This window comes from Bos javanicus, chromosome 5 (genome assembly GCF_032452875.1).
Source record: "Bos javanicus breed banteng chromosome 5, ARS-OSU_banteng_1.0, whole genome shotgun sequence".
NCBI lineage: Eukaryota > Metazoa > Chordata > Mammalia > Artiodactyla > Bovidae > Bos > Bos javanicus.
Genome location: NC_083872.1, coordinates 76,501,210 through 76,557,095, shown reverse-complemented (window position 1 = coordinate 76,557,095; position 55,886 = coordinate 76,501,210). Strand labels below are relative to the sequence as shown.

The 55,886-nt window shown below is 51.4% G+C and overlaps 1 protein-coding gene and 1 non-coding gene across 8 annotated transcripts; one reads left to right on the top strand and one right to left on the bottom strand.

The window, feature by feature from the left end:
- Nucleotides 1-15,257: 15,257 nt before the first annotated feature.
- LOC133248977 (U6 spliceosomal RNA) lies at nucleotides 15,258-15,366 on the bottom strand. Its single transcript, XR_009736800.1, has one exon. It is a non-coding gene; the product is annotated as a U6 spliceosomal RNA (small nuclear RNA).
- A 6,404-nt stretch (nucleotides 15,367-21,770) lies between these two features.
- CARD10 (caspase recruitment domain family member 10) lies at nucleotides 21,771-54,616 on the top strand. Of its 7 annotated transcripts, none has more exons than XM_061417411.1 (24): nucleotides 21,771-21,868; nucleotides 23,005-23,148; nucleotides 26,935-27,009; nucleotides 27,593-27,671; nucleotides 28,218-28,469; nucleotides 29,337-29,474; nucleotides 31,686-32,011; nucleotides 36,118-36,309; nucleotides 37,226-37,381; nucleotides 37,977-38,102; nucleotides 39,169-39,360; nucleotides 41,032-41,166; nucleotides 41,510-41,625; nucleotides 42,422-42,450; nucleotides 42,898-43,021; nucleotides 48,376-48,535; nucleotides 48,967-49,126; nucleotides 49,521-49,764; nucleotides 49,947-50,016; nucleotides 51,069-51,171; nucleotides 52,274-52,432; nucleotides 52,527-52,642; nucleotides 53,089-53,201; nucleotides 53,428-54,616. In XM_061417411.1, the coding sequence occupies exons 3-24, from the start codon at nucleotides 26,977-26,979 to the stop codon at nucleotides 53,666-53,668; spliced, it is 3,264 nt and encodes a 1,087-aa protein (XP_061273395.1). In that variant the 5' UTR covers nucleotides 21,771-21,868; nucleotides 23,005-23,148; nucleotides 26,935-26,976; the 3' UTR covers nucleotides 53,669-54,616. The 7 variants fall into 7 exon arrangements, 6 of the variants coding, with proteins under 6 accessions (XP_061273395.1, XP_061273394.1, XP_061273397.1 ...); XM_061417410.1 differs by having other exon boundaries at nucleotides 26,932-27,009; XM_061417413.1 differs by lacking the exons at nucleotides 21,771-21,868; nucleotides 23,005-23,148; nucleotides 27,593-27,671 and having other exon boundaries at nucleotides 26,950-27,009.
- The last annotated feature ends 1,270 nt before the right edge of the window (nucleotides 54,617-55,886 follow it).

Below are 55,886 nucleotides of genomic sequence, written 5' to 3'. Positions count from 1 at the left end.
TGCCAGTGGAAGGGCCTGAAAGAGTGGGGAAGGAGGAGGCTAGGTCTTATCCTACCCCTGTGGCCCCACTGGGAGCTGAAGGCTCTGGCTGGACCAGGCTCTGGAGGTCTCAGTCCCCCATCTCTGGGTGGGGGTGATGGACCAGTAACTCCATCAGCCTCATCTTGCACACACCATGTTTTCCCCTGAGTCCTCCATGCCGGGGAGGATGGGGCAGGGCCCCCAGGGGGCTTGGGACCAGGCAGAGAAAAGTGGTACCAAGATGTCACTTCACACCTTCAAGAAGTATCACCCTCTGTTCAAAGCCCCAAGTCTGAGGAGCTGGAGTGGGGGCAGACAGAGGTGGGGTTGGCCAAAGCGTTTCGGGGGAAGCAAATAGTCCCCACCCTCCTCACCTCCAGGCAGTCCCTGCCTGTGGTTGCCCAACAGGAGGTACTGATTGAGGGCCTGAGGGTCATGGCCAGTGAAGAGGCTGGGCAGAGGGAGACCTGACCTTATCGTCTTCCCTCACCTAACCCAGAAGAAGATCAGTGACACCTGTTCTCTATCTCACCTCTCCCACATCCCACTCTCTTGCTCAGAGAACCTGGAGATAGACCTACAGGATACAGCATCCTTAGTGCTCAAGGCAGTCATCCCCTACTGGGCAGTGGGTGCCCCAGGAGCCAGCTATCCCAGAGAATGCAGTCAGGGAGGGCTTCCTGGAGGAGGCTACCCTCTCTACACGGAAGCCTAAAATTAGGAAGGATGTGCCTGACCTTGGAAACAGCTTGATCAAAGGCATGACATTTCCAGAGAAATGCTAGCAACATGATGGGCCTGGAAAAAGATTCAGATAAGCCAGCCAGGGGAGATTATGGGTGGAGTGGGGGACGAGATCAGTCTTCAGGGCCTCAAAGCCTGGACTTTCTGTGGCTCTGGATCTCCCTCTTTTGCCCCAGGCCAGAGGTGGAAGACTTGAAAAAGACAGAAGACTTTTCAGTTCCTGATAGACCTGCTCTGAGCCAGAGCATCTAGGCACTTCCCCACAGCGGTGACCCTGGGCAAGTTATTAACGTCCCTGGCTTCAGTTTTGGGCTCTATAAAATGGGGTTAAAGACAGGACCTGCATCAGAGGGCTGTTGGTGAATGGAATTAATTTAGCATAGCACTCAGGTGGCACCAGTGGTAAAAAAAAAAAACCCACCTGCCAATGCAGATGACTTGAACCCTGGGTTAAGAAGATCGCTTGGAAGAGGAAATGGCACCTCACCCCAGTATTCTTGCCTGGAGAATCCCATGAACAGAGGAGTCTGGCGGGCTACAATCTATGAGGTCGAAAAGAGTCGGACATGGCAGCATCACACACAGCACAGCACCTGATACTGGGTGTGCTGTGTGCTAAGATGCTTCAGTTGTGTCCGACTCTGTGACCCCATGGACTGTAGCCCACCAGGCTCCTCTGTCCATGGGCTTTTCCCTGCAAGAATACTGGAGTGGGTTGCCATTTCCTTCTCCAGGGGATCTTCCTGACCCAGGGATCAAACCCACATCTCTTATGTCTGTTTCATTGGTGGGTTCTTTACCACTAGCGCCACCTAGGAAGCCCAACATAGGACCTGGCACTAGTGAATCTTTTTTAAAAAATTTATTTGGCTACTTCGGGTCTTAGTTGCAGCATGCGGGCTCAGTAGTTGCCGAGTGAGGCTGAGTTGCTCTGCAGCACGTGGGATCTCAGTTCCTCAACCAGGGATTGAACCCAAGTCCCCTGCACTGGAGGGTGGATTCTTTACCACTGAGCCACCAGGGAAGTCCCTCATGAGTCTTTTCGAGCTAAATATTATTACTAATTCGGAAAAAGAGAAAGTTGGTTTTCCCCCGAGGACATGACGACAGGTGGGCGGCAGGTGTTTGACCAGAAGAGTCTACAGAAAAAGACATGGTCCTCAGCCCCTGGGATCCCCAGGCTTGCGGGAGCCAAGCAACCCCCGGGGCTCTTATTACAAACACCTGCTTCCCACACCCAGTCTCGGACCTGCCTAGGGTGAGACAGGCTGTGGGGTTTTTAAGGAGGCCTCAGGCCTGGGCCTTCTATCGGACAGGTGTGGGGAACATTCCTCTCGGATGACAAGAATTCACTCCCACTGCTTCCTCCTCAGGTTGACAATTCCTTCAAAACACACTTTAAAAAAATTGTGCTGTTTATTGAGTATGCCTCACCTATTCTACAGAGAAGGAAATGGCAACCCACTCCAGTGTTCTTGCCTAGAGAATCCTGTGAACAGAGGAGCCTGGTGGGCTGCTATCTATGGGGTCGCACGGAGTCAGGCTCAACTGAAGCGACTTAGCAGCAGCACCTATTCTAAACCTTTTCTGCGTTAACTCAGACAATCCTCACAGCAATCCTGTGATGTGTAGGTACTCAGGATGGCTCCCATCTTACTGACGGGGAAACTTGAGGCCTACGAAAGCTAGGAAACTTGTCCAAGGTCGCAGGAACTCTGTGACTTGTTAGGAGTCAGATTGGGACTTGAACCTGGACATAAGCCCTTAACCAGTCTTGCTTCAAACCACCTTGGGAAACAGAAAAATGGGATTCAACTTCCTGTGTCCTGCTTACTTCCTCTGGGTGGTACTGTCTCCCGGAACTGGTTTCCCTACCTCTAAATGGGGGTGCAGCACCTCCCTAGGTATCATCAACAAGTTAGAAGATCAAGGATGGGGAGGGGGGTTGTGACCTATTAGGCTGAGGGTTCTTTTGGACCTGGGAGTGGCCAAGGTGGGGTGTGGGAGGATTGGTGTCAGTCTAGGAGTTGTTCAAGTCACCTACCTCCAGGGCTAGTCCTTTTCTTTTTTCTTTTTTTATCTTCTGGCAGCATCACATGGCATGTGGGATCTTAGTTCCCTGGGATCGAACCCATGCCCCCTGCAGTGGCAGAGCAAAGTCTTAACCACTGTACCACCAGGGAAGTCCCCAGCGGGTAGTCCTTTTCCAGCTGGTATCACCAGGACTCCAGAGGCTGGGGGAGGCCACACAGTGGTGGGAAGAGAGGTTGGTGGGGAACCTGGCTTCTCCCTTCCTGCTTGGCACTCCAACATGCCCTGGCTGGTGGTGGCTCATGATTCATCAGCTTTAAGCCCTGGTTTCATCAGTAATCAGGAAACACACCAGTAGAGAGCCTGGGGCATTTTCTGGAGGGTCCAGTGCCCTCCCAGAAACTGCGGAGCAGTGCAGGGGAGAGGAGAAGGAAGAGGTCCGGCCTCAGAAAATTTGCATAATGTATTCTTTTCTTTGAGGAGGCTGAGAAAGCTTCAGGACCTGACATCCCTGGAAACCATTCACTCATTCATTCTAGTTTACTGAACCCCTTATACTGCACCAGTTACCACAGACCCAGAGAAATAAAGTTATGAAGTTATCCAGAAGCTTCCTGATATGGAGATTACTGTATGATTGGCTAATTCCTGCACACTGCAGTGAGGTGCAGGTTTACCAAGTTCAGAATTCACAGAGGAGAGAGCCATTAATCTGGGTGGTTGTGGCATGGATAGGGGAGTGGGGTGAGATATTGGTAGTTCTGAAGCCCACATCAGGGAAATGACAGTGTGGGCTGCAATCAGATCCTTCTGAATGGTTCTTCTCCCATCTGGGCCTCAGTTTTCCCAGCTATGAACTGGACACAGTGATGGAGCCTGTCTCCTTGGGCTGTTATAAGAGTTAAAGGATTTCACTCACGTAAAGTACTTAGAACAGCCCCTGGTGTGTGGTCAGCACATGGGTCACAGCATGCCTGGCATGCAGGGAGAGGGCTTTCCGGTGAAGGAGCCTGTCCTTGCAAAGGCCAGGAGTGTGCTGCACATGGGTGTGATGGACATCGGTTGGGTGGAGTGAGAGGTAGGAAGGATCACTGGAAGTAATGTCCTTTCCTGTGGATACCTTCCTTAGGGCAGTGGGGAGCTACAGACGGTTTTTGAGCAGAGGAGTGACACAGGCAGACCTGAGCACCAAGGCTACAGACTGGTGATGGGCTGGAAGACCAGACTGGGGCAGGGAGACCAGTGAGGAGGTGGTACCAGGGTCTTGGTGAGACATATGGAGGCCTGAATGAGTAGCTTTGGGGATGGAAAAACCTGGAGATGAGGACCAGTGTCAGGGGGACACATAGCTGAACTGACACAATGACATTGGGTTGGCCAGAAAGTTCATTTGGTTTTTCCATGACATCTAACATCATCAGTCTTCCCTGGTGGCTTAGAAGGTAAGGAATCTGCCTGCAATTCAGGAGACCTGGGTTTGGTCCCTGGGTTGGGAAGATCCCCTGGAGAAGGAAATGACAATCCACTCCAGTATTCTCGCCTGGGAAATCCCAAGGACAGAGGAGCCTAGTTGGCTACAGTCTACGGGGTCACAAAGAGTCAGACATGACTGAGCGAGTAACATGCACAACATCAACAATACAATGAGTGAACAGACACCACACCGTGGGCTGGGGCAATGGAGGAGTCCACGTGTGTTGGGAGATACTGATTCAGAATATATTAATATACTTAGGAGAGGGTACTCAGGAAAGGCCTTAAAGGGTGTATAGGAGTTGTCCAGGGGACCCATGAGGGAAGGGCTGCCCGGACAGATGGAACCAAAAGCAGAAGACGTGAAAGCAGTGGGTTTGGGGAGGAAAGAGTGGGGTTCAGGAGTTAGGGGGCCTTGGATGTCATCTGTAGGCCACTGGAGTTGGGGGAAGGTCAGCAGACAGAGCAGTGGGAAGAGAAGTTCAGCATCTCTGTTAGCTTCTCATGGCTGTTGAAACAAATGAGGTACAGCCTGGGTACCTTAAGGCATTCTGCTTTAAAACAGTAGTGATTTATTCTCTCACCACAGTGTGGGCAAGGCTCTGCTCCCTCCCAAGGCTTCCAGCTTCCAGTGGCTCCAGGTGTTCCCTACTTGTGGCTGTAAGAGTTCAAACTCTGCATCTGTTTCCACATGGCCTTCTCTGTGTCAGCATCTTTTCTTATGAGGATACTTGTGATTGGATTCAGGGCCCACCTGGATAATCCAGGATAATCTCACCTCAAGACCCTTATCTGAATTACATCTACAAGGACTCTTTTTACGAATAAAGTCACCCACAGGTTCCAGGTGAACCTATCTTTTGGGGAGTGGGGGTTACCATTCAATACATCACAAGGTCCTAAACTCTAATCCCAGTGCTTCCTCCCAGATGAAGTCTTTCCTCTTTCCCCTTCTTCAGGGCTGCCGGTCCCTCCAGTCGTGCCTCAGGCAGGACGCCCCACTGTTCACCCTTTTATCCCCAGGGCCCAGAAGTGCACGGACACGTGTGCAGAAGTAGCTCCTGCCCGCCTCCCTTCTTCCAGCAGCCAACGCCCTGAGAGGAGGGGACCTGGCTAAACCTGGGGGTGAGCGCCACCTTGTGTTCATTTGGAGCGCTGCAGTCCGAGGCTCCAGCCCGGTCCTTGCCCTGCGGACAAGTAGAGCAGTGCGTCCGCAGAGTTCCGGCTGTTCCCCTGCTCCACACACGTGGGTTCTGCTGGCCTCGGTGTGAAGTGGGGGACATAGCCCCCAGACCAGGATAACTCGGCTCAGAGAGGCTGTGACTTGCTAAGGTCTCACAACTTCCACTCCCGTCTGACTCCAAAGCCACTCCGCAAAAATGAGACTAGTGCACCGGCTGGGGGCGGGACCTGTCCACCCTGGCGGCTGCGAGGCTTTTCAGGGTCTACGTTTGCCCACATGAAAGAGCGGCAGGGATGCACATGAGGCCCCCCACCCCAGGGCAGCCCCGTGCAGAGAAACCCGAAGAACCCAGAATTTAGTCTTTCACTGAAATGGTCTGTGGACCTCATTGCTTCTCCATACTTTCCAAACATTGGTCTTAAAAAACAAAACAAAGCAATTAGGTGTTTATTGTTTTTCTCTAAACATTTTCATGTGTGTGAACTATTTAATAACTTAAAAACATACTGAATTAGAAACTTTATGCAGGCTTTCAGTTCTCCTCTGAAAGGCAATAAGCTGAGCTGTTTCTTCCACATTTCTTCCAGGAATGATCCCTGCATATGATTATATATAAGTATGTATATATACACATATACACGCCCTTGCATGTATATTCTGGAGAAGGCAGTGGCACTCCACTCCAGTAGTGTTGCCTGGAAAATCCCATGGATGGAGGAGCCTGGTGGGCTGCAGTCCACGGGGTCGCTAAGAGTCGGAAACAACTGAGTGACTTCACTTTCCCTTTTCACTTTCATGCATTGGAGAAGGAAATGGCAACTCACTCCAGTGTTCTTGCCTGGAGAATCCCAGGGACGGGAAACCTGGTGGGCTGCCGTCTATGGGGTTGCACATAGTCGGACATGACTGAAGCGACTTAGCAGCAGCAGCAGCAGCATGTATATTCACACACTTCCATTTTTTAAAAAGTGGCAAGCAATCAACATTCTACATTTGCTTTTGTCACTTAATGACGCTTTTACATTTGATCCATATGATTGTGTGTTTGTGTGAATGAGTCATTCAGTCATGTCTGACTCTTTGCCACTCCACGGACTGTAATTCACCTGGTATGAATACTGGAATGGGTATCCATTCTCTTCTTCAGGGGATCTTCCTGACCCAGGAATCGAACCAGGGTCTCCAGCGTCACAGGCAGATTCTTTACCATCTGAACCACCAGATATCTATATCTATATCTTAAGTGTATACAGGGTGAACACAACAGGCAGCCAGCACCCAGATAAATACATGAACACACACACACACACACAAAACACATGAACACAACCAGCTCCCCGTGAGTCTTCTCAGTGCCCCTTCCAACTCCCCGCAAATGGTACTAACTGTCCTGACCTCTGAGATTTTGATGTCTTTGTTCTCCATGTAAATGGCATCATGTCCTCTTTTGTCCTCTTTTGTAGGCAGCTCCTTTCACTCAACATTTTGTTTGTGGGATCCAGTCACATTGTTGCCCGTGGTTGTACATTATTTATCCTCACGACTTGTAATGCCCCACTGCATGACTACACCACACTCTATTTCATCTGTTTTACTATTCATGGACATTTGGATAGTTTCCAGGTTTTGCCCATTACAAAGAGTGTACTATGAATATTCTAGCTTAGTATGTGTCTTTTTGGTGAAAGTGTTGGATCTACACCTAGAGGCAGAATTTCTAGGTCAAAGGCCTACATGTGTTCTGTTTCGGCTTCCCAGGTGGCTCAGTGGTAAAAGAATCCACCTGCAGATGCAGGAGACCCTGCAGACGCAGGGTCGGGAAGATCCCCTGGAGAAGGGAATGGATACCCATTCCAGAGATTTGAACCTGAGTTTGATCCCTAGGTCAGGAAGATCCCCTGGAGGAGGAAATGGCAACCCACTCCAGTATTCTTGCTTGGAAAAAATCCCATAAACAGAGGAGCCTGGTGGGCTACAGTCCATGGGATGGCAAAGAATTGGACACAACTGAGCGACTGAAGCATGCACCCACACACTTTCTGTTTTAGCAGAAGCTGCCAAAAGGTTTTCCAAAGTGATGGTAACAGTTGAAGTTCCCACCGGCTTTGATTACTCCATATCTTCACTCACCCTTGATATTTTTGCCTTTTTCATTTTAGTCTATGTATAGTGCTATGGCATTGTGATTTTAATTTGCATTTCTCTGATTGCTAATGAAGTTGAATACACCTTTTCATGTATTTATTGACCGTTTGGGTATCCACTTCGATCTGTTCAAGTATTTTGCTTATTTTTCTTTTTAAAAAGTTTTGTTGGTATAGTTGATTTATTTTGCTATTAGGATGTCTTTTCATGTTGGGTGTTTTTGTATTGATTTGTAGGAGTTCTATGTATATTTCAAGCAGAAGTTTTTTTTGCTGTATATGCTCATTACAAACATCCTCTCCCATTTTGTGGGTCATCTTTTAACATTTCAAAATGTATTTTTTGTTAAAGGAGGGCTTTTAATTCTGATATACTCCGCTAAAAAATTATTAGCTCCTCTGTTTATTGTTTAAGAAAACCCTGCCTCTTTCAAGGTCATGAAGATGTTCTCTTAACGCTTTCTTCTAAGTCTTTATTATTTCACTCTTTCACATTTAGGTATAGAATTTATTTATGTTTATGATGTGAGGTAGGGGTTATGTTAGGCTGGAAAAATGGTCTCCCAATGATGTGTACCTCCTAATTCCTGGAACTGTTACCTTCTATAACAAAGTGTCTGCAAGGTGATTAAAGGTTTTGAGTGAGAAAGATTATCCTGAATTAACTAGTTGGGTCCTAAATACAACCATGTGCATTCTTGTAAGAGGAAAGCAGAGGGAGATTTCACACACACACGGAAGCCCCTGTGAAGATGGAGCAGACAGAGATAGATTTGGAGTTGCTCGCCTTGTGACTAGATTGATATAACCATGAACCAAGCAGTGCCTGCAGCTCCAGAGATGGGAAGAGGCAAATAACATTCTCTCTGACAGCCTCCAAGGTGTTGGCTCTGCCAATTCATTAATTTTGGCCGAGTGATACTGATTCTGAACTTCTGATCTCTAGGACTGTGAAGGTATAAAGTTCTATGGTTTTAAGCCACAAGTTTCTGGTAATTTTTTTACAGCAGCTACAGGAAGCCATTAGAGGGATCAAGATACATTTCCCCCACGATATTCTATCTAGTTGACCCAGCACCATTTCCTGAAAAGATCATCCTTCTCCCATTGCACTGCTGTGTCATGTGTGTGGGTTTGTTTCTAGACAGTCTGTTTGTCTGCTCTTGAACCAATGCCACACCGTTTAAATTCTTGTTCCTACAGTAGTTCTTGATGTCTGGTACAGTAAGTTCTGTGGTTTTGTGCTTTAATTTATTTTCTTTATGTCAATGGCTTTTCCTTTGCATCTCCATATACATTTCAGAATCAATTTGGTAAGTTCAGGGGAAAAACTCTGGGATTTTTGAATTAGGATTGTGTTGAATCTTGCAATTAATTTGAGAAGAATTGATATGTTTATAATATTGAGGCTTCTAGTCCATGAAAATGATCTAGCTCTCGGTTTATTTAGATCATATTTAATTTCAAATAATGATGTTATTAAAAAATTGAGATACAGTGCACATACCATACAATTCATTCATTTAAAGTAGACAGGGTGGGATTTCCCAGTGTGGCTAAGAATCTGCCTTCTGATGCAAAGGATGTGGGTTCAATCTCTGGTCAGGGAATAAAGACCCCACAGACCAAGAAGAGCCCACACACTGTAACAAAGACCTAGTGCTGCAAAAAAAAAAAAAAAGTGTACAAGGAATTCCCTGTTTGTTCAGTGGTTGGGATCCTGCATTTTAACTGCTGAGGGCTTGGGTTCAAGTCCCTGGTTGGGGAACTAGGATCCCAGGAGCCACGTGGTGTGGTAAATGAAAACTGTGTACAATTCAGTGGGTTTTTTTTAAAGTATATTTACAAAATTGTACAATCATCACCACTACCTAATTCCAGAATATTTTTTATCACTCCCCAAAGAAACTCCATCCCCATTGGCAGTCATTCTCTACACTCCCCTTCCCCCAACTCGGCAACCACGAATTCCTTTTTGTCTCTATGGATGTGCATATTCTGGACTTTAAATATATAGAAGTGGAATCATAAAAAATGTGGCCTTTTGTGTTTAGCTTCTTTCACTTAGCATCATGTTTTCCAGGTTCATTCATGTTGAAGCATGTATCAGCACTTTCTCTCTTTTATGGCTGAATAATATTCCATTATTCAGGCAATGCCAAAGAATATTCAAACTACTGCACAACTGCACTCATCTCACACGCTAGCAAAGTAATACTCAAAATTCGCCAAGCCAGGCTTCAACAGTATGTGAACCATGAACTTCCAGATGTTCAAGCTGGATTTAGAAAAGGCAGAGGAACCAGAGATCACAGTGCCAATATCTGTTGGATCATTGAAAAGGCAAGAGAGTTCCAGAAAAACATCTACTGCTTTATTGACTATACCAAAGCCTTTGACTGTGTGGATCACAATAAACTGTGGGAAATTCTTAAAGAGATGGCAATACCAGACAACCTTACCTGCCTCCTGAGAAATCTGTATGCAGATCAAGAAGCAACAGTTAGAATCAGACATGCAACAACAAACTGGCTCCAAATTGGGAAAGGGGTAAACCAAGGCTGTATATTGTCACCCTACTTATTGAACTTATATGCAGAGTACATCATACGAAACGCTGGGCTGGAAGAAGCACAAGCTGGAATCAAGATTGCTGGAAGAAATATCACTAACCTCAGATATGCAGATGGCACCACTCTTATGGCACAAAGCGAAGAAGAACTAAAGAGCCTCTTGATGAAAGTGAAAGAGGAGAGTGAAAAAGTTGGCTTAAAACTCCACATTCAGAAAACTAAGATCTTGGCATCTGATCCCATCACTTCATGGAAAATAGATGGTGAAACAATGGAAAGAGTGACAGACTTTATTTCTTTGGGTTCCAAAATCACTGTAGATGGTGACTGCAGTCATGAAATTAAACAATGCTTGCTTCTAGGAAAAAAATCTATGATCAACCTAGATGGCATGTTAAAAAGCAGAGACATTACTTTTCCAACAAAGGTCCGTCTAGTCAAAGCTATGGTTTTTCCAATAGTCATGTATGGATGTGAGAGTTGGACTATAAAGAAAGCTGGGTGCCAAAGAATTGATGCTTTTGAACTGTGGTGTTGGAGAAGACTCTTGAGAATCCCTTGGACTGCAAGGAGATCAAACCAGTCCATCCTAAAGGAAATCAATCCTTAATGTTCATTGGAGGGACTGATGCTGAAGCTCCAATACTTTGGCCACCTGATGCAAAGAACTGACTCATTAGAAAAGACTCTGATGGTGAGCAAGATTGAAGGCAGGAGGAGAAGGGGATGACAGAGAATGAGATGGTTGAATGGCATCACCAACTCTATGGACATGAGTTGAGCAAGCTCCGGGAGTTGGTGATGGACAGGGAAGCCTGGCATGCTGCAGTCCATGGGGTCGCAAAGAGTCGGACATGACTGAGTGATTGAACTGAATATTCCATTGTCTAGAGATACATTGTTTGTTCATCCATCCATCAGTTGATGAATATTTGGGTTATTTCCACTTTGGGGCTATTATTAATATGAGTAGAGCTGCTGCAAACATCATGTATACGTGTTTGTGCGGGCATATATTTTCAGTTCTCTTGGGTATTGTATATCTAGCAGTGAAACTGCTGAGTCATAGGGCACCTCTGTATTTGACTGTTTGAGGAGCTGCTAAACTGTTTTCCTAGGCAGCAGCACCATTTTACAATCCTACTAGCAAGGTGGCAGGGGTCTAATCTCTCCGCATCCGGCTAACACTTGTTACTGTTTGTCATTTTGATTATAGTCATCCTACTCGGTGTGAAATGGGATCCCACTGTGGTCTTTATTTCATTTTCCTAATGACTAACACATAATAATATTTTGTGTTTTTCAGCGTAGTGGTCTTGCACACCTTTTGTTTGATTTCGTCCTAGGAAATTGATATTTCTGATGCTCTTATAGATGGCTTCATTTTTTAAAAAATAGAATTTTCTTATTTTCCAGCAATTTTAGGTTCACAGAAAAATTGAGAGAAAAGTACTGAGAATTCTCACCTATTCCTTGCCTTCACAAGCATAGCTTCCCCTACTATCAACATCTCATTGTTTTAATCAATGAAACTATGATACATCATCACCCAAAGTCTGTAGTTTACATAAGGGTTCACTCTGGGTGTTGTACATTCTACGGGTTTTGACAAATGCATAATGACATCCATCCCTCATTATAGTGCCACGTAGAACACTCTCACTGCCCTAGAAACCCTCTGTGCTCCATTTACCATCCTTCCTTCCCCCAACCACTAACCATTTTGCTATCGCCATAGTCTTGCCTTTTCTAGAATGTCATAAAGTTAGAATCCCACAGTATGTAGCCTTTCCAGGTTGGTTTCTTTCACTTAGTAATATGCATTTAACTTTCCTCCACGTCTTTTCATGGCTTGAGAGCTCATTTCTTTTTGGCACTGAATAATATTCCCTTGTCTGGATGCACCACAATTATCTAACTGTTCACCTACTGAAGGAGGTCTTGGTTGCTTCTAAATTTTGCCAGCTATGAATAAAGCTGCCATAAATATCCAGGTGCAAATATCTGTGTGCACTTAAGTTTTCAGCACTTTTGGGTAAATATTAAGAAGTAAAGTATTGCTGAATCATATGGTATAAGAGTACGTTTAATTTATAAGAAACTGTCTTATAAAAAAGCCATCTTCCGAAGTAACTGTGCCCTTTTGCATTCCCATCAGCCAAGAGAGAAAGCTCTTGTTGCTCACCAGCACTTGGTATTTTCAGCGTTTTGGATTTTGGCCATTTTCGTAGGTGCATAGCAGTGTTTCATTGTTGTTTCAATTTGCAAACCCCTACTAACACATGATGTTGAGTGCCTTTTCATATGCTTGTCTGCCATCTGTACAGCTTTCCTGGAGGTGTCTGTTCAGATATTTTGCTACTTTTTTTTTTCAGTTATGATGTTCATCTTCTTATTTTTTGTATTTTAAGAGTTTTGTATATTTTGGGTAACAGACCTTTATCAAATATGTCTTTTAGCATATTTTCTCCCAGCCCTTGGCTTGTCTTCTGATTCTCTTAACAGTGTCTTTTACACGTTTTCAATTTTAATGAAGCCCAGCTTATCAATGATTTCATCACTTACGTCTTTGATGTTTTATCAAAAAAGTCATCACTGAACTCGAGGTCATCTAAATTTTCTCTTATATTATCTTTTAGGACTTCAGTAGTTTCAGTTTTAAAATGTTTTATTTTTGTGGTCAGTGGAGAGAAATATAGTTGATTTTGACCCTATTTCTAGTTTTGCTAAATTCACACAAATTGTTGAAAGATGTGTGTTAAAGTCTCCTACCATGATTATAGACATCTCTTCCTCCTAGTTTTGCTTGCATTTTTTTAAACCACCTACTCTTTTTCTTTTTTTTAATTAGTTATTTGGCTGCACTGGGTCTTCGTTGCAGCATGTGGGAACTTTAGTTGTGGCATACAAACTCTGCAATATGTGGGATCTTGTTCCCTAACCAGAGATCAAACCCTTGGCCCCCTGCATTGGGAGCACAGAGTCTTAGCCACTGGACCACCAGGGAATTCCTCTTCACTTGGTTAATTATAATCCACTACCAAAGTGGATTCCATGCTCACCTCAGTACTCCATTTATGAGTTCCTTTATTTATTTTTTAAAATTTATTTCTTTGGCTGCACTGTGCAGCATGTGGGATCTCAGTTCCCCCACCAGGGATTGAACCCTGGTCCCTGGCATTTAGAGCACAAAGTCTTAACCCCTGGACCACCAGGCAAATCTAGCATTTGCCCTTATTTAGCGTTGCCTCTCAGCTGCTTGCACTCTAGCAGGAAGGGCTTCATAATTTTTTTTCAAGGGCACATATATGCTTTAAGTTTAAATTTAACAATACACAATTACCTCTAAAATATAAACATATAAAATAAAGCAAAACCAACTAAAACAATAGCAAGATATTCCAGTAGACTCCCCCTTGTACATAGTATTGGCTTTCATTACATCTCACCTTTGATCTGTCTTAGAAACGATGACTTGTACTGAGATTTCATTCAGAAAACTGGTTTCCACTTCGCCTCCGATAGACTGAGTAAAATGAGATTGCCTGCATCAAGTGTTGGGAAGCATGTGGGCCTCTCACAAACCACCAGTTGGAGTAGAAAATGGTCAAGCACGTGGCAGGACTGCTTGGAAATCTACTGAGATTGTACATATGCCAACCCCATGACCAAGCCAGCCGACTCTTGGCTGCGAATCCAACAGAGGTGCATAAACATGTTTATTAGAAGGGCATATGAATATTCATAGCAGTGGTATCTGTAATAGCTCCCAAACAGGAACTACCCAGCTGCCCATTACACAGTATATTTACAAAACAGAACGCTATTCAGTGATGAGACCAGATAATCTACAAATACACTACAGTCTACAAATTTAAATACCTACTAAAAATATGGTGTTGTATCTATCACCTACTACAACTATATGTACCTACTACAACTACTCCAACTGTGGTGTTGGAGAAGACTCTTAAGAGTCCCTTGGGCCACAAGGAGATCAAGCTAGTCAATCCTAAAGGGAATCAGTCCTGAATATTCATTGGGAGGACTGGCACTAAAGTTGAAGCTCCAGTACTTTGGCCACCCGATGCAAAGAACTGGCTCATTGGAAATGACCCTGATGCTGGAAAAGATTGAAGGCAGGAGAAGGGGATGACAGAGGATGAGATGGTTGGATGGCATCACTGACTCAATGGACATGAGTTTGAGCAAGCTCCAGGAGTTGGTAATGGACAGGGAAGCCTGGCGTGCTGCAGTCCATGGGGTCGCAAAGAGTCAGACACGCCTGAGCAACTGAACTGAACTGAACTACACATATATGTACCTACGTGGAAGAACCTCACTTCCACGTGGTGAATGTGGTGAATGAAAGACTCCAGAGACAAAGGAGCACAAGCTGGATGATTCCATTTCTATGAAGAACAAAAATAGATGAAACTAATCTGTGGCTACAGAAGACACAGTTGCCTCTTTTTATGTTATTTTTTTATTTTTAATTGGAGGGTAATTGCTTTACAACGTTGTGCTGTTTTCTGCCGTGAATCAGCCATAGGTATACATATGTCCCTCCCTCTTGAACCATCCTCGTCCTATAGATCCCCATCCCACCCCTATAGAGCACTGGGTTGAGCTCCCTGTGTCATACAGCAAATTCCAACTGGTTATCTATTTTACATATGGTTATCTATTTTACCTATGGCGATGTATAGGTTTCAGTGCTACTCTCTCGGTTCATCCCACCTTTTCCTTCCCCAGCTGTGCCCACAGCTCTCTATATCTGAATCTCTATTCCTATGCTGCAAATAGATTAATCAGTATCAGTTTTCTAGACTTCATATATATACGTTGCAGTTATTGCTTAGTCATTAAGTCTTGTCTGACTCTGCAGCCCGCCAAGCTCCTCTCTCCACACAATTCTCCAGGCAAGAATACTAGAGTGGGTTGCCGTTTCCTTCTCCAGGGGATCTTTCCTACTCAGGGATCAAACCTACATCTGTTATGTCTCCTGAATTGGCAGGTGGGTTCTTTGTCACTAGCACCACCTGGGAAGCTATATATACATTAATATACTCTATTCTTCTCTTTTCCAAAAGTACGGAATACTTCACGAATTTGCCTGTCATCCTTGCAGAGGGGCTACATTAATCTGCTTTATATTGTTCCAGTTTTTTAGTATATGTGCTGCTGAAGCAAGCACGAGTAGTTGATTGGGCAACGGAAATGGTCAATGTCTTGATCTGGGTGGTGATCCCCCAAGTGGAGACATAGGTCAAAGTCTTTTAAGTGCCCACTTAAGATCTGTGCACCTTATCGTGTTTCATACCTAAGTAAACATTTTTCAGATCAGTTCAGTTCAGTTCAGTCTCTCAGTCGTGTCCAATTCTTTGCAACCCCATAAATCACAGCACGCCAGGCCTCCCTATCCATCACCAACTCCCAGAGTTCACTCAGACTCATGTCCATCGAGTCGGTGATGCCATCCAGCCATCTCATCCTCTGTAGTCCCCTTCTCCTCCTGCCCCCAATCCCTCCCAGCATCAGTCTTTTCCAATGAGTCAACTCTTCGCATGAGGTGGTCAAACTATTGGAGTTTCAGCTTTCACATCATTCTTTCCAAAGAACACCCAGGGCTGATCTCCTTTAGAATGGACTGGTTGGATGTCCTTGTAGTCCAAGGGACTCTCAAGAGTCTTCTCCAACACCACAGTTCAAAAGCATCAATTCATCAGCACTCAGCTTTCTTCAGAGTCCAACTCTCACATCCATACATGACCACTGAAAAAACCATAGCCTTGACTAGACAGACCTTTGTTGGCAAAGTAATGTCTTTGCTTTTCAATATGCTATCTAGGTTGGTCATAACTTTCCTTCCAAGGAGTAAGTTAACTTCATGGCTGCAGTCACCATCTGCAGTGATTTTGGAGCTCAAAAAAAAAGTCTGACACTGTTTCCACTGTTTCCGCATCTATTTCCAATGAAGTGATGGGACCAGATGCCATGATCTTCGTTTTAAAAAGCTTTAAAAAACGTTTTGAGAAAAAAAAAAAACGTTTTGAGGCATATAGTCACTTGACCCAGGACTTGGAGACTGAGTCTGCCATGCACAGGCAGAGCAGGCTTCATGGCTGACACCTTGCTCCATCCCCAGTCACCTCCTGTGACAATATATTTTTTAAAATGTCTAGCATAGTATTCGGAGAAGGCAATGGCACCCCACTCCAGTACTCTTGCCTTGGATGGAGGCAAATCCCATGGATGGAGGACCCGGATGGGCTGCAGTCCATGGGGTCGCTAAGAGTCGGACACGACTGAGCGACTTCACTTTCACTTATCACTTTCATGCATTGGAGAAGGAAATGGCAACCCACTCCAGTGTTCTTGCCTGGAGAATCCCAGGGACGGGGGAGCCTGGTGGGCTGCCGTCTATGGGATCGCACAGAGTTAGACACGACTGAAGCGACTTAGTAGCAGCAGCAGCATAGTATTTGTCACCCCACACAGGCTCTGCCAGAAATCTGCCACTCCTCCATCAAAAGGTACTGTCCAGGCCCCGCCCCGCCCTCGCACCCTCAATCTGGGTGAGCCAGTGACTGTTTTGACCAATGAAGTGTGACAGCAGTGACACTGGCTGCCTTCCAAGGCCAGGTCATAAAGGGCGATGGATTCCTCGGGCTCTCTTTGGACATGCCATGTTGGAAGCTGGCAGCCCCAAGGCCGTGATGCTTAGAGACCATGTGGTAAGCCTGCTGAGAGATAGGCCTGAGGAGCCCCAGCTGTCCAGCCTCTAGCTGCTTTTTGATCCCCACTGATGTCACATGAGCAAAGATGAGAAGCCCAAGTGCAGACTCATGAGCTACAAAAATGGTGGCTGTCTTTTGTTGTAGGCTATCTTTTGGGGTGGACTGACATGTACCAATAGGTAACTGGAACATCTGGTAACTTTATTCCTCAGGGCTTTTCCAGGCCCGCTCTCTGCCACTCATCCAGGCACATCTGGGTACACTCAGTTCCTTATTGCACAAAGGCGTTCTCCTGCCTGTGGTGCAGGAATCTTCTCCCCCTTTCCAGACCCAGCTTCTGCCCTGCCTCCTCCAGGAAGCCTTCCTGTTTGTTTATAAGCAAGCTGATGGTCGGCTTCCCAGGTGGCTCTTGTGGTAAAGAACCCACCTACCAATCCAGAAGACAGACATAAGAAACACAGGTTCGATCCCTGAGTCAGGAAGATCCCCTGGAGGCAGAAATGGCAACCCACTCTAGTATTCTTGCCTGGAGAATCCCATGGACAGAGGAGCCTAGCGGTCTACAGTCATGGGGACACAAAGAGTTGAACATGAGTGAACTGACTTAGCACACTGCAAGCTGATGGTGGGGATGGTGATCATGAGGGCGGCTACACCTGTACAGAGGCAGAGGGTATATGGGAACTATCTGTGCACCAGACTGTGTCTGAGTTCAAATTCCAGAGCTCCCACTTTCCAGCTGGGTGCCCTTGGGGGAGGTACTTAATTGGAGCCTCAGTGTTCTCATCCATAAAATGGGAGTAATAATTGTGGCTTCTTCCCAGCTCTGTCTTGAGGATTAAAGGAATTAATCTATGGAAAGTACTCAGTGTAGCCTGGCAAACAACAAGCATGCTGAAATATTCATCGTCAAAACAACCTTATTTGATAGGTTTTATTTTCCCCATTTTACAGATAAGGAGACTAAGGCACTGAGAGGGGTTTAAATGCAGGCTCCAGAGCCTGTGCCACGCTGCAGGTTCATTTCATCAGGCTACATTTACTGCAGGGGAGTTGGAAAATGAGGCCAAGAAAGGAGGTTCCTGCTCCCCAAAGTATGGTAACAAATGAGAGGCCAAGTAAGAGTTAAACCTGGTTTTCTCATCCACACTGAGGTTGCTCACTCTCCTAAAAGCTTGTAGAAGTCAACAGGTTCCTGCCTGGGGCGGGAAGCTCAGTCTTTGGCCTTACCTGAGCCTAGGGCAATGACCTAGAGCGCCAGGGTGCGATGTCACAGGAGCGGCCAAGAGGAGCTATCCCACGTCCAAGGTCAGGGGCGACAGCCGAGAAAGCAACCCCAGGTCCAGGAGCGGCAGCTGCGTGGGGAGGGCTGGAAGGAGCTACTCCACGTTCAAGGTCAGGAGGGGCGACCTCCTCCAAGGTAAGGAGCAGCGGCTGCAGTTTGCTGGAGCAGCAGTGAAGCGATAACCCACGTCCAAGGGAAGAGAAACCCAAGTAAGACAGTAGGTGTTGCAAGAGGGCATCAGAGGGCAGACACGCTAAAACCATAATCACAGAAAACTAGCCAATCTGATCACACGGACCACAGCCTTGTCTAACTCAATGAAACTAAGCCATGCCGTGTGGGGCCACCCAAGACAGCCGGGTCATGGTGGAGAGGTCTGACAGAATGTGGTCCACTGGAGAAGGGAATGGCAAACCACTTCAGTATTCTTGCCTTGAGAATCCCATGAACAGTATGAAAAGGCAAAATAATAAGATACTGAAAGAGGAACTCCCCAGGTCAGTAAGTGCCTAATATGCTACTGGAGATCAGTGGAGAAATAACTCCAGAAAGAATGAAGGGATGGAACCAAAGCAAAAACAATACCCAGTTGTGGATGTGACTGGTGATAGAAGCAAGATCTGATGCTGTAAAGAGCAATATTGCATAGGAACCTGGAATGTTTGGTCCATAAATCAAGGCAAATTGGAAGTGGTCAAACAGGAGATGGCAAGAGTGAACGTAGACATTCTAGGAATCAGGGAACTAAAATGTACTGGAATGGGTGCATTTAACTCAGATGACCATTATATCTACTACTGTGGGCAGGAATCCTTTAGAAGAAATGGAGTCGCCATCATGGTCAACAAAAGAGTCTGAAATGCATGGTTGTAATCACAAAAACGACAGAATGATCTCTGTTCGTTTCCAAGGCAAAAAATTCAATACCATGGTAATCCAAGCCTATGCCCCAACCAGTAACGCTGAAGAAGCTGAAGTTGAACAGTTCTATGAAGACTTACAAGACCTTTTAGAACTAACACCCAAAAAAGATGTCCTTTTCATTATAGGGGACTGGAATTCAAAAGTAGGAAGTCAAGAAACACCTGGAGTAACAGGCAAATTTGGCCTTGGAGTACGGTATGAAGCAATGCAAAGGTTAATAGAGTTTTGCCAAGGTAACGCACTGGTCATAGCAAACACCCTCTTCCAACAACACAAGAGAAGACTTTATACGTGGACATCACCAGATGATCAACACTGAAATCAGATTGATTATATTCTCTGCAGCCAAAGATGGAGAAGCTCTATACAGTCAACAAAAACAAGACCGGGAGCTGACTGGCTCATATCATGAACTCCTTATTGCCAAATTCAGATTTAAACTGAAGTAGGGAAAACCACTAGACCATTCAGGTATGACCTAAATCAAATCCCTTATGATTATACAGCAGAAGTGAGAAATAGATTTAAGGGACTAGATCTGATAGATGGAGTGCCTGATGAACTATGGACGGAGGTTCATGACATTGTACAGGAGACAGGGATCAAGACCATTCCCATGGAAAAGAAATGCAAAAAAGCAAAATGGCTGTCTGAGGAAGCCTTACAAATAGCTGTGAAAAGAAGAGAAGCGAAAAGCAAAGGAGAAAAGGAAAGACATAAGCATCTGAATGCAGAGTTCCAAAGAATAGCAAGGAAAGATAAGAAAGCCTTCCTCAGTGATCAATGCAAAGAAATAGAGGAAAACAACAGAATGGAAAAGAGATCACTTCAAGAAAATTAGAGATAACAAGGGAACATTTCATGCAAAGATGGGCTCCATAAAGGACAGAAATGGTATGGACCTAAAAGAAGCAGAAAATATTAAGAAGAGGTGGCAAGAATACACAGAAGAACTGTACAAAATAGATCTTCACAACCCAGATAATCATGATGGTGTGATCACTCACCTAGAGCCAGACATCCTGGAATTTGAAGTCAAGTGGGCCTTAGAAAGCATCACTACGAACAAAGCTAGTGGAGGTGATGGAATTCCAGTTGAGCTATTCCAAATCCTGAAAGATGATGCTGTGAAAGAGCTGCACTCAATATGGCAGCAAATTTGGAAAACTCAGCAGTGGCCACAGGACTGGAAGAGGTCAGTTTTCATTCCAATCCTAAAGAAAGGCAATGCCAACAAATGCTCAAGCTACCGCACAATTGCACTCATCTCACATGCTAGTAAAGTAATGCTCAAAATTCTCCAAACCAGGCTTTAGCAATACGTGAACCGTGAACTTCCAGATGTTCAAGCTGGATTTAGAAAAGGCAGAGGAGCCAGAGATCAAATTGCCAACATCCTTTGGATCATTGAAAAAGCAAGAGAGTTCCAGAAAAGCATCTATTTCTGCCTTATTGACTATGCCAAAGCCTTTGACTGTGTGGATCACAATAAACCATGGAAAATTCTGAAAGAGATGGGAATACCAGACCACATGACCTACCTCTTGGAAAACCTGTATGCAGGTCAGGAAGCAACAGTTAGAACTGGACATGGAACAACAGACTGGTTCCAAATAGGAAAAGGAGTATATCAAGGCTGTATATTGTCACCCTGCTTATTTAACTTATACACAGAGTACATCATGAGAAACACTGGGCTGGAAGAAGCACAAGCTGGAATTAAGATTGCTGGGAGAAATATCAATAACCTCAGATATGCAGGTATCACCCTTATGGGAGAAAGTGAAGAGGAACTAAAAAGCCTCTTGATGAAAGTGAAAGAGGAGAGTGAAAAAGTTGACTTAAAGCTCAACATTCAGAAATCGAAGATCATGGCATCTGGTCCCATCACTTCATGAGAAATAGATGGGAAAACAGTGGAAACAGTGTCAGACTTTATTTTTGAGCTCCAAAATCACTGCAGATGGTGACTGCAGCCATGAAATTAAAAGAGGCTTACTCCTTGGAAGGAAAGTTATGACCAACCTAGATAGCATATTCAAAAGCAGAGACATTACTTTGCCAACAAAGGTCTGTCTAGTCAAGGCTATGGTTTTTCCTGTGGTCATGTATGGATATGAGAGTTGGACTCTGAAGAAAGCTGAGCGCAGAAGAATTGATGCTTTTGAACTGTGGTGTTGGAGAAGACTCTTGAGAGTCCCTTGGACTGCAAGGACATCCAACCAGTCCATACTAAAGGAGATCAGTCCTGGGTGTTCATTGGATGGACTGATGCTGAAGCTGAAACTCCAATAGTTTGGCCACCTCATGCGAAGAGTTGACTCATTGGAAAAGACCCTGATGCCGAGAGGGATTGGGGGCAGAAGAAGAAGGGGACTACAGAGGATGAGATGGCTGGATGGCATCACCGACTCGATGGACATGAATTCCGGTAAACTCCGGGAGTTGCTGATGGCCAGGGAGGCCTCGCGTGCTGCGATTTATGGAGTCGTAAAGAGTCCTACACGACTGAGCGACTGAACTGACTGACTAACTGAGCCTGGGTTTCCTTGCCTGCTCTGTAGAGTAAGAGGCCCCGCCCCGCTGGGCTGGATCCTGGTAAAGTAAGAGGCCCCGCCCCCTGGGCAGGTTCTTGGAGGAGTTAGAGGCCTCGCCTACTGGGCTTGCGTGAGATGGTGGAGTTCAGCAGGGATCTGAGCTCTCTCTCTGAGCACTGCAGGCCAGTGGATGATTATTCACCAGCTTTCCTGGTAGGACCGCCCCCAAACCTCACCTCCTCCTCTGGGGTGGGGTCTGAGTCATGGGGACCACGGTGAGCAGGACTGATGGCTCGAAATGGTACAAGTCCCAGCAAGTGAGGGGAATGAGGGCCCTGTGGGAACAGAAAGTGAGATTTCCTGCCCCTGAGTCTTTGCACTAGCTGTTCCTTCTGCCTGGACGGCCCTGCCCTTTCTTGTCTCTTCCCCAGCTTTAGGTTTTGATGCCCCCAGGGCAGAAGACTTGTTCTTCTTACCTTTGGGAGCAACTTAGTCTAAAGTGCTTGGCCCAGGGCACAAAGCAGAGACTGCAGACAGAGACTGGGCAGGGAACAGTGTGTGCAGGTGGGCCTGGGGGCATGGGGTGGAGGAGAGAAGGAGCGACTCTCGGTAGGCAACACCACACTTAGTACAGCACCAACAATATCGTTCATGTGACTCCGCGTGCCTAGCTGTTTGTTAATTAGGAGCTAATTCTGGAAATTGTTTAATACATAGATGTCCTGTATATAATAAGAGCTCAAAACTATTTGGTATTGCTGTTGAGTGCCAGCTTTGTGTCAAACCTGTTACATACTCATTCATTTAATGACAGCCTTATTGTCTCCACTGGCCCGGGTCACAACCTCACTGGAGTGGTCTGGCTAGAATTTGAACCCAGTTCTGCAGAATCCCTCATTTGGTTCCAGCAGCCCGAAGAGGAAGGCATGCAAGTCAGTGGGGCCCCAGTGACTCAGACCTGGCTGGTCCCCTGGCCCGCCCTTTCCTCCTGACTCAGCCCAGGCAGTTCAGCGGGCCTTTCTCTGGAATTCAGGGCCCCCAGGCAACGTTCCTGAGTGGCTGTCTCCTCTGGGATACACTCCCCGGAGAGCTGGCGGATGGCTGTGTTTCCATGGCAGCCTCGGCTGTGTCCTGCATCCCCCTTGGGGTCTCCATCTTCTCTCAGGAGGGTGGTCAGTGACTTGCTGGCGTCGACATCTCCCTCCCAATTTCCCTGTGATGCAGAGGGGCAAACCGAGCCAGAAGGGACCCGTGGTGTGGCTGGGTGATACAGCCATGGTTGAGGGTAGGGGTGGGAGTAGGAGAAGCTCATATTCAATTTCTGGCTGCTTTTTTCTGTCTTTGCCCAGCCCTGGACCCCTAAACGGGACCCTTCAGCCTAGCCCAGCTCCCAGCCCTGGAGAGGTGAAGGTCAGGCATGCACAGACCTCTGTAACTGACCTGAATGGGGACAAGCCTGAGTTGCCTTTCTACTCCGCTGCTGCCAAGAGAAGGTAGGGACATGGATACTCTTCTCCTTCTGGTCCCCCTGGAGTCTCCAGCTCAATAATGTGATGCTGGAGCATGGCTCCTGCCAGCCATTCCCTGCAGCCATTCTGCCTCTGGGTGCCCTGCGGTCCCTGTCTTCTGGAACCCAGGCTTACCCAGGCTACCAAAGCCTTGGCCCTCAGTTCCCCCAATTTCTATAAAATCGTAGTCTTATTTCCCCAGTTTCATTCAGATATAATTTGGGAGAAGGGGGGAGGAATCAAGCCATTTTATTGAGGAAGGGGTGAAAGGCTTGGAGGACAGTGAGATCTGATGTCCTTCTGGGAGGGGTCTCCCCCAGCCTCACAGTAGCTGAAAGTTCTTTCAGATATAATTGATATACAGCATTGCATTAATTGAAGGTGTGCAACACAATGATTTGATACATGTATAAATTGTGAAAGGATTGCCACAATAAGTTTAGTTCACATCCATCACCTCCCATTGCTGCAAATTGTTTTTTTCTTCCAAAGAGGACTTCAAAGATCTACTCTGGTAGCAACTTTCAGCTACACAAAAGGGTATTGTTAGCTATAATCACCGTGTTGTATATTTCATCCCCAGTGCTTATTTATCTTTCTAACTGGAAGTTTGTACATTTTGACTCCCTTCACTCATTTTTCCCTGCCCCCAGCCCCCACCCTTGGCAACCACCAGTCTGTTCTGTTTCCATGAGTTCAGTTATTTTGGTTTCCACATACAAGCGAAATCACACAGTACTTGTCTTTGTCTGACTTATTTCACTTGATGTAATGCCCCCAGGTCCATCCATGTTGTTGCAAATGGTAGGATTTCCTTCTTTTTTTTACAGCTAATGTAAGGTGATAGTTTTAAATACCCTTCTGGCCCAGATTCCTGTGATTGGTCAGAAAAGACTCCCCAGCCTCCTCCTTCTTCCCCACCTCCATGAAATAGGTCTCAGGGAAGCAGGGCCCCTCTGGCCTTCTGCACAGAGCGACCCTAGGGGGATCCTGGGCAGTGGGAGAGGAAGAGACATTGTTAGATGAATTCAATTGAGCATGTGCATTAAGGCCCCTCAGATGAAGCGTAGAGAAAAGTTAGATTGTGACTTGCCTAGAATCACAAGCATGTGCTATACTGGGATTGAACCCCGGGGCAGTCTGGTTCTTGTGTCTTGAAGCCCATCAAAAGGAGTTCTCCCCGTTGCCAGGTCCATTCATCAGTCTCCTACTGAATACTTACCATGTGTCAGGTCCCCTGCTGAGTGCTGCCACGTATGCATTGATGTGACCCAGGCCCTGCACTTGGTGAAGAGATGGCCAGACAAGATGAGATCAGTCTCGGGGGTGGGATGGGGAGCCCGGGTCCACCGCACACATGCACATTTCCTGTCTAGCAGGCAAGAGAAATCAAGGCTCCAATTCCCGGAGTGCAATCAGAGGCTGCCTAAGAGGAATGGAGAAGGTGTGGGGCTGGGACCCTTCCTGAAGGAGTGAACGAAAAAGGGCATGCTTGCTTCTGTGGGCTTTGAGGCTGATTTGAGGGAGACGATAATAATCTAGTACAGCTGATCTTTGAACAACGTGGGGGTTAGGGGCACCCACCCCTTTGCAGTTGAAAATCCTCTTAGAACTTTATAGCCAGCCCTCCATATCCTAGGTTCTGCATTCTTGGATTCAACCAACAAAGGATGATATACTACTGTAGTACATACTTACTGAAGAAAATCTGCATATACATGGACCTGTGCCAGTTTAAACCCATGTTGTTCAAAGGCCCACTGAATTACTACAGATAAAAGGGAACGTCTTGACAGTCTCCTGAATGGCCTTCTGCCCTGTATCTTTCCCCCATTCCCTGCCTTCTCTGATCTCCTCTCCTGTTCTTCTCCACTTCTCATCCTCACTGTTCTTGGAACATTCCAGTGTACTCCTGCTGATCAAGACATTTCTGTTCTTGGAGCAGAAGCAGGCAACAAACAGGTAAAGTCACCCAGGAATGGGGAGATGTCTGATGGAGAACACAAGCAGAGTGGCTTGATGGAGTACATAGGAGCCGTGCAGGGTGAGCTCTGCCTGTGTGCCTGTGTGCTCCTGTGCCAAGGGAGGTGACCTTTGATCCAAGACTTGAATAACGAGAAGGAGCCCTCTGCACGAGGAGCTGAAGGACAAGCATTTCAGGCAGAGGGAACTGGCTGAACAGAAGCCCTGAGATGAGAAGAGCTTACCAGTTCCAGGAACAGAATGAGGCTAGTGAGTGAGGGAGGCAGACGGAAGAGATGGGGTGGGGCAACTGGCAGGGTCTAGGAGCAATTTACATTATATTCCAGTTTGGTAGGAAAACCTCTGGAGGGTATCAACTGTTTTTAAAGTGATCCCTCTGGCTGCAGAGTAGACTATAGTCTAGCACCCCATGAGTGGGCAGGTTAGCGGCTTGGAGCATCAGCAGGGTCAGAGGTGGTGGGACATTGGATTGGTTTGCAATATGGGGACTTTGCTAGGAAGCAGAAGAGCACTGATTGCCCAGTGCCCATTTCACAAATGAAGGAACTGTAGCTTACAGACAGTCTTTGCATAGGGGGAACCATTGTGTCCACTATACAGATGTGGAAATTGACAGGGAAAGGAATTAGCTCAAGGAGACATAATTAAAGTCAAATGTAGGCCCCAGGGCACTTTCTCTGCTCCTAAACAGTCTTGCTCTCTAGGTGTGGCTGGAATTACTCACCACCTGACTTCTGCAGACAAGGAAATTGAGGCTCAGAACAGCACTCTTGACAGTGAGCCTGGGTTAAGACCCAGGGCCCCTAATGTGAGGTCTAGACCCTCTGTCTCCCTACCGCAGTTCCTGCCTTCCTGGTGTGACTGTAGTGAAATGAATGTAGCAAACCCACCAAGGACCTAACAGGAGGTGATGTTGAATTGCACACTTCCACTCCCAGTGCTGGGGATGCCCAGGGACAGATGAATGAGGGGGCTTTGCCTTGTGGGGAGGGCAGCTGTGTGCCTTCTTGTCTCCCACTCAGCTGGAGGCCCACTGTGGGCACATGTGTGTGTGTCTATGAGTGTGTGTAACTGTATGTGAGTATGACTGTGCTGCCCACAGCAACGACAGCCTCTCTGGGACTGCTGGGTCTCCAGCGACCTCCTGCTGGTCACTTCTTTGTCCACTTACCTGCAGGCCCCTTGGTTTCTGTGTCTTATCTCCAGGCTCTGCTTAGGCTTCTTAATGAGGAAATAATTAACCACAAAAGCATTTTCTAAGACTTTCATCCCATTCTCCTGGTCAAGTTAAAAAGTATTCACAATGAACAGGGTTGCTAGTGGGAGGATGACAGGAAGCCAAGGGCCCCTGGGGCCACTGGGAGGAAGGCCTGGTGTGTGCCTGGGCTCAGAGCCTGGGGCTGGGCCCTGGCCTGGTCCCACTGCTTCCTCACTGTGTAAATTTGGTCAAGTTCCTTGCCCAACTAGGCCTCTGCTTCCTCCTCCGTGAACTGGGGAATTTGCACTAGAATCCAGTACTTCCAAAGCATTTCCCCCCAATGAAAACCGGTGATCTCCAAAACAAAAAAAAAACAAAAAAACAAAAAAATGGTTAAGTTTGGGAAACAACACTAGAGTATATAAAGGTAAGCCCGTTTCTTGACCACATTTCTTGGCCTTCATTTGTTGAAAACTTTTATTTCTTTGGATACATAGCACAAATGCACATGGCATTAAATTCAGAGAGCATGGAAGGAGTTTGGGGAACTCACAGCTCTTTCCTGCCCCTCTGCTCCTCACTTTCAGCAGGCCCCACTGGCAGTATCTAACCCATGGAGAGATGGTATCGCCATGCCAGCTGATGTGGGTGTTCACTTTATTGTGGTAAGTGACTACCACAAGGGGGTTGGGGAGTGTAGATTCCTTGCTTGGACTACAGCACCACTCCCAAGTGTTTCTGGGTCTAGCATCTAGAGGAACACCCTTTGGGAAATGGGTTTTCATGTTCTCCAGTGAAACTATGTAGGAGGGACCTGGCTGGTGTCTGATCTCTGAGAAGGCAGCCATAACTCCTGTCTTTTGCTGCCCACCCAGGGGCAGCCCTTTAGATTGAGAGGAGGTGCCAGAACTGGCAATTTATTTGGGGACACAGAGACAAGGGTAGGTTGGAGGCTGGACTGGGATCCGCATCTGCTCCCGGAGCAGTGCTCTCCCAGCTGAGCCCAGCCACAGAAGTGCTCAGGGCCTGGGAGAGACCCTGGGGACGGGGGTGGCCTGGCTCCACACTGCATGGTCATTTCCTGAGACGAGCAGATAGAATTGCACTGAGTGTGTGGCATCTGCACGGCGCTGGGGTGATGTATAGGCTGTGTGGGACGTTTTAACTCCGAGCACACGGTTTGCTAACGTGCCATGTGCCGGTGTGACCGGTATGCCCTGTGGCCGCCATGTACGCTGCGACCCGAAGTCAGCGCCAGGTGCCAGGTGCGAGCGGCGGACTGAGCGCCGGGGAGCCGACGCCGTGTGCCCAGTGCGCGCGGGAAAAGGTGTGTGGCAGCGCGCTGGAGAGTGTGAGCGTGCGTGTCCCGCCGGCGCCGCCCCGCCCCGAGGCCGGGCAGGTGTGGGCGGGCCGCCCGGACCCTGCCGAGCCAGGGCCGGGAGAGCCGGCGGGAAACAGGAAGCGGGGGGAGGCGCGCGGCGGCCGGACGGCAGGGAGCCGGGCTTGCGGGCGGACGTGCGGGTGGCTGGCCGTCCGGACACTTAGCCTGGACCCGGGCGGCGATGTGGGGAGGTCCGGGCAGCCCGGTTGGTGGCGGGGCCGGGGGCGGGGCCGGGGGCGCCGCCGACCCCGCCCCCCTGCGCCGCAGGAGCCGCCGCCCGAGCGCCGACCCCGGAGTGCGAGGCGGCTCTGGCGTGCGGGGTGAGTCCCGGGGGTTCGGGGCCCGGGCATCCTCGGGGCGGACGGGGCGCGGGAAGCCGGGGGAAAGCGGAGGGGATACGAGGGGTCCTGCAGACGACGCCCGGAGCTGGGATCGGTCGGCGCACCCCGCCCCCAGCGCCCGCGCTGACCCTCGCGCGCCTCTGGCCCGCAGACCCCGAGGACGCGGCCATGCCGGGCGGAGCCGAGGCTGGGGAGGCCGATGAGGAGGCTGGGGCCGGCTCCGGGTCCGAGGCGGAGGAGGACGCGCTGTGGGAGCGGATCGAGGGCGTCCGGCACCGGCTGACGCGCACCCTCAACCCGGCCAAGCTCACGCCGTATCTGCGCCAATGCCGGGTCATCGACGAGCAGGACGAGGAGGAGGTGCTGAGCACCTACCGCTTCCCGTGCCGTGTAAACCGCACCGGTGAGCCGTGGGGGGCGCGGGGTCGGGCCTGAGCGGGTGGGGCCGGCCTTCCCTGGGGCCTTCTTGGGGCCGACCGGCCAAGGGCTCTGATGCCCCGGACCTCGCTCTCCACATCGGTGGGGTGGGATGGTTGCTGTGTCCGCCATCCTGCCTCCTTTAGCGTGTCCGCGTGTCCACACCGCGCCTGGATTTCTCTCCCGCCTCCTCGGCCCACCTTAGAGTAAGGGGTTGGCTGTAGTTGCGGTTCAGGCGGGGCTTGGGACCTCCCGGTCACAGCTGGTGGACTTGGCCTCGTTCCTGTGTCCTTTGCCGCGTTCCTGTGACCTTTGCTTTCATAGGTTCTCCCTGTCCCCCGCTTTCTGTGTGTCACATACTTCTCGGAGAGTTATTTTTCTTTATTTTCCCATCCCAGTTTTTTGAGGGTGCCTTCTCCCGTAGGTTGTGCCTGAACGGAGCTGGCGAAGCAATGCGGGTCTGATGGTGGAATTTCAGGCACTGGTCAACGAGATAGATATTTTGGTTTGCCTTTGAGAATGGAGGGGGCTTTTCTGTGCTGTTGTAAAGGCAGGCGCTGTTTGCTGGCCCTGTATCTGTGTGGAGGGCAGGCAGGGGCTTGGGGAGCTGTTGAAACACAGTTACCACTGGTGGTGGAGGGGGAGTGGGTCCTGATTCTCCTGGCTGCAGCAGACAGGCTATCTCCTCTGATGTGTTGAGTCAGGTCCCTGTGTGTGTCACTGGTTCAGAGATCTGGGGAATGTGGGCCTTGGAGTAGTCGGGGTGGGGGGCGGGGAGCAGACGGGAGAAAGCAGCTAGGCACTGGGGGCAGCCCTCACCTTGACCCCTGGACACCCACCCCCAATTCTCCAGGGCGCCTGATGGACATCTTGCGCTGCCGGGGGAAGAGGGGCTATGAGGCCTTCCTGGAAGCCCTGGAGTTCTACTACCCCGAGCACTTCACACTGCTCACTGGCCGAGAGCCTGCCCAGCGCTGCTCCATGATCCTCGGTGAGTGGGTCTGCAGTGGGTGCCAGAGCAGATTCCTTACCCCCTCCCTGTGAGGGGGCACTCCCATTGTGGCCATTGAACAGGCAGGGAAACTGAGGCACAGAGACAGCTGAAACTGTCTGCCCAAAACCTCCCCAGCAGGCTGAGTGTGGGGCTGGGTTTGTAACACAGTTAGAGTCTAAATTCAGAGCCCACACACTTAAGGTAGCTCTTTGCCCCTGAAATTGTTCTCAGACATGTATGTGGCCGACATGTACCAGTTTGCAGTTTCTTCTGTAAAAAATTCAAACATGCCATGAGACGAGAATAAACAGCAAAGATCTTTACTTCTTCCTTCAACTCTGCTCTGCTGGTAACAGTTTGGCAATTATACACACATGCACACACATATACAGGGGATCATCTTACATGTCTTGTTCTGTATTTCATTTTTTCTTGGAACAACTGGTTTTTGTGATTCATTCCCCCATCACCACCAGTGTGATTCTGTTATGCTTGTTTTTAATGACTGCATCGTGTTTGTTAGTGATGTGCCATAGTCATTTAACACATCCTCTATTGATGTGTTATTTGCAAATATTACAGTGCTGGGAACATCCTTCTAGGTGCATCTTTGTGCACATGTGTGTCTCAGGAGAAGTTCTGAGAAGTCAGATTTCTTAGAGAATATGTAGCTTCCCTGGTGACTCAGTCTGTAAAGAATCTGCCTGCAGTGCAGGAGACCTGGGTTCGATCCCTGTGTTGGGAAGATCCCCTGGAGATGGGAATGGCAACCCACCTTCAGTATTCTTGCCTGGAGAATCCCATGGACAGAGGAACCTGGTGGGCTGCAGTCCATGGGCTCGCCAAGAGTCAGACACGACTGAGCAACTAACACATACACAACATGGGTCCCTCTAGCAGTGTATGAGCACCCTTTTTGTTGTACCCTCATTCATCCTAGGGATCATTTAAAAATATTTTTTTGTGTGGTTAGATATGTGAAAAATAATATGTTGTTGTTTTAAGTTTGCACTTTGTTGAAAGATGTACTCAGCTTACTCAACAGTTTAGTTAGCCTTGGGCAAATGACTTGACATTTCTGTGCCTGGGTTTGTCTCTCTTTGAAATGGGTTTAATAAATAGTACCTACCTTAAGTGTTGTGAAGATTACATAAATTAATATACATATGTAGACCAAAGAGTAAAGTCAAATGTTAGTGGTACCACTATTATTGTTGTTACTATTATTGCTAGTGAGTTGGAGGGGACTCCCAGGTGGCACAGTGGTAAAGAATCCACCTGCTAATGGAGGAGATGCAAGAGACACGGGTTCGATCCCTGGGTTGGGAAGATCCCCTGGAGTAGGAAATGACAACCCACTCTAGTATTCTTGCCTGGAAAATTCCATGGACAGAGGAACCTGGTGGACTACAGTCCATGGGGCCACAAAAAGTGGGACACAACTGAGTGACTAAGCACAGCTCAGCACAAACATAGGAAAATACTTTCCTCATTGCATCTCTGCATGCATACATGCTCAGTTGTGTCCAACTCTTTGTGACCCCATGGACTGTGTAGCCCACCAGTCTCCTCTGTCCATGGGGATTCTCCAGGCAAGAATACTAGAGTGGGTTGCCATTCCCTTCTCCAGGGGATCTTCCCAACCCAGGGATCAAACCCAGGTCTCCTGCATTGCAGGTGGCTTCTTTACTGTCTGAGCCACCAAGGAAGCCCATGAATACTGGAATGGGTAGCCCATCCCTTTTCCAGGGGATATTCCCTAACCAGGAATTGAATCGGGCTCTCCTGCATTACAGGTGGATTCTTTACCAGCTGACCTACCAGGGAAACCCTTTCCTATGTTTACCAGTCATTTTTTTGTTTGGGAATTTGCAATTTGATAGTTTCTGGCCATATTTTTATTTTGTTGTTTGCTATTGATTTGTAGGAGCTCTTAATATAGTGTGACTCTGTGTCATGTGTTGTATTTTCTCCCACTCTGTTACTTGTCTTTTAACTTTGCTTCTTACATCTGTCATCATTCAGAAATCTCTTATAATTTTTTTATTTTTGCCTTGTTTAGGAAGCCTTTCCCTGTCCCCACATTGTAAAAATGGGTTCCCAATATTTCCTTCTAGTGTTTTTCCGGTTTGGGTTGTTCTGTGTGGTCTGCCATCTTGCTGGATTTTATTTGCCTGAACTGACTTTTCTCTGCCCTGTCCTTGGCAGATGAGGAGGGGCCTGAGGGCCTGACCCAGTTCCTGATGACAGAGGTGCGGCGGCTGCGGGAGGCTCGAAAGAGTCAGCTGCAGCGGGAGCAGCAGCTGCAGGCCCGAGGCCGAGTGCTGGAGGAGGAGCGGGCAGGGCTGGAGCAGCGGCTTCGGGAGCAACAGCAGGCTCAGGAGCGCTGCCAGCGGTTGCGGGAGGACTGGGAGGCAGGGAGCCTGGAGCTTCTGCGGCTTAAGGATGAGAACTACATGATCGCCATGCGCCTGGCACAGCTCAGTGAGGAGAAGAACTCAGCCGTGCTGCGCAGCCGGGACTTACAGCTGGCGGTAGGCCCTGGGGAGGTTGGGGTGGGGTGTGCTATGGGCAAGGGGCAGCTTTGCAAAAAATGATGGTAATATGGTAGCCGGCTGGTGTCCCAGAGCCACCATCTGCTGGCTACTGGACCATGGGCAAGTCCCTTCACTCTGTGCCTCAGTTTTCTCATCTGTAACATGGGGATATTGATAGTGCTTATTTCATTGAGTTATGACTGTGGTTCTCAACTGGGGTTGATTTTGCTCCCCCTGCCCCTAGCAACTTTTGGCCATGTCTGGGAACACTTTTGATCATCACAACCAGGAGTGTGTTACTGGCGTCTAGTGAGTAGAGGCCGGGGTTACTGCTAAACGTCCTTGGAGCCCAGGACAGCTCCACAACCAAGAACTGTCCAGTCCAAAAGGTCTGCAAGTGCTGTGGCAGAGAGACCTTGAGGTAGAAGGATTCCTCGGATTTAAGATACAGAATTTAAGACATGTACAGGGCCTGGTGCAGGGTTAGTGCTCAAAACCTGGATTACGGTTAGCCATTGTTATTGATATTATTAAGTATGACTCTATGCTATGTAGGTTACACGCATCATATCATGTAATCTCACAAAGATACCGTGCTCCATGTTCTCGTTTTAAAGTACAGACACAGGTGTAGATTGTAAAGGGACTTGCTTAAGGTCACAAAGCAGCAAGTGGCACAGCCTGGATGTGAACCAGGTCTGCCTGGTGCCCCTGCTGGCTTCTGCCTTATGATGCTGTTCCTCTTGCTCCCATCCAGATGAAATCTCACCCAGTTCTCCCTATAAGCGAACGAGGCCATGCCTCTTACAGGCTGAGCAACTGAGCCTCTCTTTCTTGGTGTCTTTTTGGGTCTTCACATGGGGATAAAGCTGGGATTTTACTGCTGCAGAGAGTTGTCTCAAGGATTTGACAGTGCCTGTGGCCAAGCCAAGAGATGCAGGGTTTGATCCCTGGGTGGGGAAGATCCCCTGAAGGAGGAAATGACAACCCATTCCAGTATTCTTGCCTGGAGAACCCCATGGACAGAGGAACCTGGTGGGCTACGAGTGAAGTGACTGAGCACACATGTGGCACACAGTAGGCTGTCCTTGGCAGTACTGTACAAGGTTCCATTGGGGGATTTTGATGGTGGGATCTGAAGCCCCCTGACCCCTGAGCCTCAACTGTGGCTGGGGCACCCCAGGGGGTGAGAGGTGGCCATGGACAATGGGTCACACGTCCACGATGAGCCTGTAAGCGTGAGAGCACTGGTGTGCTGGAGCCTGTGACTGTGGGTGCCATTGGGGGTGGGGGTGGACATCTGGGGAAAGGACTGGGGGTTGTTGAGGCCACAGGTTCATGGACCCAGGCTGCCAGGCCCACTTGAGCCTCAGGTTCCTCATCCTTGAAGTGGGAAGTCACGGTGCAGTGACATCATAGCAATATAGCACCTCCTGTGTAGTAGGCATGGTCCTCTGGGCTTGATGTCCATCAACTCCTGTAATTTCCTGGGAACTCCACTGGATTGGGGGTCGGGTAGAGCCCTGTTATTATCCCCATTTATGAATGAAGAAACTGAGGCACAGACAGGTTGGTTGGAGTACTTTCCCAGGGTTCCAAGATGGAGAATTTCTGACTCTACTCTGGGCACTTCTGGGAGTCGGGTGAGGTGGGGAAGGAGCCTGGTGGGGAGAGCCTGCTCAGAGAGGACAGTGTGATGGCCTCTGGTCCCTGGGTGTTGGGAGGGGCTGTGGCCAGCACAGTTTGTCTCACCCTTGGGTTGCATGTGATTGTAAGTTGGGTCTGCTGAAGTGGTGGATATGTGCATGTGACTGGGTGGGGGGTGCCTTGTGTGTGTGTGTGTGTGTGTGTGTGCGCGCGCACACCTGTCTGGAATCTCCTGGGGTTGGGTAGAGGGATGAAGAAGAGGTGTTGGAGGTTCTCTGTGTGTCAGCATTTCAGCTCTAGGTGCACATAGTATGTGTGTGCTTAGTCACTCACTTGTGTCCAACTCTTTGTGACCCCATGGACTGTAGCCTGCCAGGCTCCTCTGTCCATGGAATTTTCCAAGCAAGAATACTGGAGTGGGTTGCCATTTCCCTTCTCAAGGGGATCTTCCTGACCCAGGGATCAAACCCACGTGTCCTGAGTCTCCTGCACTGCAGGCGGATTCTTTACCACTGAGCCACTGGGGAAGGTCCAGGATGGCCCTAGGGGTAAAGAAATCTGCCAGTGGGCAGAGAACAGCTGCTTTTTTCCGGTTTAGCTGGTGGAGGGTAAGGGATGAAATTCAATTAATAGATAAGCTTTTCTTTAAATGTAGCTACTGTACACTTGCCTTAATTTACTGGAGCTTTTCCACAACCACTTAACAAAGGTTTTGCAGGTGGAGATGAACAGAGCAGCTGATCATGCTTTTTCTTGGCAGCTTGGGTTCCCTCCGCCTGCACCGCCCCCCCCCCCAGACAGGTGTGTGGTGGCTGTGATTTAATACGGTATTTTATAAGGTGCAAATTTAATGAGCTGTTATTTCTAAGCAACATAAACTTAAAGGAATGAACGCTATAATTTTGTGCTAAGTGAGTTTGTACACCAGGATTAAATGCATCTGTTACTTCCTGGTGTTTGGCGGAGACTCCCAGGTGCCCTGTCCCCTGAGCTCATCTGGGAAGCCTGCCGGCCTCGGGTCAGGCAGGAGGTCGGGGTGTGTGGCTGTAGTTTGCTGGAGAGGGTGTGACCACATTTGCCCTTGTAACTAGCTGTCTTTCTCCGGCGGCTCACAAAGCGGGTTTTGTGAGGGGAAAGGAATGTAAGAGTCATGAATTTCTTTCTGAGTCCTCTGCGGAGGAGGAGTGGGCTGTTAATTCGTGGAACTGCCTGACCCAGGCTCCAGATCCTTGCGTGTGTGGGGAGGGGGGTGGAGAATGCTATGCCAGGCTCTGGAGGCTGGGAGGCTGTGAGTCCTTTCCAAGCAAGGCCAGGGCACTCCTAGGGCACCAGATGTCAGCATGCCTGAGTGTAGCCCCAGAGGTCACTGTGTCTTTTTCCAACAATGACTTCATTTCGTGGCCTGCCACCTGCTGCTCTAGCCACTTCAGACCCCACATGAATTTGGAAAATCACTTGGGCTAAGTACACTCATAATCCAGCCAGCTGGTCGTACATCTCTGCCATGGCCACCACTCAGCCACCCACACAGCCCCCTTGGCCAGTTTCTGGCTGCCCACACTGAACTGGTAACAGTGGGGGGAGGGTCCTAGGATTTTATTCAAAGCTGTAAAAATAGCCACTGTTACACCCCCAGCAGTTCTGTAGTTTAAAGGCGTCTGTCCACCTGCTGTCTTGTTTGATGCTGCAATGACTTTGGGAGGCAGGTGGTGGAGCAGGAGCAGGGGGATTGAACAGGCCCATTTTACTGATGGGGAAACTGAGACCCAGAGGAGGTAAGTGACTTGCTCAGGATGACAGAGGGTAAAATGGTACAATTGAAACCTGGACCCCAGATTTGAAATTTGTATTGGGAGTGAACCAATAGCATAACCATCCCTCATGGAGGCTCTGGTAGGAATATCTCTAAGGGAGGATCAGACTCATGGCTGTTCTGTGCATATATGTTGAGCGGGGAGGCTTTCTGAGGGGGGACATCCTGGCTCTTGGGCTGGGTGAGATCCTCAATACTGTCTTCCTCCTTATTCCCCTGGGAGATGAGGAGACTGAGGCACAGAGAAGGGACCATGACTTGCCCAGGGCCACACGGAGTTAGAGGCCGAGCTGGGCCCAGCCGCTGGGTCCTCCTGTTCTTGGTGCAGCCCTCCTTCCCATCCATTATGCTGGTGCTGGGCTCAGTTGCCTGTGCTCCATGTCAGAACTGCAGGACAGACAAGTGTGTTGTGATCTGGCCCATCCACCCACAAGTCCTTGAGGCAGATTCCCCTGGGGCGGTGGCTTGACCTTGTCATATTGATCCAGCCTGTCACTTCTTTGTAGACATGTCCAGGGAGGATGCCTGCTCGGGCCCCTCTGGGAATAGGGGAGGCACCCCGGACTGTGGGAGCGGGACCTCTGTCTCCCCTCTGGCCTGGCTGGTGCTCCCTCCCTGAGCTGACCCGTGTCCTGGGCCCCAGGTGGATCAGCTCAAGCTCAAGGTGAGCCGGCTGGAGGAAGAGTGCACGCAGCTGCGAAGGGCCAGGGGGCCACTCCCTGGGGCCGAGGAGAAAGAGAAAGAGCCCGACAGTGCGGACCTGGTCTTGGAGCTCCGCGCTGAGAACCAGCGGCTGGTGGCCTCGCTGCAGGAGCTGCAGGAAGGCCTGCAGCAGGTATGGGGGGAGGCCGGGGGGAGGCGAGACCCTCCTGCTCACTTGTCCCCCTGAGGCCTGGAAAATGAGGATTCTAGATCCAGGGATCTGAGATCTGGCTGGCCTCTTAAGCTCTGAGTGGAGGTCCTCAGCTCGCCCTGAGTGTTGAGTCTGGGGTCTGGGGCTGAGGGAGGGGGGTACTCAGGAAGCCTCTGAACTCCTTGAAACTGTGCATCTGATTTTGTGTGTGAGCGTTTTTCTGGGGAGTGGGCCCCCAGTTTTCCTTGAATTTGTAAAGGAGTCTGACCGTGGAAAGGTTGAGACCTCTGAGGTCTGGGTGGCCCCAGGGCTTGCTCAGTGTCCTGTGGCAGGTCAGGGACAGCATGGGCCTGCCACCTGGCCATTACTCCTCACAGGAAGTGGGGGAGGAAGCTAGGACTCTGGTGTATTTTATAGGGTTGGGGGTGCCTAGCTAGGGTGTGGGTCTGGGGACTGGATCTTCGGCCCATGGTCTACCTGCCTGGGCCAGGTTCAGACCCTATGAAAACCCCTTGTCAGGCCAGAGGAGGGGGGTGGAAATAGGCCTTGGAAGTATTACCCATCTTCTGTTCTGGCTAGCTGGTGGGGGGCCAGAGCAAGAGAGAACAGGCCTGGTTCTTGTTGAGGAATAAGATCCTGGTCCAACTTGTCTGAACACGCCCTCATCCACTTACCTCATTTGTACCCCAGATGCTCCCTGGAGGGTGGGCAGAGCTGCTGAGGCCACACCCACTCAGCAGAAGGGGAAGCCAGGGTTCAGAGAGGCCAAGGCTCTCGGCCAAGGGGGCAGAGCTAGTGGGCTGGGGCTGAGGGCTATGTGTCCCTCCTCACCCCACACTCAGGATGGGCCTGGAGCCAGGGCTGAGGCAGCACTGAGGTCTGACACCCGCCCCCGCAGGAGGCAAGCCGGCCAGGGGCCCCGGGCTCTGAGCGCATCCTCCTAGACATCCTGGAGCATGACTGGCGTGAGGCGCAGGACAGCCGGCAGGAGCTGTGCCAGAAGCTGCATGCTGTGCAGGGGGAGCTGCAGTGGGCAGAGGAGCTGCGGGACAAGGTGATGTCCACGTGCCCCATACACCCCCTGCCTTGCCCCCACTTGCCTTTTTGCTCACAGCCTGGGGAAGCTCCTGGGGGGATGGGGGAATGGGCATCACCCGTTTACTTAAGCCAGCTTTCCCCTAGCATCTGCTGTGTGCCAGGTCCCATGCCAAGAGCTGTGCATTCGTTTGTTCTCAAATATGTGTTGAGGTCCATCTGTGAACAAAACAAAGGTCCCTTCTCCTGGGGAGGACAGATTCTAGCAGGGGAGACAAACAGGACACCTTATGCATAATCCACAGTCTCTCACTTCATGTCACGGAGGGTGATGAGTGCTGTGGAGGAAGTAGAGTGGGTTAAGCGGGCAGACTGCAGTTGAAATGAGGAGGCCCAGGTGGGTTGGGATGGGTTGTTGTTCCCATTTTACAGATAAGGCAGCTGAGGCCCAGTGAGATGTCAGTTATCAGCCCAGGCCACCCAGCTGGGGAGGTGGGCATTCATTACTGGGGCTCAGGCCTTTCCCTGGACCTGCTGGGCTCCTGCCCATGGTCCCCAGCCCTGGAGTCTGACCAGGGTGTGTCCCATCCCGCTCCACCCTGTCGTACCCACAGTATCTGCAGGAGATGGAGGACCTGCGGCTGAAGCACCGTACGCTGCAGAAGGACTGTGACCTGTACAAGCACCGCATGGCCACCGTCCTGGCCCAGCTGGAGGAGATCGAGAAGGAGCGGGACCAGGTGAGCCCCACCTGCTGTGTGCCCAGTCCTCATTCCCATCCAGGGGAAGATGGGGAGAGGCAGACAAACAGCATACTCAGCAGTTTAGGATGGGGCAAGCAGGCCCGGAGAAACAGACAGGGGACCTGAGCACTGAGGTGTGCCAGCCCTGCCCTCTCAACACACCTGCCTCACTGGGCTCCTGGGACAGGTATGAGAGCTGGTGTGGGCGGCCTTGGCATCTGAATCCCTGTTCTCCCCACATCAAGAGCGAGGCTTTCAAATGTTTGTTGGTGAAGAGATTCTCAAAAGTTCTGGCTCCCAGGCCCTGGGTACCATTCCTTCACCTCCTGAGGGGTGGGCCAAGGCCCCCAGCCCTCCTCATCTGAGCTCCCCGTGCAGCGGGGAGGGCAGCAGGTTTTGTCCTTGTTTGAATCCCTGGAATCCCTGGAGCAGTTGGTGTCTACACGTGAGCGTGGGCCTTGGGGGGCCTGGTGAAAATGCAGATTTCGGGTTTCAACCCCGGACATACTGAGTCAGGTGGTCTGGGGTGGGCCCAGGAATTTGCACTTCATCTGGTTGCTCCTAGCCCCTGAGACTCTCACCCCTGCTCCCTCTGAGACAATGGGTGGTAGGTCCCCGTGGCCATGGACCCAGCTCTTGGGCACCATGGTCTACATTGTATGGAAAAGCTCTTTGGGTGCACTGGGCTGGGTTTTGAACCCTGGAGGCTGGGAATAAAGTCCCCCATACAGTGTGTCCTGTAGAAGAGTTTTGAGTTGTTTCTGGGAAATGGCACGAGCCTGGACTCTGCAGCTGTGTCCCTGCTGGCCTGGTGTCCCTGTCTGTAAAATGAAAATAAGGAGACTGTCTTAACTCGAAGAGTTAGTATGAAGATTAAATGAGCCAATATTTAGCACAGGGCACAAGCGTCTAGGAAGTTCTTAATAAACATTAGCTGCCGGTCCTGTTGCTACCCACCACCCCACCCCCTGGCCTGATCTGAGAGATCAGAGGCCAGGACAGCTGAGCCAGCATGTCACCTTCGGCTCCTGGCCCCAGTTCCCTCCTTGCCCACTCTTGCCAGGCCATCCAGAGCCGAGACCGTATTCAGCTGCAGTACTCGCAGAGCCTCATTGAGAAGGACCAGTACCGGAAGCAGGTCCGAGGCCTGGAGGTGGAGCGGGATGAGCTGCTGACAGCGCTCACCAGCCTGGAGGGCGCCAAGGCCCTGCTGGAGGTTCAGCTACAGCGGGTCCAGGGGGGCCCCCATCTCAAGGTGAGCAGGGTCAGGAGTCCAAGCTGGAACTCTCGGCCAGAGTGAGACCTGGTGAGAGACCTCAACTGGGGGTGGGGACGTGGGGGACTCATTGGGAGTCCTCACCTGGGCCTGGGAAGATGCAGGCTCTGGGAGGAAACATGTGGGTCCTGGCTGGAGTCATCATTCGAGGTCAAGAACATGCCAGTCTTGGAGGGAGCTGTTGACCAGGGTGGACAAAATGTAGCTCGGATGGGTGGGGGTTGGTGTAACAGGGAACACGACAGGAGTGTAGGGGCCTCTGGGTTTCTGAGGTTATACCTGGGGCACGAAAAACAGCTTGAAGCTTGTCTTATCATACACTTGGAGAACCCCAGCTCCCTGAGGGCTGGCAAGCATCTTAGAATGCAAAATGTGTGCCCTAGAAGTTCCTCAGAGACTGACTAGTACAGTTGCCTCATTGCACAGGGCCCAGAGAGGGTCAGAGGCTTACCCAGGATCACATAGCCACCCAGCAGAGGAACCGAGCCCCCAGATCCCTTATAAATCAGACACTGGCTCTCAGATCTCTGCCAAGATAGGAAACGAAAGGCTTTTCCTATTTTGTGGGTGTGCTTAGTTGCTCAGTCATTATCTGACTCTTGGTGACCCTTTGGACTGTAGCCCACCAGGCTCCTCTTTTCATGGAATTTTTCAAGCAAGAATGCTGGAGTTGGTTGCCATTTTCCTCCTCCAGGGGATCTTCCTGACCCAGCGATTGAACCCACATCTTCTATGTCTTCTGCATTTGCAGGCGAATTCTTTACCCACTGAGCCATCGGGGAAGCCCCTTTCCTATCTTGGGTTTGCTTAAAAGAGGATCAGTCCACCAGGAGTGTAGTACCTGAAGAAACAGAACAAAAGAAGCATAAATCTGTGATTTTTGACTTTTAAATATCCTCAGTGGTTTACTTTGCCCTAGAAGTCCTACAGGGTGGTTCCCTTACTTGCCTACCTCGAGCCTGGTTCTCTCAGTCTCAACTTTTTTTTTTTTTTTAATTAAGCTTTTTGTTTTGTATTGGCATATAGCCAATTAATAATATTGTGATGCTTTCAGGTAGACAGCAAAGGGACTCAGCTATACATATATGTGTATCCATTCTCCCCCATACTTCCCTGCCCTCCAAGATGCTAGAGGACATTGAGCAGAGTTCCATATACTGTATAGTAGGACCTTGTTGGTTATCCATTTAAAATATAGCAGTGTGTACATTGTTGACCCCACACTATCCCTTCCCCCCTGTCTCAGCTTTTGATTCCTAGAATGTGTCAGTCCTGCCTCAGGATCTTTGCTCTGACTGTACCATCTGCCTCCCCAACTTTAACACGTACTTATCCTTGAGTTCTCAGTTCGAACCACACTTTGCCTGGAAAACACTCTGATGGCCCCCTGGCCGGGTGGGGCCTTTGAGTGCCTTCCCCACCCTAGGTACCTTCCTTCCCAGCTCTTTTGGAAGCTGAGCCTTAATTCCTTCATCTGCCTGCCTGTTTATAGTTTGTCTTCTCCACTAGGCTGTGAGCTCCATGAGGGCAGGAATGCAGCTCCCTCCTTCCCCACCTCATCCCTGTTTCCAGCACTCGGGCGTTGAGAAAATGGTGGTGGCTGGCCCCGGCCCAGCGCTGCTGACTGCTCCCTCTCCCCTTCCTCTCCAGGCCTGCGCCTCTTCCCATTCCCTGTGCTCCAACCTCAGCAGCACCTGGAGCCTCAGCGAGTTCCCATCCCCGCTGGGAGGCCCAGAAGCAGCAGGGGAGGCGCCTGTCGTGGGAGGGCCTGAGCCCCACACCTCGGTAAGACGCCTGCCCTAGCCCAGATGTGGGGGGTACAATGGCCATCATATTACTACTGACACACAGGGGGCTCTCCAGTTTGCTGACCATTCCATTTCCCACGAGAGGGAATTGAGGCCCACGAAAGCCAAGTGCCTTGTTGAAACCCCCAAAGAAGCTGGCTCAGTGCTGGGCCTGGGCTCGGGTGCCAGGAGACCTGGGGAGCCATTCACATCCCAAACTTCGCAGAGCCTGCCCATCCACTCTGGGCTGTAGTTCCTGTCTGTGAAATGAGCACAAACTTGGCACCATGAGCTGTGGACGGGTGCTGTGGGGGTGACTAGGTCCTGCTGTGACTTTGCAGGAGGAGGCCACGGACAACGAGAAGGAGATCAATCGCCTCTCCATCCTGCCCTTTCCGCCCAGCGCTGGCTCCATCCTCCGCCGGCAGCGAGAGGAAGACCCCGCACCCCCTAAGAGGTAAAGGGAGAGGCCCAGGGTGGGCGGTGGGCAGGGTGCTACTCTTACCTCCAGAATCCCTGATGCCAGGGTCAGGTCCAGGCTGTCACCTCCCTTTGCTGCCCTTAAATGACTGGAGCTATGGAAACCCAGGTCCCAGGAGTCATATGTGTAACCAAGGGGTTAAGACAAGGTCAAAGGGCAGAGTGGGCTCAGTCCCTGCTGAGCACCCTGGCATGAGAGTCACTGGAGGTTAAGCCTGAAAGAGCCTTAATCCAGGGGGAAGCCTGGGTGTTCAGGACTAGGAGACACAGAGGAGGTTCTCAGGGATCAAGGATCTCAGGCAAGAAAGGCTGCAGGTTCAGGCAGCAGCAGAAAATGGGGGCCAGATAAACTGAGCCATATGATTGGTGCCAGGACTGAGGGCGGGAGATAGTCTTCCACCTGGCATGTGTCCCCCGTCATTGGCTTGATGTAATGAGTGAACCTGCCATGATGAGTGTGCAATGGGAAGGTCATGGTCTAGTGTGGGAGGCAGACCCTGGAGCTACAAATGACAGTAGAAAGTAGGGTTGGGATGCAGCATGAGAGGTCAGGGCAGGCTTCCTGGAGGGAGACCAGAAGGGGTGGCCTTCTAGGTGGAGGAACATGGGCACAGTTACAGTCAGAATATTAGCTTCTTGCCCTGTGACTTTAGGAGTCTAGCCTGCATGTGCTTGGGGGTTGCCAGATTTTGGGGCAGCACGGGGACAGGAGCAGGGGGTGGGGCTGAGTGCCCACTGCGCTCAGTGCTGGCCCCTCTGCCCTCTCTGCCCAGGTCCTTCAGCAGCATGTCAGACATCACAGGTAAAGGCCCCGGGACTCCCTGGGGAGGGCTCATCTGGGAACCCACCTGAGGCCTGTGCTACCTATGCTGCCTTTGGCCTGCGTCCCCTCCCTGAGGCTCTGCTGTTCCCTGAGCAGAGAGGCTCTGCTCAGGAGGCCCTGAGGCAGTTGATTCCCACCTCTCACCCTGACCCCATCCTGGTCCTCTCTCCTGGTCCCAGCTGTGCTCTGTGGAGCTACTCAGTTCCAGCCCGCCCTTCCCCTTCTTCCAGGAAACTGAAGGGTCCCCCTGGTCGACTCAGGCCCAGCCCTGAGCCCTTTGAGTCCAGTGTGTTCCCAGGGCCTCCAACCTGCCAAGGTCTCTGGGCCCTGAGCCATCTCTGGGCTCAAGGGGCAACCCCCTTCTCATGGACCCAGCCCTCCCTCACGGCTCTGCTGGCGCCCCTGAACCTCACCCCTCCTCCCCAGGGAGTGTGACGCTCAAGCCCTGGTCCCCGGGCCTCTCCTCGTCCTCGTCCTCCGACAGCGTGTGGCCTTTGGGAAAGCCGGACAGCCTTCTGGCCAGAGGCTGTGGCCTGGATCTCTTCAACAGGTACGGCAGTCTCCTGGGGCAGGGTGGAGCTGGGGGGCTGGTTCGGATCCCCGGAGAAGGGTGAGCAGGGGTGGGGTGGGAGGGAGCAGCAGCGAAGCCCTTGCCTCATGCCTCTGTCCAATTGTTGGGTTTTTGCACAGAGGCAGACGTTGAATTCGTATGCTGTCACCATTGTCTGGGAGGCTTGGGCTGGTTATTTCACCTCTCTGGGCCTCAGTTTCCTCATCGGGGTAAAGGGCACAGCAGTGTCTTCTGCAGGTGGAATTTGGAGGCTTAGGACTTGTGGCAGCCAAGCACCCCGCTTTGCCAGGCATGTGGTGGGTGCTTGGTAGGTGGCAACTGTTACTTGTACTGCTTGCCTGTCCCTGCTCGGATCTCCCAGCAGGACTGGGCCTCCCAGCAGACTTTGTGCTGAGGGCGGGGTGGGGTGGTGGTAGTTTGTCATTTGTAGCTCCCTGCAGCTGAGCTGGCCCCATGCCATGACTGGAGACATGAACCTTGGCAGCTCCCAGCATGCTGCAGGCCATGTGCTCTGTCCGTTTTGGTGGATGCATGGCTTTCCTGGTCAGTGATCTCAGGAGGACAGGCAATGGGAGAGGCTGATCTGAGAATGTGGCCTTTGAACGCAGCCAGGAGAGAGCAGGCCAGGAGGGCAGCTGGGTGATAGGAAGAGGAGAGAACAGAGGCTGTCCAAGGACAGGCCTGGCGTTTGGTGGTGACTGGCGTGTGAAGGCAGGGAAGGGGGAAGGGGGAAAGGTGAAAGTCAAGGCTAGGGCAGGCTTTGTGAGTCAGGCTGGGGAAGTGTGGTGCTGTGCACCATGGGAAACCTGGGCGGCGAGGCGGGTGGGTGATGGTGCTTAGCTATTACTAAATGCAAGGCCGGCTCCTGGCTGCTTTAGAACATTCGCTCTTTCCTGGGACGCCGGCTCTATTATGATTACCCCTTTTTTATAGAGGAGGAAACCGAGGCTCAGAGAGGTTAAGCGACTTGCCCGAGGTCACACAGCTGGGACGTGCCAGGACCAAGGTCCAGAGTGACCTGACCAGATTTGGGTTTTGGGGAGGGCATAGGAAGCAGTGAATGTCAGAGCTGGAATGTGGGGATGCTGGTTACAGAGGACAGGTCGCACAAGAAATCAGGGCAGAGCAGCACCGGCAGCCTCCTGCCTCCCGAAAGCAGCTTGGCCAGGCCCCTGCCCCCACTCTCACCCTTAGGCACCGGGCCCAGCGTGACATTGTTTCTCACTGTGCAGGACGTGCTTCTGGGGGAAGGGGCGGAGGCGCCTCCCTTCCTGCCTGCCTGGCCCTTCCTCCCTTCCTCTGCTCAGGCCTGCAGCAGGGGTCCTGGCTGCTGTCCAAGGGCCTCTGGGATGCCGCAGAGGGAGCTGGAGGTTCTGACCCATATGATCATGGGACCACCTCTGATGCCCACACAGTTCCTGGGGAGGAGGGAGATGGGGGAGGAACACAGATTGAGGGGTTGGGGCAGGGTTGGTGGACTAAGAGAGAAGGGGGTGGGCTGATGGGAGTTCAGGGATGTGAGAGCCCTAATGGACTGGGGAGCACTGTTTGCACATGTCCTGGGCGGGAAGCAGGGTTACAGGTCAGAGCACAGGCGGGATCCAAATAGACTTGTGAGCCAGCTGAAATCCTGGCTCTGTCACTTGCTACTGGGGGGCCTTGAGCAACTCATTTAATTTCTTATTACCTCAGTTTTCTGCTCTGTAAAATGGGCTCACAGTAGTATCTGTCCCATGGGGTCATTGTGGAGGTTCTAATATTCTTACTAGAGTGCTAAATGCAGTGGCTGGCTCGTAGTGAGTGGGAAGTTAGCTCTTAGCTATTATTGGTGCTGTTGTGGCTTGCAGTAGCCCTGCAAGCCCCATATACAGATGATAATGAGGCTCAGAGTCAGGAATGTGTCCCATGGCCTCTTGGTGGTGGAGCTGGGGATTCCAGAGTCCCTTCCTCTCATCACAGCTACTTGAGTTGTTGTTTTTTTTTAACTTTTATTTGTTTTTGACTGTGCTGGGTATTCACTGCTGCACACAGGCTTTCTCTAGTTGCAGCAAGAGAGGCCTACTCTCCAGTTCTGGTGTGCAGGCTTCTCATTGTGGTGGCACCCCCTGTGGAGCTCAAGCTCAGTAATTGTCACGCACGGGCTTAGTTGCCTCATGGCGTGTGGATTCTTCCCAGAACAGGGATCAAATCCATGTCCCCTGCCTTGCCAGGCAGATTCTTAACCACTGTACTACAAGGGAAGTCCCCACTGAAGCTGCTTTAACCTCCACCTGTGTTGAGTGGTCCCTGTATGTTGGGCGTTGCAGCTCTTCGCTTTCCCTTGCCCCTCTTGGCTCCCAGAGTCTTGGGCCAGGGCAGAGGATGGTCAGGCAGGTGGTAAAGAGTGAAAGTGAGATGTTGGGTGGGGAGGACACTGGGAGAGTATTGGGGTGCTGTCTCCTGGGCAGGGCCATACCTGCCCGCTCTTGTCACAAAGACAGGATCTCCGGCATTGGCCGACCTCGCACAGGGAAGGTTTGGGTAGGTCATTGTCTAACTACACCACCCACCAGCTGTGTAACCCTTGGCAATTGTAACTTCCCCTGGCTTCAGTTTGCCTCTTCTCTTATGTTGGGGGAATAACAGATGGCTTCCGTGGTTGGGAGGATTCAGTGAGGTAATCTGTGTGACATGCTTACATCTCAGCTTCAAAGGTCCCTGACCTATGAACCTAGGGATCTTCCCACAGTGCCCCAGGGTGTAGGGCAACACTTACCAAGCCACCTAACTCATGATGCTCAGGGTTGGCAGAGTGAAGGACTTGGCCCAGTACCTGTTGTTCCCCTGTGACCTGACTCCTGAGCTGACACTGGGGGATAGGATTGGGAGCCCTCTCCTGGTGGATGGGGACCCCCATCCTTCCCACAGGCAGGACTGGGATCATCAGATCTTGTTGCAGTTGCCAGAAACCTAAGAGTTCCTGAGAGGTTGGAGCAGGCAACCCCTGCCCTCCACCATGTTCCTTTTTCTTCCCCACACACTTGACTGCTGAGGTCTGAGTCTGAGAGACCTGATTTGGATGCTGCCCCTGTGAGCTCCCAGGTAGTAGCTTGGGGCTGTGGAGGCTCAGAGAAGTCACTTGGTCCCTCAGGAAGGTAGGCAAGGGCATCCTGAAGGAGAGGATGCCCAAGCTGGGTCTCTGAGCCTGAAAAGGTGGAATGGCTGAGGAATTGCCCTGATGCTGGAATTGCAAGGAGGGGGCGTGGCATGCAACCAAGGGTAGGGAGTGAGCAGATGGACCTGGAGGGCCTGAATGCAGTCTTCTCGCTGGGCCCTCACCTAGAGAAGCCAACAGTGGTCATCTGTCTATGGGTTTGAAATTGGGTCAGAGGAAGCTGGACCACAGAGAGGTGACTTGTCCTGAATCACACCTGGTGATAGCGAATGTCTAGTTTTTATCGGGCACTGTTCCAGCAACATCCAGTGTTTAAACTTACTGAGTTGTACAACAAGGTAGATAGACACAAATGGAACTGCTGAGAACCAGAGGCGAGCAGCCAGGCCTCCTGGCCCCAGAGTTCCTGCTGGTGCCCTCCACACCACTTTTCTCAAACTCTTCTGATGGTATCCCGCCACAGGAGAAACCCAGTTCAAGTGCCTGGAACAAAAGGGTCACGGGAAGATAGTTGGATTTACTTGAAGGGAGGCAGGCTTATATTTTCTATTTCATTCCATTCAAAAACAGTGCTGGTCATGACCCAGTGAATTTCATAAACCATTTAGTTGGAAAGCCCTGGAGCCCTCTGGTTTCCACCTCTACCTGCATTATCTCTATATTTGTCTAAGCCTCACGCTCACGGTGGGAAATGAGTGTCATCATTGTCCTTGCTTTATGGATGTGGGGATAGAATCAAGTGGCCAGCTTGCTTCCAAAGGCTAGAGCACAGTTAGTACTGGGGTTGGAGCTGATAGCTGTGGCTTCAGCCATCCAGCCATTGGGCAGCATAGCCAGGCCCAGCCTCAGGCCTCCCATCTCTGTCCAGGCCTTTCTGTGCCCAGTCGATATGGCCAGGACAGTCCTGGGGCTGAAGGAGCCTGTAAAGGCAGCCCAGATGTCCCCAGCACCCATGTCTATCCCTAGCCCCAGGGTCTCGGTCCTCTATTTTGATTGAGGGGGCAGGAGCCAGGCTGGACTCCCAAGGGCCAGGGTCTTCCCCTGCATGGGTACTGATTAGGTTAAGGTCTTTGCAGCCTTGCCCACCCTGGGCAGGCAGCAGGGGGCAGTGTGGCTGTGTGGCTGAAGCTGCCAGGGTAGATGAGGAGGTGAGTAAATGCCCAAGCTTTTCCTGGGCTCCCTCTCTATTTGGGGCACACCCACAGAGCATGACCTCTTCCCTTCCCCAGAACCACGGAGGAGGGGTCATGGGGAGACTTGTGGTCAGTTCTCTCTGAGTCTGGCCACAGGGCTTCATCACTTCTCATCCAGGGATAGGCAGAGTCCTCGTATGATAGGGATTTGGTGACTCTGTCCTGACAGTGGTACCCACTGACCACCAGAGGAAGGTCAGATACCTTCATTCCTTGCCCTCCATAGGCTGGCTCCAGCTTGCCTTTCCTGGGAGCTGTTTCCCAGGATGTTAAATTAGTTAATTAGGGCAAGGAGTTTAGCATGGTGTCTAGCACATGGGAAGCACCCAGTGTTTGATGCTACTGTTATTATTGTTATTAAATTCTTCTGCATTGTATCCTATTGTCCACACTTCTGCCTATACCAGCTGTTTGGTCTGGAACCATAGGGCTCTGTCTGTTCCAGAAGTACTTCTGTTCTTTACCCTCATGTAGCCTAGCTGCTGCTTCCTCTGGGAAGCCCCTCCCCTTTATGCTCCTATTGCCAGCAGTAACCATCCCTGATCTGTTATGATTTAAGGGTGACCTCCTGCCCTAGACTATGAGCATAACAAGCTTTTATTAGTCATCTGCTAGATGTGCCAGACACTTGTGATTGGTGGTAGGGATCCAGAGCCAAACATGATAGAGGGCTGATTCTCAAGGCATTTTATTGAGGGAGGAAACCAAGGGGAAAATAGAAAAACGGGGTGCTCCAGCAAGAAGCCCCACCTCACTGTGTGCAGGGGTTTGAGGGGTTTGGGAAGGAGAGGTTGCTTTTGACCTGAGCTATGAAGGATAAGCAGAATTTGCCAGGCAAAACAGAAGGGAAAGAGCCTTCCAGCAGGTGCAGTGGCCTGGGGTGGCAGCCCTGGCATCTTTGGGGCATCACTATAGTTCTCCAAGAATATTGAACTGAATCAACATACTGACTAAACACTAATTCAATCTCCTTTCTCTCTGCTCAGGTCTCTGGCCATCCGAGTGTCTGGCTGGAATCCCCCGGGGGGACCTGAGCCCCAGGACAAGGGCCCAGATAGCCTGTCATTCCTCGGGGACAGCTGGTCTGGGGCTGTTGTGCGGAGGGTGCTATCTGGACCAGGGTCGGCCAGGGTAGAACCAAGAGAGGTGAGGCCTCGCCCCTCTGAGCTGGGGCAGAATCGGTACATTAGCTGGGGCTGGGCGCCCTCTGATTGGTGGATCTAGATCATTGGGCAGAGTTTCTGGAGATTGGTCGAAGCAGAGGAGGGCTCATCGACTAGCCCCGCCTCAGCCAGCATTAAGTGAAATCTGATTGGGCAAGGGCTGAGAGGTGGGCAGACTGATAGCACCTGGACAGATCCCCACCCTTACACGTGGAAAAGACCAGACTGAGCCACGCTCGGTGGGGAGGCCGGTTGCAGGGAGCAGGGTCTGACTGGGCACGCACCCTGTGAGGTGGGAGCATCAGAATTTTGAGACATGGTCACCCCCACACGTGGTGTTCTTCAGCCCCAGGGCTGTCCTGGGAAGTCCTGGGAAGCTAGCTCAGTTCCCTCCCTGTCTGGGTTTTCTCTCAGCCAAGGGCAGAGGCCGCTGGTTTGGAGGGGGCAGGCCTGGAAGGCGAGGCCCAGCAGAGAACCTTGCCCCGGAAACAGACGTCCACACTCCCACTGATGGACTTCAAGGGTAAAGCTGGCCCGGGGCGGGCAGGCACTGAGGACTCAGGAGTCCTGGAAGGTCAGAACTGAGGGCCCACGAGAAGGCTCCTCCAGTCCATGGTGTGGGTGGGACAGCCGCGGCCTGGGAGGGGGATGCCTCGCCTCCTGACTCCTGTCAGTGCTCTTCCCTCTGCACCGCTGCCTCCTTGCTAGTTGTCTCTTCTTATGCTCTTCCTCTGTCTTGTCCTCAGTAAGCAACTTACAGTGAAAGGAGCAGTGGATAGGAGTCCAGGAACCTGGGTTTGGGTCCTGGTTCTGTTCCCAGTGGGCTTGGTGACTTGGGGCCCATCCCCTCCCTCCCTGGTCCTTGGACTCTCATTTTAAGAAGGGGAAGGTGTGACCTCTCTGAGGCTAATGCTTGACTTTCTCCTTCCCTTGTCCTTACTGCTACCCCCTGCCTTGTCCACACTCAGCCTGCCAGTCCTTCCACGAGGCCCTGGACGCCTGGGTGAGGGAGCCAGGAGCTGAGCCCTTCTACATTCGAGCCAACCTCACCCTGCCTGAGCGGGCTGACCCCCACGCCCTGTGTGTGAGAGCTCAGGAGATACTGCGGCTGGTGGACCCGGCATATAAGCGACGGCAGGAGTGGTTCTGCACGCGGGTCGACCCCCTCACTCTGCGAGACCTGGACCGGGGCACCGTGCCCAATTATCAGAGGTGACACAGCCCGTGGCCCTGGGAGCCGGGACTGGGGTGGGGGACTCTCTCCTCCCGCAGTCCCTCGCCATCCTCTGGGACAGGATTGGGGGAGGGGGCTAGAGGAGAGAAGGTGAGGAACTCCCTACCTCCCTACAAACTCATGACATGACCTCCCTTCTTCCCCTACCCCTTCCCGCCAGAGCCCAGCAGCTCCTGGAAGTTCAGGAGAAATGCCTGCCATCTAGCCGACACCGGGGCCCCCGCAGTAATGTAAGCTGGGCTGCGGAGGACAGGGTGAGGGCTTGGGGAGGGGGTGCCAAGTCAGGGGCGCCAAAAGGGAGAGGGCAGGCTCCATTCTCTGGAAGCTGGGGGAGGAGACACCACCCATTTGGTTGCTCATCTTCTTAGTGAGCATTTTGGTTGCGTCTTCACCCAGACTTGGTTGATCCTATCCCCAGCGTGTCCATCAGAGAGAACAGCAACAGGGCTCCACTCCAGGTAGTTGAGAGGGGGAAGTGAGGCAGTGTGCCTGGTGCTCAGGAGCATGGGTGGCATGCGGTGGGCACTTAATGATAGTCACACTCCCTTCTCTGATCCCTGGACCATGCGCCTGGGCAGAGCAAGGCTCAGAGAGGTTAAATATTTCAAGAGACCACGGTACTAGAGAGAAGGTGGAGAACCTGGGCTTTAGAGCCAGGCCTCCAGAGTTTGCATCCCAGCTCTGCTCCTTCTTTGCTGTGTGACCTTGGATGACCACCTGACCCTCTCTTGAGGCTCTGCTTCATCATCTGTAAAATGGGGAACCCATGCCTGCCTCGTGGGTTCATGCATGTGGGATCTGGTTAGCGTTTGTCCCATTGTCACATTATTTGACACCTGTCAACTACTGATATCCATGGGGTCGCAAAGAGACCTGACTGAGCAACTGAACAACAACAACCACGATTGTTACAATTAGCGGTGTCAATTTTGGTTTTTCTGTACTCTTCCTACACTGCTGATTAATTGGAAGAGACCCCAGAGTTTGTCTCTTACATCTCATTAGGTCCTTCTGGGCCTCGATCTCTGATCTGTAATGTGGGGGCAGACCTAAGGCTCCTCTAGCTCTAACTAGCTCTAGCAGCCTTACTTCCCTGGATTCCTAGTGATGGTCACCCTCCTCTGTCTCAGGGGCTGTACTGAGCCAGGTGGGGGCAGGGGACAGCCAGATAGAGAGGGGGTTCTTGTGCTGACCCGTGAGACTAGACAGTAGGGCCCTTTCTCCCTGAGGATGGGACGGAGCTGAGCTCTCAGGTGCCCCTCTTTTTCTACTCCCTGACCAGCTAAAGAAGCGTGCCCTGGACCAGCTGCGACTGGTGAAGCCCAAGCATGTGGGGAGTCCTCCTGGGGACTCCCCAGAGCAGCTGCTGCTGGAGCCCTGCTCAGGTGCGTGCCCAGGTGCGAGGGTGCAGCCACTGCCTACGGGCTCCAGGAATGTGCCCATCTGGGTGTCCTTTGGCCTTGGTGTTCCCTTTGGCCTTGAAGGGCTTGTGGGAGGGTTCCAGTCGGGGGCAGGGTGCAGGCCAGGGACCTGGTGGGAGATGGGCCACCAGGATGGAGGGAGCTGGTCTGTGTCCAGGTGTGACCAGGGGTGAGGCACGGAGAAGCATGGGCCTGTTTCTGTCTGGCACAGCATGCACAGCTGTGCCTTTTGCCTGTGTATGGTGGCAGGTGCCATGATGACCCCAGAGAGAGTTCCTGGAGGAAGGAGGATGAAGGGTTAGGGGGGCCCAGAGGAATGAATAGCAATTCTGAGGGTAAGGCTGGTTAGGAAAGGTTTCCTGGAAGGGAGATTGTCTGAACTGGGCCTTTCAAGGATGAAGACGACTTCATGCCAGGCAAAAGGCAAAGACTCGGAGGCATAGCTATGTGTCGTATGCTTGGAGGACACAGAGTAAACAGCAGGCGCAAAACTCTTGTCATGCATTGTGCCAGAGGGGAGGGGGAAGGGAAGCAGGGGAGGGGCAAGGTAGGAGGGGTCCCTGCCCACCTGGGAGCTTGGGAAGGCTTGACCTGGGCTCTGACAGAAGAGTTAACTGGGCCACCAGGGCATGCAGAGTTCCCATGATTACAGCTGCTGATCTGTGAGGTCGGAATAGAGCTTGTAGTGAGGGGATCTGTGGCTTGCTGCTTCCCCAGCTCCGGCAGGGCTGGGTCACCCACGTGGAGGATGTGGCCTTCTTCCTGAGAGTTGTGGGAAGTCACTGGTGCATTGAACACAGGGGAGTTACAGGATCTGACTTCAGCGTTGAAGCCTGCCTCAGCTGCCGAGAGGAGAATGGCCTGTAGGGGGCACGGGTGAGGCCTGGGATGGGGAGGAGGACAGTCCCAGTGAAGTCCAGCAGCGGGTGTTAGGAAAGAAGATAGGGGCCTTGACAGGAGGCACTGGGGTCCTGAGTATTGAGGGGGCTGGCCATCCCAGCAGCGAGGACCTCGTGCCCTGGCTGCACCCTCATCTCATCTACATCCTGTCCCCTCCCGTGCCCAGAGCCAGAGCGGAGCCTCAAACCCTACAGCCTGGTGCGGCCCCTGCTGGTGTCTGCTCTGCGGCCCGTGGTGCTCTTGCCTGAGTGCCTGGCACCCCGGCTCATCCGCAACCTCCTAGACCTGCCCAGCTCCCGGCTGGACTTCCAAGTGTGCCCAGCGGGTAAGCCTGTGCACTTGAAGATGGGAGGGCGGGGTGGCACCGTGGGGCAGTCAGGCCCACTGGCCCTTCGTTTGTGCCTTTCTCTGCTTTGCAGAAAGCCTCTCTGGAGAGGAACAGTGCACACTGTCAGCGCCCGGAGCCCCCAAGGCCCGGCCTGCCGCCCCCAGTCTAGGCAGCAGGATCCGTGCCATCCAGGAATCTGTCGGGAAGGTGGGTGCTTGGGGTGGGGCATGGGGGTGGTGCCCTCTGGGCCCAGGAGCAGAGGGTGACCCTGGGCAAGCCCCTTCCCTTCCATGGGTGTCTTTGCACCTGTGAAATGGGTGGCCTGGGGCACTCTGCCTCAAGTGGCTCACCCTGCAGAATTTGGCTGATACATCTGATCTGTTCATCCTTGTCTCAGACTTGCCGCTCCCCTGGGAGCCACCTGGGGCTGCCAAGGGTGGGGTCAGCGCCCTCTGCAGATCGGGGTCTAGGGAAAGTGACTTATTTCCCTGGGTCTTGGGCTTTCCCTTCCAGTTCTTTCCTTATTGCCAAGGTGGATGGGGAAGCTGGACCCTGTAGGGGGATGTTTTAAGGGGGCCCAGTCAGGGGGCAGGGAGGCTAGGGTCTCTGGCCTGGGAGTAAAATGTAGCCTTGACCACCCCTCCCCCGAGAAGAAGCACTGCCTGTTGGAGCTGGGTGCTCGGGGCGTGCGGGAGCTGGTCCAGAACGAGATCTACCCCATCGTCATCCATGTGGAGGTGACCGAGAAGAATGTCCGGGAAGTCAGGTGAGTTGGGCCGGAAGGAGGGGTAGGGACCCTGTGCTTCCTCCTGTTTGGATGCCTTGCTCTCTCTCTCTCTCCATCTTTTTGTTTGCCTTCTGTCTGTCTCTCTGATTCCCTCTGTCCGTCCTCCCTCTCTGACTCCCCATGTCTTAGTCCATTCCTTTCTCTCTGTCTCACTGTCTGTCTTCATCCCCTGCTCTGACCACAGCCTGCTGTCCTCTCTCGGCAGGGGTCTGCTGGGCCGGCCAGGCTGGCGGGACTCTGAGCTGCTGCGGCAGTGCCGGGGCTCAGAGCATGTGCTCTGGGGGCTGCCCTGCTCCTGGGTGCAGGTGCCCGCCCACGAGTGGAGCCACTCGGAGGAGCTGGCCAAGGTGGTGCGGGGTCGCATCCTGCAGGAGCAGGCCCGCCTTGTGTGGGTGGAACGTAGCAGCACCAGAGGCGGCGGCAGCAGCAGCAGCAGCGAGGCCTGAGGGCCCCCCTGGAATGCCTGTGCCTTCCTCACACACTCCAGAAGCCACCACCGGGAACCCTGGTCTGCAGTGGAGCCGGGTCCTCCCCATCCTGAGCCTTCCTCAACCCTGGAACTCGACGTAGGGCCCTCAGCTCTGGGCTCTGGGCTCTCTCACCCATAGGAGCCCCTGGCCAGAGCTCCCTCCCACCCCTGGACTTGCTGCTCTGGGCCTTCCCCTGGCCCTGTGTCTCCACGGACCCTTCTCGTGGGTCTCACACACACATCTGTGTCCTGTCCCTCATGGCGCTCCTCAGAGCATCTGCGTTCTCAGTCCTGTGTGTTGGTTTGCACACTCAAGATCCCACAGGGTGGACTCGAGTCTGCCCCTCCCCTTGGCTCACGAGGTCTCCTGGCTCCACAGCCTCTTATTATTTTTTTTTGGCCTCACTGCGTGTGGCATGCAGGATCTTTGTTCCCTGACCAGGGACTGAACCTGTGCCCCGTGCAGTGGAAGCACAGTCTTCATCGCTGGACCGCTGGGGAAGTCCTCCACAGCCTCTTCTGTTCACAGGAGCCCCCGGGCCTGTGGTGTGGGACACCCAGCCACGCAGCTGGCATTTCTTGTGTTCACCTCCACGGGGCGTTGTGGCTTCCCCAGTCCACTGTCACTTGTGCCCCTCGTGTCTTCCAGTCACATGTGTGTCTGTGGTTCTCCTCTGTGTAAATGCCATGCCCCCCACCCCCGTGACCCTTAGGACACTAACCCGCGTGTGTTCCTGGTGAGCACACCCAAGGACCATGTTCTCACAGCACCTGCGCCCCTCCCTGCCCTGCCTCTCAGAGGGATGGGTGGGGAGGGGGCCAGCCACTCTGTTACCAGAATGTACAGCTTGTGGATTTTTAATGGGCTTTTTTTTTCCCCCTCAGAAGCTGCACATTATGGAACATTAAACAGTTTGTCATAGAAGCTGGTGGCCTTTTGCTTGCTTGCCTCCCTGGCCTGGGCCCCCTTCCCCTCGTCCCACTTGTTGCCACCCCCAGCTCAGGTTGATGCCACCTTTCAGGTTCCTGCTCGCTCATGGGGAGGGTCAGATTTCTCTCCTGACTCATCCTGGAGCTGCCTGCCATCTGTGCTGGCATCACCTTACCTGCCCCCAAATGACTGGAGGAGGGCCCCACAGATGGGCCACCCCTGTACCCAGCCCTGCCTGTGTCTGATCATCAAAGAGATGTCTCCTGGAGCAGGGATACCTAGCCAGCACAGTGTGGTCTTAGGCTAAGGGCCTCGGCCCCTGAATCCAGAAGACTAAGAGCAAACCCTCAGTGTACTGCCAAGCCCGTGAGACTGCTTCACTGGAGAGGATGAGCACTTCCAGTGGGAGATATCTAGGCAGGCTTACTGGAGGAGGTGCTGCTGGAGCTTGGGGTGTGGGATTCCTTTCTTCAGGAAGCACTTAAGGGACTCGCATGCCTATGTTGTTCCTGGTCCTCCTAGGACTCTCCTCAGTCACAGTGATGAACTTGGGCAGGCTCCAAGGAGTTGTGGGGAGTGGATAGACTAGGTGGAGGGAACCTCAAGAGCAACGGCTCAGTGGCAGGAAACGGATTGAGATTGGCCACTGGGGAGTGGTAGGAAATGAAGCTGAGAGGTCCAAGTCCAGGGGTTGGGGGCTGCTTACATTTGAAGTCTGGCTCAGATATCATTTCCACAAAGCCTCCTGATTTTCCCAGGCCTTGGAAATTCTGGGCCATGCCATGCTCTGCTTTGTGGCCAGATGGTGGGTCTCTATGGGTGGCTATTGGCTCCCTGGCCATGGAGACTGGGTTATGATCACTGGGGTAAGCAAACCACCCCCTTCTTGGCCCAGTGCTTGGTCTATGGACATACGAGCCTGGGTGAAGTTGCAGGTGCCCAGTGGCTGGTCCCATGTTAGGTGCCCTTTCCATGGGGGTGGAGAAGCCCACCAACCCCAAGTCTTATTTTGTCCCCATCTTATAAATGAAAGTGAAGTTCAGAGAGGTGAAGTAACTTGTTCAGAGTCACACAGCTAGGGATTTGAACCCTGGTCGGTATGGCATGAAGCATGGGTTTATCCCTTGGAGATGCCATTCTGTGAAGATGGGCTGTGAGGGGGCCTGGCACAAGGCTGGGCCATAGAAGGGTGATTCAGAAGGGTTGGTTTTCCTTTTCTCTTCCTCTATAGCGCTAATGCAATTCTCCACGCATCTGGTATTTC

Excerpts from the sequence above, each read along its gene's own strand:
- CARD10 (XM_061417408.1), top strand. The coding sequence starts at position 27,907 with ATGTGGGGAGGTCCGGGCAGCCCGGTTGGTGGCGGGGCCGGGGGCGGG. Across the intron at positions 28,470-29,336 it reads GTGCCGTGTAAACCGCACCG|GGCGCCTGATGGACATCTTG; the intron begins GTGAGCCGTGGG and ends CCAATTCTCCAG. Across the intron at positions 32,012-36,117 it reads GCCGGGACTTACAGCTGGCG|GTGGATCAGCTCAAGCTCAA; the intron begins GTAGGCCCTGGG and ends CCTGGGCCCCAG.